We start from the raw sequence: 72,089 nt of genomic DNA, 5'->3' as shown, positions 1-72,089 counted from the left end.
TCTCCAGTTTGTACCTCTCATCTGAGCTCTAATTTTGTGCATCCAACGCTTCCTTAATAGTTCTACATAGACGCTAATATTCACCTCAGTCTAACATGTTGAAACCAGAAGTCATCACTCCTCCTCCAATGCCACAACCAAAAATTAAAACAAAACAAAACAAAAATGGAAAAAGAGGAAAGTAAAAATCCCTTCTTTCCTTGCAGTGTTTTACACATTAATTAACATAAATTACTCAGTTGAAGATTCAGGAATTATCTTTGAGCTCTTTCTGTCCTTCCCAACCTACATCTGATCTTTCAGGAAATCTTAGAGTCTGTCTTCCAAATACAAGCAGAATCTGACCACTTCTTCTCACTTTCTCTCCTGTCTTCTCTAAGCCATTTATATTGTACCATGGAAGCATAGCATTCACATTTTAGCTGGATTACTGATTCCAGTGTTTCCCCCTTGTAGACTACTATTAACATATAGGCAGAGAGACGCTGTTCTATGAAATGGTGGATAATGCCAGCCTCTGCTCCAGCTTTCCAGGAATTCCTCATTTCCCTGGCAGTAAACATTAATGTCCTTACAAAAATCTGCAAGACCCCACATGACTTTCTTCCCACCACTTTATTAATCTTTCCCCCTTTATCATTCTAATCCAGCCAAAATAAGTTTCTTGCTGATCCTTGAATACTCCAATTGCCCCTTCAAGTCATAAGCAATAGCTGCTTCCACTTCCTCTCCCCAGAATGCTTTTCCCCAGACAACCAAATGGCTGGCTGTTTTACCACCATCAAGATTGTCTGAAAAACGAGCTTCTCAATGGCTCAGTCAAGTAGGCAGTAATACCCTTCCCCAAGTATTTCTCAATATGTGGAATTTACATTAAGAAAACAAAAAGTTAATGGCAATATCAGGTAGTTTTTTTAATTATTATACTCTAAGTTCTGGGGTACATGTGCAGATCATGCAGGACTGTTACATGGCTATACACATGGCATGGTGGTTTGCTGCCTCCACCCCCGCATCACCTACATTAGGTATTTCTTCCAATGTTATCCCTCCCTAATCTCCCCACCCCCTGATATCCCTCCCCTAGCCCTCCACCCACCAACAGACCACAGTGTGTCATGTTCCCCTCCCTGTGTCTATATGTTCTCATTATTCAACATCCACCTATGAGTGAGAACATGTGGTGTTTGGTTTTCTCTTCTTGTGTCAGTTGGCTGAGAATAATGGCTTCCAGATTCATCCATATCCCTGCAAAGGACATGAACTCATCCTTTTTTTTTAATGGCTGCATCGTATTCCATGGTGTATATGTTCCGCATTTTCTTTATCCAGTCTATCATCAATGGGCATTTGGGTTGGTTCCAAATCTTTGATATTGTAAATAGTGCTGCAATGAACATATATGCGCATGTGTCTTTATAATAGAATGATTTATAATCCTTTGGGTATATACCCAGTAATAGGATTGCTGGGTCAAATGGTATTTCTATTTCTAGATCCTTGAGGAATCGCCACACTATCTTCTACAATGGTTGAACTAACTTACACTCCCACAAACAGTGTAAAAGTGTTCTTATTTCTCCACATCCTCTCCAGCATCTGTTGTCTCCAGATTTTTTAATGATTGCCATTCTGACTGGTGTGAGATGGTATGTCAATGTGGTTTTGATTTGCATTTCTCTAATGACCAGTGATGATGAGCATTTTTTCATGTTTCTTGGCTGCACAAATGTCTTCTTTTGAAAAGTGTCTGTTTATATCCTTTGCTCACTTTTTGACTTTTTTTTTTTTTTTTGTCGTAAATCTGTTTTAGTTCTTTGTAGATTCTGGATATTAGCCCTTTGTCAGATGGGTAGATTGTAAAAATTTTTTCCCCATTCTGTTGGTTGCCAGTTCACTCTAATGATTGTTTCTTTTGCTGTACAGAAGCTCTGAAGTTTAATTAGGTCCCATTTGTCTATCTTGGCTTTTGTTGCCAATGCTTTTGGTGTTTTAGTCATGAAGTCCTTGCCTATGCCTATGTCCTGAGTGGTTTTGACTATGTTTTCTTCTAGGATTTTTATGGTGTTAGGTCTTATGTTTAAGTCTTTAACCCATCTGGAGTTAATTTTAGTGTAAGGTCTCAGGAAGGGGTCCAGTTTATGTTTTCTGCACGTGGCTAGCCAGTTTTCCCAACACCATTTATTAAATAGGAAATCCTTTCCCCATTGCTGGCTTTTGTCAGGTTTGTCAAAGAACATATGGTTGTAGACGTGTGGCATTGCCTCTGAGGCCTCTGTTCTGTTCCATTGGTCTTTATCTCTGTTTTGGTACCAGTACCATGCTGTTTTGCTCTAGCCTTGTAGCATAGTTTGAAGTCAGGTAGCGTGATGCCTCCAGCTTTGTTCTTTTTGCTTAGGATTGTCTTGGTTCTAGGGGCTCTCTTTTGGTTCCATGTGAAGTTTAAGGTGGTTTTTTCCAGTTCTGTGAAGACGGTCATAGATAGCTTGATAGAGATAGCATCAAATCTATAAACTACTTTGGGCAGTATGGCCATTTTCATAATATTGGTTCTTCCTAACCATGAACATGGAATATTTTTCCATCTGTTTGTGTCCTCTCTTATTTCCTTGAGCAGTGGTTTATAGTTCTCTTTGAAGAGGTCCTTTACGTCCTTTGTTTGTTATATTCCTAGGTATTTTATTCTCTTTGTAGCAATTGTGAATAAGAGTTCACTCATGATTTGCTTCTCTGTTTGTCTGTTATTGGTTTATAGGAATGCTTGCTACTTTTGCACATTGATTTTGTATCATGAGACTTTGCTGAAGTTGCTTATCATCTTAAGAAGATTTTGGGCTGAGATGATGGGGTCTTCTAATTATATAATCATGTCATCTGCAAATAGAGACAGTGTGACTTCCTCTTTTCCTAATTGAATACCCTTCATTTCTTTTTCTTGCCTGATTTATCTGGCTAAAACTTCCAATACTGTATTGAATAGGAGTGGTGAGAGAGGACGCCCTTGTCTCGTGCCAGTTTTCAAAGGGAATGCTTCCAATTTTGCCCATTCAGTATGATATTGGCTATGGGTTTGTCATAAACAGCTTTTATTATTTTAAGGTACGTTCCATTGATACATAGTTTATTGACAGTTTTTAGTATAAAGGGCTCTAGAATTTTATCGAAGACCTTCTCTGCATCTGCTGAGATAATCATGTGGTTCTTGTCTTTGGTTCTGTTTATGTGATGGATTACATTTATAGATTTGTGTATGTTGAACCAGCCTTGCAGCCCTGGGATACAGCCTACCTGTTCATGATGGATAAGCTTCTTGATGTGCTGTTGCATTCGGTTTGCTAGTATTTTACTGAAGATTTTGGTACTTTTTTTTTTAATGGAGAGAGTTTTTTTGTGATTTATTAAGACAAACTCCTTTAAAGTAGTACTTCTCAAACTGAATTTTGCATCTAAAACACTAGGGGATCTTGTGAAAATGCAGATTCATATTCAGTAGGTCTGGAGAGGCAGCTGAGGATTTCTGTTCCTAACAGGTGCACAGGTGGTGTCCATGATGCAGCTGGTCTTTGTGCCACAATCTGAGTAGAGAGTCCTTAGAGGATTTTCAAAAACCTTTAGTCATGTACAGAAATACCAAAAGTAAAAAGAAAAAGAAATCATCTGTGTCCTACCTACTCATAATTTGTTAGTTGTCTTGGTCAGTTCAGGATGCCATAACGAGTCACAGAGTGGCTTAAATAACAACTTATTTTTGCTCACAGTTCTGGAGACTGGGAAGTCCAAGATTGAGGTGCCAGCACACTCAGTGTCTGATGAAAAGAATCCACTTCTTGGTTTGTAGATGGCTGTCTTCTTTGTTTATCCTCACTGATTGGAAAGAAGGGAAAGAAGCAGCAAGCTATTTTGTGTCTCTTCTTATAAGGGCACTAATCCCATCCTGAGGGCACCACCCTTACGACCTCATCACCTCCCACAGGCCCACCTCCAAATATCAGCCACTGGTGGTTAGAGATTTAACATATGATTTTATGGGGACATAAAATACAGTTTGTAACAACTAATAGCATATTTGATATCACTGAGTTTTCTTCATCTGTAGAAATTGCACATTCCTTTAGTACATTTATTCATTAAAATAATTATCAAGGATATATCTTGCAACACACAAGCAGTATATTGGATGCTGAATATATAAAAATAAGGGGAGAATCGGTGCAGTAGCTCACACCTGTAATCTCAGAGCTTTAGGAGGCTGAGGCAGGAGGATCACTTAAGGCCCAGATGTGAAATCAGCCTAGGCAACATGGTAAAATCCTCATCTCTACAAAAATTTTAAAATATTAGCTGGGTGTGGTAGCATGCACCTGTAGTTCCAGCTACTTGGGAGGGTGAGGTGGGAGGATTGCTTGAACCCAACTGTTCAAGGCTGCAGTGAAGTATAATCACACCACTGCACTCCAGCCTGGGTGACAGAGCAGCACCTTGTCTCTGAAAAATAAAATAAAATAAGTGAAATTTCGGCCCTTTGGTTTAGAGATTTCACAGAAATATTGGACTTTCCTTTCATCTTTTCTGAGGACAGACATAAAGGTAACAATTCAGCATTTGAGGACAGACAGAAGGTAACAAGAGAGGACAGACAGAAGGTAACAATTCAGCATTGAGAAGCACGAAATTACATGTAAACATGTGGACGCTGTTTAGAAAATACTGCAATTTAACATTCTGTTCTGGACATTAACAATCAGAAGTTTAAAAATAGCTCATGATTAACTCAAATAGCTTTGCATATAATTTCTCTGTAAAATTCAGAAACAACTTCTATTACTGATATTTCATCTGAATAATATGTATTTATACAGTGTAGACAAATTAAGTGTAAGATATAAGTGACATGCCAAGAAAAATATTTCAGAAAGTTCATTCTGAGTGAACAAACCCATATCTTATAATATTTTATTTCATTTCCATTATAGCAACAATTTTATTCTGCTGAGAGACACAATTACTGTGAAATTATATCATTAAAATGATATATTTGTGCATAAAATTGGATGTTTTGCAAATTGATAAAGGAGCTAATTCACTTCTGTGGTTTAAAAAAATAGTATTCGAACAATGATATGAATTGTTGTAGGTTAGTTTTTGATATTTGTCTTGGGATGCTGCATTTGGTAGCTCCTGGCAGATTTTACATGCAGAAGAGGAAGCATGACTTACACTTACACTGCACCTCTGCTGGTCATTTCCCCACTAACTTACTCACAACATGTTCATTGCCTGCACTTCTGTTGGGAGCCAGCTAGTGTGCTAGTCCAGCCAAAGGATGTAGAGAGAAATGAGACACAATCTCCCTTTGAACATCTCTGTTCAGAAAAACTGTTGTGTGAATAAATAAATATTCTTTCTCAGGGGAAAGGAGAGATAATGGAAATAAAGTATTGTGGGCAGAGGAAGATAATAGGGGAATTAACTGCCTCATCTGAAAAGAGCCTTAGTTTTAACTGGTCTTGAAGAATCAAAAACTTATCCCAAGTTTTTTATTCTACTGGGGACAGGTGAAGGAATTTCATACTAAAAGATGCAGAGCATAAAAAAGATTAAGGGCAGTTTCATCATGGCCAAGGTGTAGGAAATGGGAGAAGATGGATAAATGAAATCTGAGACAGAATAAGCTCAGATTTTTAGACTTTTTTCCACAAAGAAAAAGTTTAGCTAGAATGAAAGGACATAGCTTTGCCCAATGATACCAAACTTAAAGGGTTAAATATGTTTAAAGACTATGCAAATTGAACTGACATTTGCATGAAAAAATGCATGTATTCCTTTATCAGTATAGGGGAAAAAAGTCCCAGGGAGGTCTCAATCTTTAATTTTGTAAAAATGTTTAATTTCAATATGGTTGAAGTCATATATATGTAGTATTTTTTAGGTATGCATATTTTAATGAAGTTTTTCTGCTTTGACTACAATAAAAAGCAGTAGTTCTTTCCATCACACTTCTTCATTTCTGGCACTGCAAATGCATGCATTTTTAACTATTTTAGTTGTTGTTTTCAAGATATTTACTTCCTTTTTTAAATAGCAATCTTATGTTTTTTTTAATTTTTTTATTTAGATATTATCTACCTATTACTTATTGATTTATCTCTCTTACCACTTCTACTACCATTTTGCTTCTTCCACTCCCTCTCCACCTATAATAAACATGGGGATGGGCTAAATCAAGTATGCATTGTTTATGTTATTAAGGCTGTATTTCAGTTATTCACAGTCAAATCATATGATGAACAATGGTTGTATTTTCTTCTAGTACAACTCTTAGGCTTTCCTTGGAGTTAGTAATTGCCTTTTGTTTACTTGTCTAATTTTTATATAGCTTTTCTTGAATTGTCTCTGCTTCTCTCACAGAAACATATGCTTGTTTTCAAAATAACCAAAAACATCTGTGTCTTCTTGAACCACTTAACTTATTGCCTCTGGGCATGCTGCATAACTTTGATATTGGAATTTCTTATCACCATTGCTCTTGTAATTTCTTTAGATTCTCTCTTGTGTTGGCACTACTACATCTTTACTCTTAACTCTTTTCAGTTTCGGTAAAGCACACCCTTTAGTTATTTCCTCAGAAAAGATAATACATTTTTTCAGACTTTAAATATATGAAGATATTTGTATTGTGTGCTCATATTTGATTGGTAACTTTACCTGGCATTGTATAATACTCTAGGTAGAGAATAATTTTCACGTAGGTTTTTGAAGGAATTGCTTTATTGGCTCCCACCCTCAAGCATTTTTGTTGCAAAATTCTGTATCAACATGATTATTGATTTTTTTCAAAGTAAATGTTCTTAACCTTGAAACTCTGATTGTGTATAAATTCTTTACACACAATCATTAATTGTTAGGTTGTTTTTCCTCTTGTTCACCAACTGCTGACAACCAGAATTCCTCTCTCAAGAAACCCACCAACCTAAAGGAAAAAAATTTAGATGCTGAGAGGGATGGTCATCCCATGAAATAGCAAAGTCTCTATTGTGTTATTGTACTGCAAAAGTCACCATTAGAGAGCTACCAATTGACATTTCAGTGTGTCACTCTCAACACAGAATGAGCAGTCCAGAAGACCAAATAGTTGACATAAGTTTTAAAATGATATGTAGACTAATGCAAACAAAAGAGAGATTAAGAAAAAGAGAAAGAGACTAAGAGGAAAACTATTCTTAAGAGAGCATATCTCCACTATTTCTTCTTTCTTTCTTTCTTCTGATGTTAGATGCTCAGTGCATTGATTTTGAGCCCTCCATCTTTACAAATGAATATGACAAAGATGGTGAATGTTACAGTGTAAAATATTAAAGTATACAATATTTATGTTTAGGGACAAAGGTAAGGAACTTCTTCAAAAATAAAGTCAGCATAGAGCTCAGACATACTGGAGTATTAAATGAACCTCACTCTGAAATCTTGCCCAGTGTCAAACGCTACTAATAATTTCAAACAGGCAAAGCAAAGCAAAATCTGGGACCATCCACACTCCTCCTTGAATCCTTTCTTGTTTCATTAGGACACTTCCTGACACTGGGTTCAGAATATGAGATCTCTAAGTGGTGCTTGTGGGAGTATCCTTTTTTTTAAATTGCATTTTATGTTTTGGGGTACATGTGAAGAACATGCAAGATTGTTGCATAGGTACACACATGGCAGTGTGATTTGCTGCCTTCCTCCCCTTCACCTATATCCTTTATACGGAAGGGAGCTGTTTCTTTCATGAGACATTTCCAATTAGACTCAGTTACATAGTTTATATAACATTTATCAGGGCTCCATGTCACTAAGTTTATAAACAGTACTAGCCAAACCAGTTACAACAGTCTCCTAAAAGCGGATCATAAAAACTTTGTAATGGCATCTCCCACTAGGAGATAAAATTATAGTGTTTTCCAGAAGGTCCGACATTTGAAAGCTTACAGGTAAATTGCTTAAGTCATCTTTCTTTCTTTTCCTTGGTGTCTCCAGTAAAACAAGAAAAAGAATTCCTAAACTGCTGTTAGCCCTTTCTTTACCAAGGGTATTAAGATTTTGGCATTAAGGTATTTGTTTCTCTAAACGGTATTTATTTTATTTTTTTAACAATTAAACATTAAAAAACATAAAGTTTGAGCAGAGATTTTGAGTGTTCATATATTTGTAGGAAGTTAGGTAAGCTAATATCAATATTTAAGATAGGTACACAAGAAAGCAATAATGAAAGTGTGCAGTGAACTGCTTAGGAAGAACTAGCCACTTGTCTAGTAGAAAAATTATTTAGAGACTGGGAGGTAGTTCTGAATGCATCCTGTGTTTTTGTTTATTATTGTTGTTGCAAAGTCTGGATATATGGTCTATATTGCCTCTAAATTTCTTCATATAGGTAATAGGGTAATTTCTGACTTAGGGTAAGTGTTTTCTTTGGGCTATTATCCTATTCTTAGACAACATTCCCAAAACAGTCCTCATATGTTTCAGATTGTTACACTTGCAGAGAGTCTTTTTTTGGCTAAACTAGATGAACCCCTCTGTAATAGTTGTATGCATTGGGAAATGGTAGTCTCAACAAATAGTAACTTTCCTTGCAGTTAAATTGAGTATGGGGTCAATGAATCACTAGCCTTCTGACCAAGGAAAAGTTGTATAAATCAATGGTACTCTCCAAATAATATATGAGAGTGGATACTCAATCTGTTTCACATTGAGTTTGTGGGGGAGCAGGTTTGGTTTAGGCAGGGTTAAGATTAATGAGTCAGTGTATATTTCCTTCTCTGTGGGTAAATAGCTCAATATTCACCAGGGAAGTCAGTGATGGAAAGCAGTGGACCCTGCATGTAAGTGTTAGATATTTTGAAACCATGCTCGATAGAAATTAATTAAGTACTCCAATGTCCATGATTAAATACGCCTTTGGGGGGAAACTAGAAAACTCACTGAAAAGGAAATGGAAGAAAAATGAAATGAATTCTAAGCAGCAATGGCAGAAACAACTATAGACTATGTTGTGACCAGGGATTCTGCCAAGTATGGCAAAAATGCTTCTGTGTCCTTTATATACAATAGTTCTCACTTTCTTGTGTCATCCAATTAGTATTTGTCAGGGCTTGTTCCTATATAGAACGATACTTGAGTGCTCAAATAGGAGAGAAAATTAGTCAAGAGAAAGTCCAAGACTCATGGGACTGGGGTCTTGGAAGTGAGAACAGTGAGAAAAACTAACTCGAGAGAATGGTAGAATTATGGGAAAATGATGGTGAGCAATGGAAAATCCATCCCTGTCTTTATTGGGATGGCAGTCATATGGGGAGAAACAGACACACTTTCAAAAGCTACTACAACGTGGTATGATGAATGTCTGGAGATCGAAGTACATGTGAGTTCACCTAAAAGGTCCCTGATATGGTTTGGCTTTGTATTCCCACCCAAATCTCATATCTAATTTTAATTCCCATTGTGGGGAGAGAGACTTGGTAGAAGATGATTGGATCATGAGGGTGGATTTCTCCTTGTTGTACTCATGGTAGTGAGTGAGATCTTGAGTTCTCCCAAGATCTAGTTGTTTAAAATTGTGCAGCACTTCTGCCTTCGCTCTCTCTTTCTTGTCCTCTGCCATGGTAATACATTCTTGCTTCCCCTTCGCCCTCCATCATGATTGTAAGTTTCCTGAGGCCTCCAAGCCATGCTTCCTTTATGGCTTGTGGAATTGTGTGTCAACATATTTTCTTCGTAAATTACTAAGTCTCAGGTAGTTTTTTATAGCAGTGTGGGAATGGACTAATATAATCCCAACATAAGTTACAGGTGCAAGTCAAACTTCATGAAGAAAGTGGCACCTATCAGGAACCAGAAATTTGAAAAAGAGCAGATAAAATGTGGCAGAAAATGTTTTAAAAAGAGCTTCCATCTTGGAAAAGATGTGATGTTTCTTTGAGATAGGAATTGTCATTACATAAGTGATCATCAAGAGAAGAGAATAGGGAGAAAATAGATGAATACAGAATAGCAGAACATCCAGACAAAGGTAGAGCATGTTCAAAGGCCTTTGCCCTTTAGAGTAAAGACCAGCTTTAACTAAATACACTTGGGGTTTCCATAAAATAGACCCTGCAAGACTGTCAGCATAATTTTTTATCACCCACTGCAACAGACTGAATGTTTATGTCACCAAAATTCCTATGTTGAAATCCTAACCCCTAGCTGGGTTCAATGGCTCACGCCTGTAATCCCAGCACTCTAGAAGGCTGAGGTGGGTGGATCGCTTGAGCTCTGGAGTTCAAGACCAGCGCAGGCAACATGGTGAAATTCTATCTCTACTAAAAATACAAAAATTAGCCAGGCAAGGTGGCACATGCCTGCAGTTCCAGCTACTTCAGGGGCTGAGGTGGGAAGATAACTTGAGCATGGGAGGTTGAAGCTGTAGTGAGCCATGATCTTGCCACTGTACTCCAACCTGGGCAAGCGAGAGACTCAGTCTCAAAGAAACAAAAACAACAACAACAACAACAACAACAAAAAAAAACAAAAAGAAAAGAAAAAGAAATCCTAATTCCCATGGGATGGTATTAGGAGGTGGGAGCTTTGAGGGGTGATCAGGTCATGAGGGTAAAGGCTTCATGAATGAGATTAGTGCCCTTATAAAATGGACCCCAGAGAACTTCCCTTCCACCATGGAACTTGCCCCAGCCTAAGGTCATAACAGGAAAGTGTCATCTCTGTGAACCAGGATATTGGTCCAGCAGAGAATCTGCCATGACTTGATCTTGGACTTCCAGCCTCCAAAACTGTGAGTAATAAATGTCTCTTGTTTATAAGCCACCCAGTTTATGATATTTCATGATAGCAGCCTTAATTGACTAGTATACCACCTTCCCACCTGGACATTCAAAGCCATATAGCCACTCCTGACTTTATTCCAGATTAAATAGCAACAGTTTAACAGCTGGTTGGATATGGTCAGTGGGGTACAGAATTCAGTGGAATTATCAAATGATAATGGAAGGTTGTAAATTGCTACAAGCATTTTGAGGGGCAGTTTACCTATAGTCTGCTAAGTGCCATACAAATATTTTTTCAAGGTATTGTTGCCTCCATTCTATATAAGATAGAACGATGGCTCAGAAAGGTGTGATGATCAACTTAAAGTCACATGTCAGAGCTTGGTTTTAAACTCACATTTGCCTGATTTCAGTGCCATTGTTTTTTCCATTGTATCTGACTCTCAGCAAAGCCAAGATATAAACCTAAATTGTACGATGTTATGGTGCTCATTTTGCTTATGTAAAAATGAGATCTTTTTATTATGCAAAGACAAGACACCAGTAAGTCATATCCAAGATAGAAACAGCTATTTAAAATGAACATTGTTTGTATTCATCTAAGAAATCACATTGTGGTGGGAAAATGGATTTAGCCATGGTATTTTGATTCCATCATAATAATGCTTTATGTTTTTAAATGTGTTTGTCTCTTTGATGGATCAGGACTCAAGTAACCTATGAAGACGTTTAGGCCAACACTGAGTTTCATATATGTTCCAAATGGGTCTATTTTTTATCCACTTCTAGATCCATATAGGATAAGAAAAACACAAATTCTATAAAATGAAGCTCAATTAGCTAGTTTTCCCAAAATAAAGACCATGCTAAATGTATTACTACTTTTGTAGGATTTACTTCTTTATCTAGGTAAATTGATAAGACCAAATCAAAAGACATACAAAAAAAATGACACAAAGGAGGAGCCCAGTGAACACAAAATTGGAAACACGAGAATGAATTTAGCCACAAGTTGCTAATTTCTATAGTTAGACTCCGATTAGACAGTGAAAGTGAAATGCCAAATAAAAAGTAATTAAAACACTTTACATGAATTGGAGCAACAAATTAACCATACCACACATTACATACAACTCAGATTAAACATGATGTGCCCGTAGATTGGAAAGAGCCTAAATAAAACAGAACAAAGTAACAAAGTTTATAATAATGCTAGCTTCAAACCATAGAAGGCTAACTCTAAGAATTTTTATTTGACAGTAAAGTCCACTAGGAAGGCACATTATTAGATTCCATTTTTATGCCACAATCTTTGAAGTGCTGTCTTAAAACACAACATATTATTATTCAAAATCTTTTTCTATGTATTCATTTCTCTTATTTTATAAGCATGTTTGTCTACTTTAAGAAATTGGAAAATAATTTGTTTGCTTAGGGAGTCAATAATGAGGCAATATTAGCTTCACACGCAATAAAAAAACCCAATAAAACAATTATAGAATATTATCTTCATGTTAATTATCTTTAAACTTTATAGATGGTACAATAATATGAGTATTATAGCAGTATCATAGCTGCATGGAATAAATTAAAAGTAGAAATGTCTATTAGCTATCATTTTAATATTCATACTTTCTGGTAAATCCACCAGAAACATATTCACCTTCAGTTTAATGATATATTTATGTGGATTCAAAATTCTTATGTGCATTAATGGGAACTTTGATGCTTTAATAAGTTAAAAAGTAGGATGTTAGAATGAGCTATTTGATGATGTATTCAATTTATTCCTAAAATATATAATACTGCTTGCTATGATTCTTCCAACTGGAGTAATTGGTTGCAATTAAAATAATGAGATATTCCAAACAGTGATATATGCATTACAAATGTAAGAGTGATATATAATTTGTAACGTCTATATCATTTTTATGCTGATACATTTCTTTCTAATTATAATAATCTTTTGAGCTAATAGGAATATGTTTTGTCATATGGATTATATTCTGGGATAATTATTTTTTATAATAGCTAATTTGAAAACCTTTTGACTATACCTAAAATATAGTATAAGTGTGTATTTTGGAAGAAGAACTTTGTAAAACTGTTCAGAAGTATCTACAAGCTAAATACATGCATGTTGTATGACCCAGTATTTTCATTACTGGGTAAATATCCAACATAGGTGGGTACATGTGCAAGAGCCAAAGATATGTGCAAGAACGATTATAGTGTCATTGTGTAGTAATTTTAAGCTATACGCTTTTAAAGCTTTGGCCATCAGACCTGCTTGAGTGTGAAGGCAGCAATGATTATTTGAAAATTGGATATGGGCACTTCATGGCAGAATTAATACTTAATTATCATTTGCGATTTAAAACAAGTTAGTTCATATCCTGAATGATATGATAGTTAATACTAGCCTAACAACATTTACTGACTGCTGTGAGGAAGAATACATTAATTGCTTCTGTGAAATACTTACTCTCAGCACTTAAAGTGTATTAACTCCTTTAATACTGAAACTAACTTTATGAAATATTATGCTCTTTTTGAAGGCCAGATCATGAATGTAAAAAAACAACTTATGCAGAAAATCAAACACCGCATGTTCTCACTCATAGGCGGGTGTTGAACAATGAGAACACATGGACACAGGGAGGGGAGCACTACACACTGGGGTCCGTTGGGGGGAAATGGGAGAGGGATGGGGGGGTGGGGAGGTGGGAAGAGATAGCATGGGGAGAAATGACAGATACAGGTGAGGGGAAGGAAGACAGCAAATCACACTGCCATGTGTGTACCTATGCAACAATCTTGCAAGCTCTTCACATGTACCCCAAAACCTAAAATGCAATTAAGAAAAAACTTATTCAAAGTCAAGTAAATAGTAATAAGCATGAAAAAATACATCAGGGGAATATTAGGAAGTTGACTGGTAGTTGACTTCATTTTGTAGTGTCAGGGCTGGCTTTTTTTTTGGAGTAGATATATAAACTGCAATCTAAAAGATGAGAAGAACTCAGATATGGAAGATAACAGGGATTATTCCAGGAAGAGGTAGCAGCTTCTAAAACAGGCTGTAGGTCTGAGTGTTTAGCCTGAGTGTTTAGACCTGAGTGTTAGCTTTGAGTGTTAAAGGAACTTAAAAATTCAGCTAACAGAACTGAAGCAATCATGTTTGAGAGGAGAAAGAGAGGAAATGAGACTGCAGAAGGACATAAGCCCTAGTCGCGTAAGAACTTCTTGGCTAGGTAAGAGTGTCGCTTCCATTTTAAAGTGTTTGAAAGTGCTGGAGAGTTTTGATCAAAGGAATAATATTTTATAACCCAAAGTATGGGGATTTTCAATTAATAGTGGCTGGGAGACCACTTAAGAAACTCTTGCAAGAACGAAGATGAAAGATGATGGCCGCATGGAAATGAAGAAAATTGAACAGATGTGGAGTATAATGTAAAACTAGAGCTGACAAGAGTTATTAACACAGCCTGTTAATGGATGTGGGATGAGGAAAAGACAGGAATCACATGTATATACCGGGGTGCACATGCTGTTCACTGACACATAGAAACTGAAGAAGAGAGTTGGAGTTTACATAGTTTTGAGAACCAATGGCTTTATTTTGGATATGCTTATTTTGAGTTGCCTTGTAGGCATCCAAATGTAGATATGAATTAGGCAGTTAGATTTAGGATTTAGGAATGTAGAGGAGAAGTCAGAGTAGGAGACAAGAATTTGGGGTCATCGTGATATAAATGCTATACATGAACATGGGAATAGATAACATTGTCTGCAGATACACAAGAGCTGGAGGAAAATAGGGATCAGGAATGGGGCCTTGGGAGAGTTCAACATTCGAAAGAGGAGAAAATGGCCAAGAAGATAAGAAATATTGACTAAGTGTGTGCTGCCTTTGGAGATAAGAAAACGTGTTTACAACAGAGATTGTTTAAGAAAAGAGTATTAAGACAAAAATAACAGCTAAGTAAATTAAAACGGTTTTTGAAAAATTTCCAAGATATAATAGCAATCAAAATTGTAAAATTAAAATGCATACAAGTATATGTTTTGTATACTTGTTTGTGTGCATGTGTCAAAAAAAAAACTCAGCTATCTAAAACACGTCTGAAAAAAATTTTTGTCATGTTGCATGAGGAGTTTAACTGTCCTCCTGATAGCTAGTGTAAAAAGAGATCTAACAAGAAATATGTTCATTTTCTTGTGCCAACAAAACTAGATCAAGGACAATGTCTTTTTCAAGTAACACTACTATAGTCTCCACACCTTTCAAGCTCATCTTTCTTTGGTTCAAACCCAAAGTGGCTACCGGATAAAGGATGGTTCATGATTACCTGATTCAGGGATGTTATGTTAATTTAGGTTTCTCAGGTGACCATCTCAAATGAATGCCAGGTGGCACCTCAACCAGCTGTTGGACCACACAGAGCAGTCGGAACGGCATCTGCCTGGGACTTGTACCTTTGTTCAAGTACAATCAAGATCATCTAAGTTTCCTACTAACACATTACCTTGGAGTAAGAACACTCTGTTTTCAAAAGTTGTATTCATTTGTGCAAAAGCACAGTTCTTTGGGTGGGTGTCGAAGCTTGGATTTAACAATTTAACAATTATTTTCTTCATATTTTGTCCAAAGTGAATAGTGCTATTCTCCCCAACTGATATATAGGACCACAGTAATTTGTGGGGAAAAGGTAGCAAAACACCATGTCATCTGTCTGTAAGACAATCACCTTTAGAGTAAGAGTGATGCTTACTTGCTTTGAGTACACCACGCTTCCTGGTCTAAATTTAGTCTGAGTGATACTACACTATGGCTGACTTACAGTTTGACACTTCCATGCCTTGAGACTAAATAAAGGGATCTTGCTGGGGATGCAGTGGCCATACCGAACCTACAGAATTGCTTAAAAGGAAGCCTCTTTATCCTTAACCTTGATTCCTAGGTGCAGACATTTTCTTGTCCTCTATTACTGAAAGTAAGGGCAGAGTCTCAAGCCTGATCCTCACAGTCTCCTGTGCTGTGTTCAGCAGAAAACAACCAACAATAAACTCGTGCAATGCTTGGGACATTTTCCCAATTTTGTTTTTCCTACTAGCAGGTTTTGACTCCTATGCACCATGCTTTTGACAAAATTTGGGGTTTCAGCTTTGTTATATACCCTTAATTTTATAAAGCACAAATTAGGATAATAGTTAAAGATATTTTGTAAATCTAGAAAATAAAAAAAGTAAAAGTTATTATAATGTCATCACTTGAAGATAGTCATTTGTTAATGTCTCTTAAGATTCTGTATTTCCTCCTCCTTGTCAATTTCTTCTTATCCTCCTTTCTCTTCCACTTTTCCTTTTATTCTTCCTTCTCCTCTTCTCTTCCTTTCTTATTCTCCCTTGTCATTCCTCTTTTCTTCTTCTTTTTCTCCTTCTCCTCCTCCTCCTTTGTCTTCTTGCTCCTGCAGCAAGATATTTTGTTATTCCAGCATGAATGAACTCACAGTGATCAACTCAACCTCCAGTTTCTCTCCTAGAGGGAGCTCCAACCCTCTTATGACAAGGTTGGCTTTCCTGGTAACCAGCCCCATGCTAAGGCTCTTCAGGAGCCCACCAGGAGAACAAAAGATGCTCCTATCACTCAGAACATTCCTAGGGATTTAAGAGCTCTGCATCAGGAACTGAGAGTCAAATCCAAAGTATTAGAAAAAAAGATTCTTCTAGTGTCTCTACCTAGACAGTTTTAGGAGTTCCTGGCAAGTTCCTTTGCCAGGAACTGAGGGCCAGAGACCAAATATGTTTTTCCTATTGTGTTATAATACCTGATGTGGTTTGACTGTGTCCCCACCCAAATCTCAACTTGAATTGTATCTCCCAGAATGCCCACATGTTGAGCAAGGGACCTAGGGGGAGGTAACTGAATCATAGGGGTGGGTCTTTCTTATACTGTTCTCATGATAGTGAATAAGCCTCATGAAATTAGATGGTTTTGTCGGGGGGTTCCGCTTTTGCATCATCCACATTTTCTCTTACTGCCAGCATGTAAGAAGTGCCTTTTGCCTCCTGCCATGATTCTGAAGCCTCCCAGCCATGTGGAAGTGTAAGTTCAATGAAATCTCTTTTTCTTCCCAGTCCCAAGTATGTCTTTATCAGCAGCATGAGTATGGACTAATACAGTAAATTGGTACCAGTAGAGTGGGGCATTGCTGAAAAGTTACTTGAAAATGTGGAAGTGACCTTGGAACTGGGCAACAGCCAGAGGTTGGAACAGCATGTTCACCTTCAGTTCCATGAAGAAATCATTGTCTGGCTATACTGTTAAGGGAACGGCGTTAGAGAGCAACAAAAGCTCACACCACTGTGAGGTCAACATTAGCACATGGACAGGGCGGGAAAGAGCTTTCCGGTGGCATCTATCACATCGCTAATACAGATTATCACTGAGGTTATGAAACTGTTACTCTCTATGTGCTTCTGTAAGGCCTGAATAATTGTTACACACTCTTCGATTACTGTTGTCATCAGGAAAAAATTGAAGAATCAAAACCACTGGACTTGAGGAAAATTCCTAAACTCAGCCAAGTCAGTTTAATCTATGACTTGCTTTAAAATAACTGAGTGGGGCAGGGGACAGGTCAGGTTTGGAGACGGTAACAGGTGAAATGGGATTCGCTGACTGTTGTAGTGGTTGCAGCTGCGTGATGAAAACATGGTGACCACTACAGTGGTCTCTCCATCTTTGTGCATGTTGGACAAGTTTCAAACCCTCTCAGTTTGTGTGACGTCAGAAACCAGTCCCAGGACAGATGGACCTGAGGACATTATGCTTAAGTGAAACAAGCCAGTGACAGAAAGAAAAATGCTGCCCAAATCTACTGTTATGAAATACGTAAAATAGTTAAACTCACAAAACCAGAAAGTAGAATGGTCATTGTTAGGGTGTAGGGGAGAAGAAAATGGGGAATTGAGGTGCAATGGGCATGGAGTTTTAGGCATGCAAGATAAGAAAGTGTATTAGTCAGGGTTCTCTAGAGACAGAACTAATAGGATAGATGCGTAGATGAAGGGGAGTTCATTAAGGAGTATTGACTCACATGATCACAAGGTGAAGTCCCATGATAGGCTTTCTGCAAGCTGAGGAGCAGGGAAGACAATCCAAGTCCTAAAACCTCGAAAGTAGGGAAGCCCACAGTGCAGCCTTTGGTGTGTGGACAAAGGCCCGAGAGCCCCTGGCGAACCACAGGTGTAAGTCCCAGAGTCCAAAAGCTGAAGAACTTGGAGTCTGATGTTCGAAGAAGCATCCAGCACAAGAGAAACATGGAGACCAGAAGACTCAGCAAGTCGGCTTCTCCCATCTTCTTCTGCCTGTTTGATTCTAGCCACACTGGCAGCTGACTGGATGGTGCCCACCCAGAGTGTGAGTCTGCCTTTCCCAGTGCACTGACTCAAATGTTAGCCTCCTTTGGCAACATCCTCACAGACACACCCAGGAACAATAGTTATATCCTTCCATCCAATCAAGCTGACGATATTAACCATCCCAGAAAGTTCTAAGGTTCCGCTGTAGAACAACGGGCAAGTAGTTAACAATACTGCGCCATGCACCTCAACATTGGTTAACCACGTCTATGTCGTGTCATGTGTGTTTTACCACAAGTTTAAAAATACTCCTGTCTTATTCCATATACTCAACACCTTAGCAAACCTTAGTACTTCACTGCCCTTTTCTGGCTGCATGGCGTGTCGGAGAATGTGTGGGCTTTAGAGTCAGACAAGCTTTGGTTCAAGTACTAGGTGACCTGGAACAGGTTACTAGCCTGGCGGGTCCTCAGGGTCATCTTATGTAAACTCAGGATGGAATAAGATAGCCCCATCTATCTTCCAGCACCATTCTAAGGATGCCTCACATGCATTGCTCAGTCATGACAGTGATTATTGTTTTGTGATTAGCATCTAGCCCACTACCTGGACCATGGTAGGTGCCCAGTAAATATTTGTTGAATAAATCATTTAATTCAGTATTAGTGAATTTTAATTTTATTTTACCTTGCTCTTCTCCAATTTTTTACTGCAATTACTTCTATCTAATTTTGAGTTGTATCCAAATTCTCAATCTAGTTAAGATTCAAAATTACATTTCAGCTTACTAGTCTAGTGGTTTTCCTTACTCCTCTCCCTGATGGGTCCTGAATTCTGTTTCTATTCTATGTGTCTTTTTTCCCACTTCCGTAGACCTGTGTCCAGGGCCCCTTGCCTCCAAAAGCTCTTCAACTAACTGTTCTCCAGCAGAACATTTTTCTGCTATAAAAACATTTTCTTTCAGGAATTGGCTAAAAGCTGTTTCCATAAAAACTTCCCTATATGAATTAAGCCCTAAAATCATCTTGCTCTTACTTAGGATTTCTGCAGAGCTTATGCACAGCTAAAGCATGCCAATTCACACTTGGTTCTGGAGTCCATGGTAGACTCACAAGAATATGACTCCTCTCATGAATGCAAGCTATGATGTGCTCCCTAAAGCAGGGGATCTGTCTCGAATGCCTTTTCAATCCTCGTACAATGTCTAACACAGTGCTGCTTCTGCAGCATTGAGAAGCAGTCCTTAAGACTTGAGTTTTAATCCTGACTCTATAACCTATACGTACTAAAAGAAAGGTGCCCAAACTGTCTTATTTGTCCAGTGGGGATACTATCCATTTTACAGGGTGTGATGGTTAATTTCAGGTGTCAACATGGCTGCCTTAAGAAATACATCAGGAATTGGTAAAGCATTGTTTCTGAGTGAGTCTGCAGGTATTCCCAGGAAGATTGATGTGAGCTGGTGGACAGAGGGAGAAAGATGCCTTTAGTAGAGACAGGCCCCATCCAATTATCTGAGGGCCCAGGTAGAAGAAACAGGGCAGAGGAAAGGCACTTTCCTCCATATCTTTCCTGGATCTGGGACCCTTCTGCCCTTGGGCACCCTTCTGCCCTTGGACCTTTCTTGCCCTTGGACACCAGGAATTCAGGTTCTTTTTATACTGAGAGTTATACCATCCACTTCCCTGGTTCTGAGGCTTTTGGATGTGGACTGAGTCACACTCCTGGTATCCCAGGGGCTCCAGCTTGCAGAGAGCCTGTCCTGAGACTTTTCACCCTCCAATTCCCCTAATACGAAAGTCTCCTTTCGTCCGGCTTTGCTGATACCCTGTTGGTGGTGTCTCCTGAGAGCCCCGATTAATCCATAAGGGTGATGTGAGGGAGCAATGAGGTCGTGCATGGGGAGCATTTCACAGCCTGCCTGACACATGCCCACGTCCAATAGGCTGCAGCTGCAGTTATTCTAGAGCTTAGTGTCAGGGTTCAAAACAGTGGAAGCCCTTCCCTCTGGCACCAAGCCATCGAGTTGAGCTTCTCCTGTCATTTATCAATTCCAGAGTGTTTTTGAGACCAATTCTGTGTCCCAGGTAGTATTGACAAGGGGCTAAAATCAATCCATACCTGTGGGAATCTGAAGCTGGGAATGAGTAAAGGTGGGAAATTTCTCAGGAGTCAGGAGCAGAGGAAGCTGCATATTCAAGGGGAATCGACATGGGCCTTCCTGTCGTGTGTTCTGTTTCTTGCGGTCTAATGAGAAAGAGACATACGTATGTATACAACATCTCATGCTTAGCTCTTTAATATGTACAAGGTGTTTTCAAATTTTCCCACCAACTATCCTTCACAGCTGAGAACCTCAAGATTACCTGTTGTTGGTGACTGTTGTCAAGGGGATCCTCCCTTTAGGGACACAGGAAAATTTGCCTAAAAATGACAGGAAGATTTGATATCTATTATTTTGTTATAAAAGTCCACTGCAGCTTTGCTGTTATATTATTTTAGTATTTTGGGTCTTTACTCATTTCCGTGTTTATTTTAAGCCTGAGCTTGTGGGTAGTGGAGAAGGGGGGAAATATTTAAAATTCTTATTAAGTAATTTAACTGTGTATATAACATGGAGAATAAACAAAGTCTTAAATGAAGATGTAGTATTTGTGAATGCTCCAACAAATTAAAAGATTATTTAAATTATTAATTTCTCGTTTTTCAAATTTTGAGATGGAGTCTTCGGCTATCACCCAGGCTGGGGTGCAGTGGTGCAATCTCTGCCCACTGTAGCCTCCACCTCCAGGACTCAAGCAATTCTTCCTCAGCCTCCTGAGTAACTGGGAATCCAGGCGCACACTGCCACACCCGGCTAATTTTTGTATTTTTAGTAGAGACGGGGTTTCACCATGTAGACCGGCTAGTCACGAACTCCTGAACTCAAGTGATCTCCCCACCTTGGCCTTCCAAAGTGCTGGGATTACAGGTGTGAGCCACTGTACCTGGCCTGATTTTTTATTAAACCCCTTATTGTCTATAATGAATTAAAACAGTTTGTGAAAATAAATTCAGTGACATTTTTGCATCTATAATTTCTAAATCATAGTAACTTTCCAAAGCTGAAAATGCCTGAAACACAAATCTGCCAATCATCAAAATAAAACATGAAGCCCCAGTGAAAGAGCTAGACAGGATGGGTCCCCAACAAATAGCAGTTGAACTTCCAACTGCCGTCAAATTATGAAAAAAACACGGTGCAAGAACCCTAGATAATTTTTTAAATACGAAAAGAATCATCACAGACTGTTTTGACATGCAGAGCTTGAATGGAAATATGGTATTAAAATAAGGCACACAAAATTAATTCTTGAATATAATTTTGAAACACACTGCAAAATTGCTCCCTAATATACACCAAACCCAAAAGTGACCAATGACATGACTCTATTTATTTCGGTTTTTATGCTGTCATTACAGAAAAACTATAGCAGAAAGTTCACCAACTTCCCTTTGGAAAGAGACATACAACCACGGCCAATAGGCTTTCCAAAAGACAGCAGGAGCTTTTCATTCGGACTTGTTTCCCATCCATAACATACAAATAGTTATTGTTCAGGGTCAATACAGCCTTGCAAATATACCAAGCATGCTCATTCTTGTATAGTATGTCCATATACAAAATACAAAAGAAGTATACCACAAAATGATGGTGTTCAGGATATGGGGCAAGGCCCTGTTTCTGTGGTGTATCGTCCTAGGTTTTGCAGGATTCCATCGGAGGCAGTTACAAGTTCAACATGACAAGCTCTGAAATCCCTCCCTAAGCTAATTAAGTGAAGCCCTGACCACCAAAAAAAGGGATGAAATGGAACTCCTTTATTGTTTCTTAAATGATGCTACCAGCTCTTCAAGCCACCATTAATTTTATCGTCTTAAGAATAATCTGTGTAACAAATGAAAACTGCCTATAAAGTCAGTGCTTTACATCCCACACCCTTATTATATGGAAATTCATGTTTCCATAATCACGTAAAAGTTTAATGTGCTATTCATTATTAGAATAAATGGCATGAGTTATTCTGTCCCTGTAATTATTAACAACTGGAAATTAAATTGTAATAATTTTGTATTTTATTCTTCTTAAAATGATAATTTACTTTCTCCTTTTGCCTGTGAACTATGCTTCAACAATACACCTTACCTTCTAAAATAAATGATCATATATAGAATATCTGTTATATATAGAATATATATTTATCTGTATGCATTACATATTTACATATTACATATAAATATAAATGAATTTATGTTTTATATTTGTTTATGTTTATATAGAATATATTTATATATAAAATATACACATAAAATATATATAAATATATGAAAATAAATATATATAGATTATATATATTTATCTATGAATATACATAGATAAATGTAAATTATATATCTACACATTAGAAATACACAGGTCTTTTCTATATATAGTAGAATTTACTACCATATAAAGTAAATTAAATTCTATTACATATAGAAAAGACCTATGTGTTTACATAAATACCTGTGTATTTATATAAATTATATAAATATAGATTTTATGCATATAGACATTAGAAATACAGTAGTAAATTCTACTATATATAGAAAAGACCTGTGCATTTATATAATTATATATAAATGCAGATTATATATACACACATTTGAAATACACAAGTCTTGCCGAGCACTGTGGCTCCAGCCTGTAATCCCAGCGCTTTGAGAGGCCCAAATGGGCAGATCATGAGGTCAAGAGATAAAGACCATCCTGGCCAACATAGTGAAACCCCATGTCTACTAAAATACAAAAATTAGCTGGGCATAATGGCACACGTCTGTAGTCCCAGCTACTCGGGAGGCTGAGGCAGGAGAATTGCTTGATCCCGGGAGGTGGAGGTTACAGTGAGCTGAGATCGAGTCAGTGCACTCTAGCCAGGTGCCTGGCAACAGAGCTAGACTCTGTCTCAAAAAAAAAAAAAAAAAAGAAAGAAATACACGTCTTTCAATACATAGCAAGTTCGATATCATTCTCTCCTTGTAATTATTGAAAACTGAGAATTGAATCATCATAATTTTGTACTTCATTGTTCTTAAAATGATATTTTCCTTTCTCATTTTACTTGTGAACCATGCTTCAAAAATCGTAACACTTTACCTCCTAAAATAATGATCATATAAGGAATATATATTTTATATATTTATATTTGTATATCTTTTTATATATTTATATTTATAGATGGGTTTCATATATAAATTTGATATCTATATTTATATATCATTTATAAACATAAATATGTTTAATATATATTATATATATATATTTATATAACATATATTTATATACCTAATCTATAAATATAAAAACAAAAGAATCGATACATTACTATATAAATATGCATAGTAAGTTCTAGTATATATAGAAAAGACCTGTGTATTTCCAACATGTGCATCTATAATCCATATTTACATATTTATATATTTTACATGTAAATATATAATCCTTATTTTATTTGTATTTATATTTTATATGTAAATACATGTAATATGTATATCATAAATATTGTATATTTTATTTATATATAAATTTATATATTTTTGCATATAGTAAATTCTATGATCTATAGAAAAGACCTGTTTATTTCCAATGTATGGAAATATGAAATATATTTTGTGTCCTCAGTTTCAAAAATAAAAAGGTTTCTTTAAAGTAGTTAGATTTGGCTCTACTTTGTATTTTTCTTCTTAATTATATTAGATTGTAGGGAGGGCAACCAAAAGGAAAGACGATGGAAATGATTTTTCAATCGGTTTCTATAAATGGAAAGGTATTTTAACAATAAAACCTAAGTAGGTAGAGAATCCAGTTCTTGGTACTTAGTATATGAGCTAGCAAGATTGCATGAAGATAGAAACCTTACAAGACGAGGAATCATCCTGTGAAGCGGAAATCTGTCTCCAGTGGTCAGCCATGACACAATCCTTATCCTGTCCAGCTGTGACCTGTCCCTCTGATATCAACCCCACAGGAACCCGCTTCGTACCATCCACACACCACCCATTCTTCCCTCCCAGCCACCCACCACCTCTCCCTCCCTCCCTCCCCACCATCAGAGAACACAGTCACTGGGATCACTTTGCAACACTGTGGCTTTATTGACGTCAGCATGGGGGCCCCCCACGCTGGTGAGACCTCCGCGGTCTCCAGGCGGCTGGGCCTGAGCTTAGTCGCTGCCGACGGACGTGGTGGTGGAGATGGTGACCGCGTCGCTCAGTGGATCCTCCAGCTGGGTCTCCTGGCACAGTAGGTCGGGCTCGCGCTCTGGCTCCTCCTTCACTTGCTCCTCGGGCGGAGGAAGCGCCTGGCTCGGCGGCTCGCCGGGCCCGGGTGCCGCTGGCCCGCTCCCTGCCTCAGGGGTTCCCACGGCTGCCATCTTTGTCCCGGCGGCGCGTTTCTTCCGGCCTCTCCCTCCGGGACCCGCTCTCCCTCTCTTCCCCGCCTTGCGCTTCTGGAAGGACAGCAGGGAGATCACAGTGGGGCTCCGTCCGGGTCAGGGCAGAGGGTGGAGGAGGAGGCCGGGAACAGGGAGGTTTCCTGAGATGCGGGGCGGGCGGGCTGGGGTTGTGCCCGGTGAGGACAGGGCAGGAACCTTGAGGAAGGGGTCCACGGGAAGACGAGGAGGAGCTTGGGCGGGTCGCTCACCTTCTTCGGGGTCCCGGGCCTCTCCTCGGACGACGACTTCCTCTTGCGCGTCTCCCCGGCTGAGGCCGGTGGTCCCGAGCGTCTCATCTTCGGAGCCATCTTGCTCACCTCAACGTCTCCAACTGTCAACGTCGCGCTGCCTGGTCTATGTGTACGTGCCCCTCCCGGGATCCCAGGGCAACGCGGCCACCGCGTCCCTGAGCTTTGATTGGTCAGCACGCCGCCACCCAGCCAATGGTAGCCCTGGGCGGGAAGGACGGGCTTAGACGTCACACAGCACCGTCAGGACATGGCCGACAAAGTGTGTGTGGGGGAGGGGTGGCATGTGATGAGGAAGGCAGGACGCTCTGGTTGGAGAAAGGGAGATTATGGTTAGCACTCCTAAAGACAGTTCCCAAACTGACATGGCACCCCTCTTAACCTCCCCATGTTCAATTTTTGCAGATCAGGTGGCACGGGACAGTGTTTCCTCCAGATGTTTCCCCAGGACCCCCCCCCATTCAGTGGTACATTCTGTTCCCTCGCACCTTCCATCATTACCCAGTGTCTCTGTCGCCTCCCTCAAACCCCTCCATGCTAACTGGGACAGGTGTAAGGCTATACGAAGATGTCAATCATCTCTCTCTCCTACAGATTCCTCTGCTGCACCTCGAGGACCATTCACTTCTTGGATGCCATGAAGGAACTTTTCCATCTCTTTTCCTTCTACTAGCATCCACATAGTGCCCCTAAATGTTTCATTCTCATGGTTTAAAGCACTGGGTTCAGGTCGAGCAAACATACTTGCTCAACTGGGTATCAGTATCAGGCGGGGTTCCTAAGACAAGGAGAAACTAAGCGAACTGGATATTGGAGTGTGTGTGTGTGTGTGTGTGTGTGTGTGTGTGTGTAATATTATATATCATAAACATCTATTTACTATTGTATGGTATTCATTTATGAATAATATTATGTATATTATACGGTTTGCTCTAAGAAATAGGCTCACACATTCACTTACTGTGGGGATCTAGGAAGTTGAAATACGTAGGGCAAGCGAGCAGCCTAGAAACTAAAAGCTTCTGCACAGTCAACAATCAACAAAACAAAAAGGTAGGCTATGGTTTGGGAGAAACTATGTGTTAGTTTCTAATAACAAGTTAATATCCAGAATATATAAAGAACTCACACGGCTCAATAGCAAAATATACAGACTGGTTAACAAATACACAAAGGATTTGAATAGGCATTTCTCAAAAGAAAACCCACCACTGGCCAATGGTTATATGAAAATGTGCTCAACATCATTAATAATCGGAGAATACAAATGAAAACCACAATGAACTATCACTTCACATTTGTTAGGATGTGTATTATCAAAAAGTCAAGAGATAAAAAGTCATGATGGCAAAGGTGTGGAGAAAATGAAACCCTCTTAGGGTTTTAGCCAGCATGTTAAGAAGGACCTTACATGACAGAAATGTTATTGGTACATTATGAAAAACAGTATAAGGATTCCTTGGAAAATCAAAATAGATCTACTATATGACCCAGCAGTTCATCTATTGAGCATTTATCCAATCCCCAAAATGAAATCCACGTCTTTTAGCAATATCTCCAGTATTAATTCTAACTCATTAATCACACAGGAAATGAGAGTTTCTATTTGAAAACACTGTTCTTTCCACCATCCTGGTGTCAATTATTTTTTCTATTCTAGTCATCTCTTCTTTATTGGTCTGTAATAACCTAGGTCCTACTATACATTGACATAACTAACTCATTATTCCAACAAGAAATGAGAAATGTTAAAAAGAATGCAATTATATACTTCTTGTCTTCAACCAGTTATTCTAGTTTTTGGAGGATTCTGTATTTAACTCTTACCCGGTAACTCTAGTTACCATATCCATAGTACCTAGTCAACAATCCTAAGAAAATAAGAACATAGAGTTGACTAGAATGATTACTAAACTTTCTGTGTTCAAATAGTTTTCCTAGTAATTGCTAGTTGTTTATTCAGCTGTTTGCCTAGGTACCACTAAATGTCTAGTGTTATGTCACTAACACATAAGAAGTATTATTAAGAAGAATATGTTTATTCCAGGTACTTGCTTTATCTAGTTATCTCTAATTAATTACTCACTTGGATAAAGAATATATCTATTGTATGAGGTAATTTTTCTAACATGAGGTTGGGATTTTGCATTCAGGAAAATGGTTATTTAACTCCATAGCATAGACCAGTTATCTTCAGCTTCCTGTAATCAATTACTTGGTCTGGCTATTTTTAGCTATCTTTAGGTTGCTATTTACATGTTTACCACTAGGAATCTGTGATAATTTATTATTCTAACAAAAAATAGTAGACTGATAAGGAAGGATTTTCCTTTTTCCTGGCATTATGTAGATATTCAAGTTATCTCTAGTTATTCTTTGCAACTTTTTTTCCTGGGTAACATTCAGCACCTTTCCTTCTAAGTTTTTATCCCACCTAAAACCAATAATTGAAAGTTGCAAAGAACACAATTTTCAGGATCAGGCTTCACTTGGTATGTAGTGATTGTTAGCTGTTTTTATGTAATGAATTTCATGGGAAAGACCAGTTAAGTAGAACTTATATATTAAGTCAACACTAACAAAAATATATCTGACCACACTACATTCCCTGTGTTCTACATTCCACAAAACTATTCTTTTTAAAAATTATTGCCTCCTCCCTTCTCCTTCTCTTCCTCCTCCTGTACTTACTCTTCCCCCACCTTCTTCACCTTCTCTCTCTGTCTCTCTTTCTATGTGTGGTGGCAGATAAACATAAGGGTGTGTAGTGAGGTGCATACATAGGTCTATCTATCAATCCTTAAAGATATGTATATCTCTAAAAACTTAATTAAGATATAGATGGTGTGATAGCCTTTATGTGTCAATATTATATTTCTGACCATTTACTCATGAACTAAAATGGGTTAAAAACATGATTTTTTGCACCTGTATAATACTCTCTTTTATGCGGGGTCCATAATATACCTAGCTATTTGATATGGTTTCACTCTGTGTCCCCAGCCAAATCTCATCTTGAATTGTACTCCTGTTAATTCCCATGTGTTATAGGAGGGACCCATTGGGAGATAATTTGATTCATGGGGGCAGTTTCATCCATACTGTTCTTGTGGTAGTGAATAAGTTTCATGAGATCTGATGATTTTATCAGGGTTTCTGCTTTTGCATTTTTCTCATTTTCTTTTGCTGCTACCATGTAAGAAGTGCCTTTTGCTTCCTGCCATGATTCTGAGGCTGCCCCAGCCATTTGAAACTGTAAGTTCAATTAAACCTCTTTTACTTCCCAGTCTTGGGTATGTCTTTATCAGCAGTGTGTAAACAGACTAATACACTATTCTTCTACATGGGGTATTTTGATCTTCTCTGTTTTCTAAAAGTATGACAATATTGGGTTTAGGATGCTTCTTTGACATGACTATGATCCTGCATGCTGGTTAGCCAGAACCCTTGACATGTGATTGTGAAAGAAAAGCTCTTAGTTTCACCTAACAAGAACAAGAGTTGACTTAATATCAGCTACTCAGAAAAATAAATGTTACAAATAACCTCCATCCAACTGTGTATATGGAAGAAGATTTCCAGAAAAACCATAAAATAATATCATTGTCACTGTGACCAAGATGAAAAGAATAAGACTGGTTTGTATCCAAATCAGACAGGTTATATAGTATTACTTTGGTCCAAGAATGTTTTTTCAATATGATCATTTTTCAGTGCTATGTGACCATTTTTAAAGCAGTATTTACTCTGAATAAATTTGAAGACCTCTCATCATTTTAACCTGTTTTATATATGTTGACAATCTGAGTGACAGTAGTCTATGGTCAAGAGAAATATTTGATGAGTAAGAAAATCGTGACACATGTTTAGAAGTTGGAGAGGAGAAAGTCAGATAATGTGACCTGTTAGGTCTGTTTTCAATCTATTTCTGAGTCATCTAGCATTTTGATGATTTTTTTGGTTGTTCTCCCAGATTCATCAAGTGAGCTCACGTTTTAATTATTGTTACCCACTGACTGACTCAAATCATTCAGAATATGGTTTTTGCATTTATTTGTGCTTTTACTTTTGTGTCCTTTTCCTTCATAGGTCCAATGAGTCATTGATCCCTATGATACTGTACTGTATGGATGGCTCCCTTTTTGCTGTATTAGCTAGAAATGAAATACAATCCATGGCAGGAAGCCCAAAGAGGAGTTTGGCAGTTAGGCCTCCTTATGTCTCAGAATCATGTCCTGAGAAACATAACTGAGAAAATGGCTTCTGGACACCCCAGGAAACCTGAGATTCTCAAAGAGATGAGGCATAAACAGCCCCAACAAAAGACTGTCCTCACTCATTTGATGTTTGTATCAGCTGAAAACCAAAAGACTGTGAGGCAATGTTCAAATAAAGAGAAGGCACAACATAAAACATAAAGAATAAATCAAGACAAAGTCCATCAGAAAACACTGAAGAATTTGGAAGAATTTAGTACTCTCGAGTGCTCATATTGAGTAGTTTGAGAAGCTTGGGTTGTGAGTTTAGGTCAACATTTGTTGATGGCTAAGCCATAGAAAGGTTCATTGTAGATGAATGAACCTTTACCTATTAACTCATATGGGTTGAAAACATGACTTGGCCAGGAATGGTGGCTCGTGCCTGTAATCCTAGCTGTTTGGGAAGCAGAGGCTGGCAGATTGCCTGAGCTCAGGAGTTCGAGACCAGCCTGGGCAACATGGTGAAACCCTGTCTCCACTAAAATACAAACAGCCGGGTGTGTTAGCACAAGCCTCTAATCCCAGCTACTCAGAAGACTGAGGCAGGAGAATCCCTTGAACCCAGGAGGCGGAGGTTGCAGTGAGCCGAGATGGTGCCACTGCACTCCAGGCTGGGTAACGGAGTGAGACTGTATTCAAAAACAACCAACCAACACAACACAACAAACATGACTCTTAACAGGTGTATAATACTCTCTTCATGGTTTACCTACATATACATACTTTTTGCTGATAAGAGAAAGCATACACATTTATTCCTAGGGATGAATTTCTTCCTTCCCCTGATCCCCTGCTACTTCTCAAATTAAAATTCAAGGAATATTTTGCGGGTTTTTATGAGTGACAGTAGATACAATGTGCAATAATTCATTTGCAAAATTATAAAAACACTGTCCAAATCGACTTCTGTCTAATACGTTCTCTAGAGAAGACAAGGATATAATATCAAATTGCCTCTCATTAGTGTATTTGTGAAGGCTCAAGAAGTGTGTATCTGCAATGTCCTGATAAACTGATAAACTCTATTGTGTTTAAGCATCAACAGTCTAAGGTGAAGCACTTGGCCTTTTTCAGAGTCTCCAGATATTTCTATCGATCCAAGAACCACATTTCCTTTGCAACAATAGTCCTGAATATTGCTGCTGTTTTTGGACCTTTCCTTATCTGGTATTTGGGAAAGCAGTCTGCCGGGGAGGAAGGAGAATAACAGAGTAGACATTGACTACCTCTTTCTGTTTCCATATTCCCTATTGAGAGGCTCAATATAAAGAGTTAGAGGACTGACTCATTTCTGACAACTGCATATGATTGCAGGAGATCCTTCCTTCCTCTGAGACTACCCTTCCTTATTCTATTTGATAGTCTCTGTCAGTGCTAGAGGATTAATGACAGTCACCCAAAACTTCCCCTGCCTCTGAATGCAGAGCATAATTATCATCATCATCATCATCATCATCATCATCAGATAGAAGAGTTTCTGGTACCATCAGCAGCACAGCAATACATCCTTGTCCTTTTCTGATACATGGAATAAAATCAAAATGAAATGATTCATACCTCACACTCCATTTCAGCATGGCCACTGGAGCCCACATAGCATTAACTTCAAGAATAATGATAGAAATGTCTTTATGCAAAGCACATCTCATTCTCTGCAACAGTTCAAACTCCATAAATGTTAGCAAACTGCCTTCTGGGAAGAAGAGATTAAAAAAGGCTAAATTGGTACAAATCTATGCCCCCCAAAGAGACAATAGGAAATCATTTTACAATAGCCGAGTGCACAAAATGTAATATTATAAAATACAGACCTCGAAATCACAAATTGGAAATAAAAATGGGAAACTCGGCCCCTTCAGAAAGTGAGATAATCAACTACTACATAATGACTAAGAAAAAAGGGGATAAGAACTACAATTTACAATAATAATAAACCATTCTTCTGAAGTGAAATAAGAAAGATAATCTTTACAATATGGAAAGAAAGATGGAAATAAACCACTGTCACAAAATGATTTGTTCATATCTGAAGAGGCAGAGTGAATAAAACATGTTCACCCAAACACCTTATTTTGCTGTGTCAATAGAGTTATTGCATATGAGTTTTCAGTTTCATTCATTTGTTCAAAATGTGATTTTATAATTTTCAACAAAGAGGCAATTTTAGCAAAGCAGGATATGAAACATGTCTAAAATAAGTACCCTTTTTGAGAAAGAACTCAGGCTTTATCCTATTGAATAGTGATGTTTTAGACTTACAGTCTCTCATGAATGACTCTTTGTAGGGGGTAGGAGGATGGATAATCATTCAAGTTAGAATTGTTAGCTCCGACACTGGCAATAATTTCAGGTTGGGTTTTGTAATGTGCTCCATCATTTATATCACTTACTTTTTTTGGAGGAGCATTTTCCTCAATAATCTACTCACACCCTGCATCTTGTCCAGCAGCAAGTTTTCATCTGTGTCTTACAAATGTGCTATGAATCTGATGGCTTCAGCCAATGTCTGCTTGCAGCCCTTGTCTGAGTAACTGCAGCTAGCCCCCCAGGTCATTGTGCTTTTCTCACAATACCCCTTCACACCCACCTTCCACTTGGCAACTGGAATGGTCCTATAAAATTGTAAATCAGGTCATCTTATTGAGAGGCTACTAACCATCCATAGCTCTCCATCTAAATCTAATTAAACCTATCTTTTCCCCAAGGCACATCCCTATCCAAAGTGGTCGAGTCCTATCTCTCTGAATTTTCCTCTTGCAACTTTCTCTCCTCCTGTTCATTATGTCGTGAACACACCACACTTTTCTAGAACCTTTGTCTCAGCACCTTGCCAGTTCTTATTTGCACTGCCAAAAATACACATTCCCCACATTTATTTTTCATGGTAGGTTTCTTCTCATCACTCAGTTTTCAGCTCACTTGTTGCATCCACAAACTTAAGCAGCTGTACCTGCCCCCAACTTACCCGTTGGCCTTTTACCCTCTGCTTTTCTTTATAGAGGCTCATCTCATCCAATGTCATATTCTGTTCCATTACCTTCTTTCATTTTCTTCATTGTTCCTCATTTTAACCAATATCAGTTGTTTTTGTGTGTTATATACCATCTGTCTTACACCTATTTAAGTATCAGCTCCAAAAGACAACAAGCCTTGTGGTTTTGTTCATTATTCTCTTTCTAGCACCTAAAACTGCTCAGAACCCAGAATGCAATCTTTAAGTGTTTGTTGAGTTAATGTATGGCTCCATTCCTTGGTGACTTCAGGAAGCAGGACAATAGACAAGCAGCCAAGCTAGGTCCTGGGAGTTGATGCCCTGAAGTTGCTCCAGTGTCTGTCCTTTCCTAGTATTGCTGTTAGAGGCTTCTTGGAAGTGGCTACTGTGGTCAGCAGCACACTCCCCAGGCCCTTCATGCTGGCCCCAAATAACTTGCTAGCAGTTCCCATTAGCAATCCTGAGCCATCACCAACATTTACTCACTCACCAATCAGAACCTGTGAGTGGTCATTTATTTGCATTTTCCCCCCAGTCTTCTGTGAAGCAATGACTATGGCCACATAGATGAGATAGCAACAGCAAAGGTAATGCCTCCATGAGGACACATCAGATACTGCATTGCCCATGTGTGGCTCTCAAGAAATAATTCTAGCAAGCTGCAAGGCCTCTCTTCTTTCTTTTCAATGTTGCCAGGAGGATGTTGTCTTTTGTTGTGGCAGGTATGACTCTTGGTGCACGGTGGTATGTGTGAGTAAAGGTGTGTGTAAGTGTGTGTATGACACTGTGTGTATGCATGTGAGTGAATGTGTGTAAGTGCATGCATGACTCTGTGTGTGTAGGTGGGAGGAAGGCTTTGCTGCTGATGGAAGAGAGCCTGAGAGCAGGTGGGTAGGTGAACTGCACTTTCATCCCTGCTTGCTGTTCAAGCATTTCTCTGATTCGCATAGGAGCTAACAGGACATTTTCCTACTTATTGGACATGGCTCACAAGTGAAAAAGTGGTTTCCCCCCAAAAAATGTTTACAATCATACACTGATTAATGATGGGAATACATTCTGAGAAATGCGAGGGTTAGGCAATTTTGTCATTATGCAAACATCACAGAGTGTGCTTGCACAAACCTAGATGGTACAGTTGAATACCTAGGCTATATGGTATCACCTATTGCTCCTAGGCTGCAAACCTGAACAGCATGGTATTGTACTGAATACTGAAGGCAATTGCAACACAATGGTATTTTCATATCTAAACATAGAAAAGGTACTGTGTTGTGCTATAATATTACTAGGTGATAGAATATTTTCAGCTCTATTATAATCTTATAGGACTACCATTGTATGTGTAGTCCATCATTGATCAAAATGCCATTATGCTGTGCATGACTATACTTTTGTTTTTCATTTCAGTCATAACAATACAGCACCAACAACAATTATAATGATAAATGTCTATTTTCTGCGCACTTTTGCCAAGCACTTTTCTAGGAAGGATACACATGTTAATTTACTTAATTCTCATAGCACCCATGGCTTAGATATTTTTCTCATCATTACTGTTTTGTCAACGGAACAATGGAAGAACAAAAGTAATTTTGCATTGTGTACATTGGAAAAATTGATATGCCTGGAAATATGACTTGCAGGACTGATTCTCTATCACACACTTTGGGATAAACCCTTGTCTTCCCACAATTACAGAGAAAAAAGAAAGGCAATCGATACGGTGTTAAATGGCATAAATGGCCCTTGATCTAGTTGACAAAAAGAACAACTCTTGCACCTTATTAGGATATCACTTTCAGCCTCTCTAATGCTCAATTGTCTCAATATAATATGAGATTAGCATCTGCCTCAGAGAATATTGGGGAAATTACATGAGCAAATGTATGTGAAAAGACATTTCCAACTGCAAGCACTATATTAACATGATATAGTTAAAGCACACCATCAACTGACAATTGTCTGGGACCTTTAGCTATTTCAATGTAATTCACCAGTATAGGTTTGTAGAGAAATATAACAATTGAAGAGCACCTCAACTTCAGGCTGCTGTAATGACATTCACTGAGAAGCTACCTCATGTGCTATTTTAGGTCATAAAAACTACACTACATTGTATCACAGAGTGTTCCAGAATTCTCTGATCATCATCTCTAGAGATACAGAGATACAGCCATGCAAATACACGTAATGGAAATGTTTACTTCCATTCCTGTCCCATCAATTATGATAATGTCCTCTGTAAACTTCTCCTGCATATATTATCCAATATATTTTCTAACATCCATTTCAGAAGAAACTCTTCTTAGGATCTTTTCAAGCATCCTAACCCTCTTAGACTTCTTTTTTTTATTGCATTTTAGGTTTTGGGGTACATGTGAAGAACATGCAAGATTGTTGCATAGGTACACTCATGGCAGTGTGGTTTGCTGCCTTCCTTCCCCTCACCTGTATCTGTCATTTCTCCCCATGCTATCTCTTCCCACATCCCCAACTCCTGTCCCTCCCCCATTTCCCCTCAATGGACCCCAGTGTGTAGTGCTCCCCTCCCTGTGTCCATGTGTTCTCATTGTTCAACACCCACCTATGAGTGAGAACATGTGGTGTTTGATTTTCTGCTCTTGTGTCAGTTTGCTGAGAATGATGGTTTTCAGGTTCATCCATGTCCCTACAAAGGACACGAATTCATCGTTTTTAATGGCTGTGTAATATTCCATGGTGTATATGTACCACATTTTCCCTATCCAGTCTATCATTGATAGGCATTTGGGTTGGTTCCAGCAATCCCATTACTGGGTATATATCCAAAGGATTATAAATCATTCTACTATAAGGACACATGCACATGAATGTTCATTGCAGCACTGCTTACAATAGCAAAGACCTGGAACCCTCTTAGACTTCTTGGCTTCTTTGTATTTCATTTGATGCATTGTTCCTCCTTTACAGTTTTTAATTTACATTGCCTAGACACAGCCTTCACAAAATCATCTTTCATGTTTCTAAATACTCCTTCCATTCTATCTAACGTTTCTTTCCCTTACCTCAGTAACTAGGGACCTCCTTAATAATTTGACCTAAGGAGCTCACTTACCCACTCATGTATGTGTCTCTTTTCAGATATCTAATTAATTTTCATGATGTTCTGTGGGTGGTCTTAGGCAAAATTACACCAGTGACATTTTACATCTTCTCCGTCACCTCTCTGCTTCATCTCACTGTTGTCCAGCTGCCTGTTTCTCTGAAACTCTTTATAAAGTTTCAAGTGATTCAGGGCCCCCATTCCTGTGCAACATTCAGGATTTTCTGGTAATTTTTGGTTGAATTCAATCATCAAATCTTAGCAGTTCTGCAGTTCTGAGCTAACTGCATTGTCAGGGGGTAACAAACTAATGAAATCAAAGTTTTGCAACATTTGTATTTTGACCAAGCCTGCTCCTGCCTACATTTAAAGAAGTAGATAAATTCTGAACAACAGATGAAACAGAGTGAGAAGAAGGAGGGGAAGGAGAGAAAGGAGAAGGAAGAGGGAGAACTAAGTAGAAATCTGTAGATGCTAAATTACTTAGCACACTTAAGAAATGGTCTTGAAGGTTTATAATAGGGTAGAAAGTTCTGGAGAGTAGAAATGTCCAGGAGGAGATTCAAAGTCTCACCAGGCATAAGACCTGCTTCCAGAGGTTTTGTCCAACCTAATCTTTCCTCAAAGGGACTACTCTGATTTATTTGTATTTTTTAATAACTTCAAAAAATGTAACGAACATTTCTTTTTTATTTTCTGCTCTTCCCCTCCCTTTTTTTTTTTTCTTTTTGGGACAGGCTATTACTCTTTTGCCAAGGCTGGAGTTCAGTGGCATGATCCTAGCTCACTGCAGCCTTGGACTCCTGGGCTCAAGTGGTCCTTCACCTCAGCCTCCTCAGTGGGTTAACCACAGGCATGCATCACCATGCCTGATTAATTTAAGATTCTGTAGAAATAGAATCTCCCTATGTGGCCCAGGCTTGTTTCAAACTCCTGGGCTCAAGCAATTTGCCCATCTCAACCTCACAAAGTGCTGGGATTACAGGCATGAGCCACCATGCTCAGACTTCTCTCTTTTGCACACCATGAACCATTTACTCATCTGTCCATCCATCCATCCATCAATCCATCCATCCATCCATCCATCCTATCATTCAATATATTCACTTGCCCTCATTCATTTGTTTAATGAATATTAATTGAGTACTTTTTCAGACCAGATACTGTGCCATGTTGCAGAAGAGATCCAGTGCTTACTTATTATTTAGCAGGAGAGAAAGGCATCACATTCAGAGGTTCCAATACATCCAGAGGAATTCACATAGAACCCAAACAACATTTTATAACCTCCACTCCCCTGTTTACTTCACTTCTGCACACAAAACAAAGTTTTCAGTAACAATCCATTGCCCTTTCATCCAGCATTGCTCTCTCTCACTAAGAAAGATCTCACAACCTGCACATGTACCCCACAATCTAAAGTAAATTAAAAAAAAAAAAAGAAAGATCTCACGATAGTAAACCTAAGTTGTAGGCACAGGAAAGGAAACAGATAACTTACTCATTGTCAATCATGAGTAGAGGCTTGCAAAATGGTGTCTTTGCTGAACAGGCTTCAAAGGCAACATCGACCCCCATTTTCTCCTAAAACCACGTGAGTAGTTGCAGTCCTATTCCGGCCCCTGAAACTACTCTGGCAGGGCCCAAACTAATATCCCAATGTTAAGGACACCCTTGGGGGGCGCAAACCTCATGTCCACAGCAGCCTTCAATCTTCAACTTTGCATTTAGCGATTGACTTGCTTTGCCCACAGACATCCTGAAGTCCATACCAAAAATATTAGGCTGACAGTTTTTATGCTTTATTTACAAACCACCCTCTGTTCCTTCTTCCAAGGCACACTGACCTCCTGAGAGTCCCATCCACCAGAAACTTCTCTCAGTTTTGTGTTTGCCCTGTTCCTTCTGCAGTACATATATATACAGTCCGTAAACTGACATTGAAATTCCTAGTCTACTTTGCACATAAATTCTTGAACATCCAAAGTGGCTTTTTCATTTTAAATGCAATGAATCAGTTATAAAAGCCAACTTCATTAATTCATTCACTGTCTTCCTCGAGAGAGAAACACAAGTAATAAAAATCATGTTAGGACAAGCATATTATGTGTTCTTCTCTGCTCTGAGGTACTATGCTTTTATTCAATGAGCCTCAGACTATACAAATAGATAAATAGTTCACAGGAATTAATTCTCTTGTCAGTAAAATATTATTTTATTAAGTTTTATTGGATTTTAAACACTGTGCAGTTAACCAAAGGTGTATTAGACTTTCTTCTGTGGATGTTTGCTGTTTAATAAGTGAATTAAGGTTTAAAATAACAGGTAACTTTAAAATACGTTTCAGTGCAATGTGTTGTTTATTGATTTAAATGGCACGTTTTTAAATGACCTATTATGTAGAAGGTCTTGCTCCTTGAAAAACCACCATCTAGCCTGAAAAATTCTAGTATTAAATGATAAAAGACAAGGTGGACTTTAGTATAAATTAATTTAATCCTTTAGATTCCATACAAATATTGGCAATAGCCTCCTGGTGGAACATAAATCTTTAAAAAAAATCACACACACAGATATATATATTTGTACTATATGTATTTGTATGTACTGCATATATATGTGTGTATATACTACTGAAAAAATCATATGTATATATATTTGTACTACAGATATTTTTAAAGTTACATATGTATACACATATGTTTGCATGCACACATAAATACATGTACATACATGAACACAGATAGGCTCACAACTACATATGGAAGCATTTGAACCATTGAACCTTGTATGAAATGCAGAATGCTATGTCACATTATTTATTTATTTTTGAGACAGAGGCTGGCTTTGTCACCCAGGCTGGAGTGCAGTGGTGTGATCTCGGTTCACTGCAACCCCCATCTTCCAGGCTCAAGTGATTTCCCTACCTCAGCATCCCAAGTAGCTGGGATTATAGGTGCACGCTACCACACTCAGTTAATTTCTGTATTTTTACTAGAGATGGGATTTTGCCATATTGGCCAGGCTGGTCTCAAACTCCTGGACTCAAGCAATCTGCCCGCCTTGACCTTCCAGAGTGCTGGGATTATAGGCATGAACCACAACGCCTGGCCCTATGTAACATATATTTAAATACAATTTTATACAAATTGACTAATATTCAATATAAGTATATTAAATATGTTAATCCTCAAAATAGGTATTAGAATGAATTTATGAATATATGGTTAGATTTCTTACTCTGAGGAGAGGAATAAATGTTCTAATGAGAAGAAGACAGGAGAGGTCAATAGGGGAAATTGCAACAATGCCTGGTCATGCACATCTGACAGTACATGATTAGGAACATGGGTTATATTTGGCTTGGTATTTTCAACACAAGTCCTGAATAGGAAAACAGAATGGGAAATAGTGTGCTATATTTTCCCTGGATTTACAAAATAAACCTCTTTATTCACATGCACTTTTTTTTTAATTGCTTATGTTTCCATGCATTAAAAAAAAGTTTTCATTGAACACTACTTGAGATATGATTAGGCAAAAAATTGTCTAGCAGTTTTTAGATAATCAGGAATAAAAAATAAACTCTTGGGAATGCTGGGAAGATGGCCGCCTAAGAACAGCTCAGGACTTCAGCTCCCAGTGAAAGTGCAGAGGGTGAGTGGACGCCGCATTTCCAGACGAACTCTTATTGCCCACAGACCAGGAGATACCCAGGCAGAGGAGTCGCCAGCGTCGCAGTCCCAGCCGGTGCGGCTGTTTTGGCCCCCGAGGGGCTGATTCCGCCCACGCGGCTGCTGTGACCACTCCCTGTTGCTGCGGTTCTCCGTACAAAAGCCACTGGTCTGGGAGCCCTCTTAGCTGGCGAGCAGAGCCCTGAGACGGCAGAGTTGCCCATTCATCTGAAATAGCGAGTCAGGCCAGGAGATTCCTAGGCAAAAAATCCACCAGGAGCCGGCGCCGCAGTTCGAGCCGACTCCGTGAGTCGCAGCACGGGAGATCCCGGCGCCTTTTCAACAAGCGACCAGAACGCGGGGTCGTTCAACTTAAAAGAAAAGACTCGGAGTAAGGGAGCCAGGTGATCAGGCTCGGTTGGTCCCACCCCTCCACCCCCAGCAACAACGAAAACAAAAACAGTAATTGGAAACCCTCTGGGTTGAGCCCTTCAAACCAAACACAGCTGAACCGGGACAGTCCGGCTCCGTGGGGGAGGGGCTTCCGCCATTACTGAGACTCTCCACCGCTACAGAGGCAGGCTGCCGTTGCTGAGGCAACCCGCCGTTGCCGAGGCAACCTGCCACAACAGAGAGAGTCCGCCATAACAGAGGCGGGGCCACCATTGCCGAGACAGTTCTAACTACGCCCATATAAGAAGGACTACAGGGAAGAGCTCAGGGCAGCTGGGCGGAGCCCACAGCAGCTCAGCAAAGCCCCTGCGGGCAGGCAGTGGCTAGGCCTGCTGCTAGCTGGGCGGGTCAGACCTGAAAGAAAAATCAAAAAAGGCAGTAATGCAACGGAAACTCATAAGGCTCCAACTCCCTGGGACAGAGACAGACAACAGGTGGATAAACCCACAAAAATGGGAAGAAACCAGCGCAAAAAGGATGAAAACTCCCAAAACCAGAACACCTCTCCTCCTAAAAGGGATCACAACTCCTCACCAGCAAGGGAACCAGACCGGATGGAGAAGGAGGGTGATGAAATGACAGAATCAGACTTCAGAAAGTGGGTAGTAAGAAACTACAATGAGCTAAAAGAACATGTTCTAACCCAACGCAAAGAAAATAGGAACCTTGAAAAAAGATTGGACGAACTGCTGACGAGAATGGACAGCATAGAGAGGAATATAAGTGAATTGATAGAGCTGAAAAACGCAACACGAGAACTTCGTGAAGCATGCACAAGCTTCAACAGCCGAATTGACCAAGCAGAAGAAAGGATATCAGAGGTCGAAGATCAACTCAATGAAATAAAAAGAGAAGGCAAGAACAGAGAAAAAAGCACAAAAAGGAATGAACAAAATCTTCAAGAAATGTGGGACTATGTGAAAAGACCTAATCTACGTCTGATAGGTGTACCTGAATGTGATGAAGAGAATGAATCCAAGCTGAAAAATACTCTTCAGGATATTATCCAGGAAAACTTCCCCAACCTAGCAAGGCAGACCAATATTCAAATCCAGGAAATACAGAGAACACCACAAAGAGATTCCTCAAGAAGAGCAACCCCAAGGCACATAATCGTCAGATTCACCAGGGTTGAAATGAAAGAGAAAATGCTAAGGGCAGCCAGAGAGAAAGGTTGGGTTACCCACAAAGGGAAGCCCATTAGACTCACAGCAGATCTCTCAGCAGAAACCCTACAAGCCAGAAGAGATTGGGGGCCAATATTCAACATCCTTAAAGAAAAGAACTTTCAACCCAGAATCTCCTATCCAGCCAAACTAAGCTTCATAAGTGAAGGAAAAATAAAATCCTTTGTGAACAAGCAAGCACTCAGAGATTTCATCACCACCAAACCTGCCCTACAAGAACTCCTGAAAGAGGCTCTACACATATAAAGGAACAACCAGTACCAGCCACTCCAAAAACACACCAAATGGTAAAAGAGCATGAACACAATCAAGAATCTGCATCAACTAACCAACAAAACAGCCAGGTAGCATCAAAATGACAGCATCAAATTCACACATAACAATACTATCCCTAAATGTCAATGGACTAAATGCCCCAATCAAAAGACACAGACTGGCAAATTGGATAAAAAGCCAAAACCCATCAGTGTGCCGTATCCAGGAAACCCATCTTACATGCAAGGATACACAAAGGCTCAAAATAAAGGGATGGAGGAAGATCTACCAAGCAAATGGAGAGCAAAAAAAGGCAGGAGTTGCAATTCTCATCTCTGATAAAATAGACTTTAAAGCAACAAAGATCAAAAGAGACAAAGAAGGACATTACGTAATTGTAAAAGGATCACTGCAACAAGAAGAGCTAACGATCCTAAATATATACGCACCCAATACAGGAGCACCCAGATACATAAGGCAAGTTCTTAATGACTTACAAAGAGACTTAGACTCCCACACAATAATAGTGGGAGACTTTAACACCCCATTGTCAATATTAGACAGATCATCCAGACAGAAAATCAACAAGGATATCCAGGACCTGAATACAGACCTGGAACAAGCAAACCTAATAGACATTTACAGAACTCTCCACCCCAAATCCACAGAATATACATTCTTCTCAGCACCACATCACACCTACTCTAAAATTGACCACATAATTGGCAATAAATCACTCCTCAGCAAATGCAAAAGAACAGAAATCATAACAAACAGTCTCTCAGACCACAGTGCAATCGAGTTAGAACTCAGAATGCAGAAACTAACTCAGAACCGCACAGCTTCATGGAAACTGAACAACTTGCTCTTGAATGTTGACTGGATAAACAATGAAATGAAGGCAGAAATAAAGATCTTCTTTGAAACCAATGAGAACGAAGACACAACATACCAGAATCTCTGGGACACATTTAAAGCAGTCTCTAGAGGAAAATATATAGCAATGAGTGCCCACATGCGAAGAAAGGAGAAATCTAAAATTGACACCCAATCATCAAAATTGAAAGAGCTAGAGGAGCAAGATCAAAAAAACTCAAAACCTAGCAGAAGACAGGAAATAACTAAGATCAGAGCAGAACTGAAGGAAATAGAGACACAAAAAACTCTTCAAAAAATCAATAAATCCAGGAGCTAGTTTTTTGAAAAGATCAACAAAATAGACAGACCACTAGCCAGATTAATAAAAAAGAAAAGAGAGAATAACCAAATTGATGCAATAAAAAACGATAAAGGGGATATCACCACAGATTCCACAGAAATCCAAACCATCATCAGAGATTATTACAAACAACTCTATGCACATAAACTAGTAAACCTGGAAGAAATGGATAAATTCCTGGACACCTGCATCCTCCCAAGCCTAAACCTGGAAGAAGCCGAAACCCTGAATAGACCAATAACATGGTCTGAAGTCGAGGCAGCAATAAAGAGCCTACCACCCAAAAAAAGCCCAGGTCCAGATGGGTTCACAGCTGAATTCTACCAGACATACAAAGAGGAGCTGATCCATTCCTTCTGAAACTATTCCAGACAATCCAAAAAGAGGGAATTCTTCCCAAATCATTTTACGAGACAAACATCATCCTGATACCAAAACCCGGCAGAGACTCAACAAGAAAAGAAAATTTCAGGCCAATATCCATGATGAACATAGATGCAAAAATCTTCAATAAAATACTGGCAAACCGATTGCAACAGCATATCAAAAAGCTCATCCACCATGATCAAGTAGGATTCATCCCGGGGATGCAAGGCTGGTTCAACATACGCAAGTCCATAAACGTAATTCACCACATAAACAGAACCAAAGACAAAAACCACATGATTATCTCAATTGATGCAGAGAAGGCTTTTGACAATATTCAACAGCCCTTTATGCTAAAAACCCTCAATAAACTAGGTATTGACGGAACGTATCTCAAAACAATAAAAGCTATTTACAACAAACCAACAGCCAATATCATACTGAATGGGCAAAAACTGGAAGCATTCCCTTTGAAATCTGGCACTAGACAAGGGTGCCCTCTCTCACCACTCCTATTCAATATAGTACTGGAAGTTCTAGCCAGAGCAATCAGGCAAGAAAAAGAAATAAAGGGTATCCAAATTGGAAAGGAGGAAATCAAATTGTCTCTATTTGCAGATGACATGATTGTATATCTGGAAGACCCCATCATGTCAGCCCAAAATCTCCTGAAACTGATAAACAACTTCAGCAAAGTCTCAGGATACAAAATCAACGTGCAAAAATCACAAGCATTCCTATACACCAGTAATAGACTTCAAGAGAGCCAAATCAAGAACAAACTGCCATTCACAATTGCTACAAAGAGAATAAAGTACCTAGGAATACAAGTAACAAGGAACGTAAAGGACCTCTTCAAGGAGAACTACAAGCCATTGCTCAACGAAATAAGAGAGGATACAAACAGATGGAGAAACATTCCATGTTCATGGTTAGGAAGAATCAACATCATGAAAATGGCCATACTGCCCAAAGTAATTTACAGATTCAACGCTATTCCCATCAAGCTACCAATGACCTTCTTCACAGAACTGGAAAAAAAACACCTTAAACTTCATATGGAACCAAAAGAGAGCCCGCATAGCCAAGTCAATTCTAAGCAAAAAGAACAAAGCAGGAGGCATCACACTACCGGACTTCAAACTATACTACAAGGCTACAGTAATCAAAACAGCATGGTACTGGTACCAAAACAGAGATATAGACCAATGGAACAGAACAGAGGCCTCAGAGGAAATACAACATACCTACAACCATCTGATCTTCGACAAACCTGACAAAAACAAGCAATGGGGAAAGGACTCCCTGTTTAATAAATGGTGTTGGGAAAACTGGCTAGCCATGTGCAGAAAGCAGAAACAGGACCCCTTCCTGACACCTTACACCAAAATTAACTCCAGATGGATTAAAGACTTAAACATCAGACCTAATGCCATAAAAACCTTAGAAGAAAATCTAGGCAAAACCATTCAGGACATAGGCGTAGGCAAGGACTTCGTGACCAAAACGCCAAAAGCAATGGGAAAAAAAGCCAAAATAGACAAATGGGACCTAATCAAACTCCACAGCTTCTGCACGGCAAAAGAAACAGTCAGTAGAGTGAATCGGCAACCAACAGAATGGGAAAAAATTTTTGCAGCCTACCCATCTGACAAGGGGCTGATATCCAGAATTTACAAAGAACTAAAGCAGATCTACAAGAAAAAAACAAACAAGCCCATTCAAAAATGGGCAAAGGATATGAACAGATACTTTACAAAAGAAGACATACAGGAGGCCAACAAACATATGAAAAAATGTTCATCATCACTGGTCATCAGAGAAATGCAAATCAAAACCACATTGAGATACCATCTCACACCAGTTAGAATGGTGATCATTAAAAAATCGGGAAACAACAGATGCTGGAGAGGATGTGGAGAAATAGGAACACTTTTACACTGTTGGTGGGAATGTAAATTAATTCAACCATTGTGGAAGACAGTATGGCGATTCCTCAGGGACCTAAAAATAGAAATCCCATTTGACCCAGCAATCCCATTACTGGGTATATATCCAAAGGATTAGAAATCATTCTACTACAAGGACACGTGCACACGAATGTTCATTGCAGCACTGTTTATAATAGCAAAGACATGGAACCAACCCAAATGCCCAACGATGATAGACTGGATAGGGAAAATGTGGTACATATACACCATGGAATATTACGCAGCCATCAAAAACGATGAGTTCACGTCCTTTGTAGGGACATGGATGAACCTGGAAACCATCATTCTCAGCAAACTGACACAAGAGCAGAAAATCAAACACCGTATATTCTCACTCATAGGCGGGTGTTGAACAATGAGAACACATGGACACAGGGAGGGGAGCACTACACACTGGGGTCCGTTGGGGGGAAATGGGGGAGGGGTGGGGGGTGGGGAGGTGGGAAGAGATAGCATGGGGAGAAATGACAGATACAGGTGAGGGGACGGAAGGCAGCAAACCACACTGCTATGTGTGTACCTATGCAACAATCTTGCATGTCCATCACATGTACCCCAAAACCTAAAATGCAATAAAAAAAAAAAACTTAAAAAAAAAAATAAACTCTTGAGACAAGTATTTGGATTCTTGCTCATTTTAAGCCTGCTGCCATTGATAAACCACCATCTCAATTATGAAATGCATTTTTGTAACTCAGCAATGCTATCATAATATTAGAACATATTATTAGACAGCACATGGAAGGGCAGTGGATCATTTAAGGAAAGCCAAATTAAAGTCTTTCTTGGTTGACACATATAAGGAGCACATGAAACACTTTTAATTTTAAAAACAATGAGTTTTGAATAAAATAATCAAACAATGCCTCTAGAGTTAACCTGAACTTGTGGCAAAAGCAATATTTACATTTGTGTTTATATTCTCCTGCTTCAGTCAATTATTTCTTCCCATAGTATGTAGAAAGCAATGCTGTCCCTAAACTGTTATGGAGAATATTTCAGCAATTTTAATTGAGATAACATTTTTAAAGTTGTTGATACACAGTAGAAACTCGGTCACTTTTTATTTTCTTCTTCCATGAAAACTGTGAATGTCAACCTTAGGTTTAGTATGCATATGATCTTCAAAGCCTCATTGGCAATAGGGTTGTGCATACATATACTATCACTTTGATCTTCTCCTCCAAGGTGCAAACTGAGTCTCTGAGACTTTTTCTGCATCCTCAGACCTCCAAATTGGCCAGAACTTCCGGCCCCAAGATCTAATCCTCACATCTCAGTGTTCTCCAGGAAAGACCAGAGATTGGTGGTCCAGGAAGCCTAAGAATTTCTTGCATGAGGTTAAGAAGTCTGCCATGGCTCATTATCACAAAGATAAGGTCCTGCCTGTTGTACTCAGAATCAAACACATCCTCCTCAGCCTTATGTCAGCAGTTTGAAAGTTGCAACTGACAGCCAGTGGTATTCAAACTTTAAGTTACCAAATAATCACCCCAAGTGCTTGTTAATAAGATTACCAGAAGTAGTCCCTGGAAGCTGGCAATCTTTAGATAAGGTTGCCAAGTGATGCTGATAACCTTTAGATAACCTTTAGATAAGGTTGCCAAGTGATGCTGATGCCTATATCCTAAGAGTACCATCTTGAAAACTACAGAATGGTAGTTGTTCATGAAGGATTATCTGCCAACACCCAGCAGTACTTCCGGTTTACAATTGATGTCTCTCACCATTTGAATTCAACTAAGTCTTCTTTCTCTATTAAAGAATTTTTTTTTGTTAAAAAAGAGAGCTATATATTGATTAAATATACATGTTTTATGCCTACATATTTAGAGGCAGAGATTGTACAGAAATATGCATCAGTATACAACATGTCCATTAATTGCATTTTTCTACCTGTAAATAACGTTATTCCAGGTTTGCTTCCCTAATCACCTTATACAAAGTTACCCACATTCTCCTTTTACTCTCTTTCAATCCAAAATACATAACTTTTTCTTCATAGTGTTTAACCCCACTGAAATAAATAATCTTTTGAAATATAATTTCCCTTCATAATTCTCTGCCCCTCACCCCAATAGAATGTAAGTTCTATGGTATTTATTGACTTTACTTCAGTCTTTTAAAAGTCAGAAAGTTTCAATGAATATTGAATAAATTTGAGGAAGGGTGGAGGGAGGGAAGGAAGGAAAGAAAAAGAGAGAGAAAGAAAGAGAGAAAGAGAAGGAGGGAAGGAGGAAGGAAAGGAGAAAGAAAGAAGAAATTGCTGAGTTATATGGTCACTATGCTTAACTTTATGAGAAATTTCCAGAACCTTTCCCAAATTAGACTCCCACAAGTGGTGAGTAAGCATTCATATTTTTGACAACACTTGGAATTGTCAGAATTTTCCACTTCAACCAGACTAGTGGGTATAAAGTGGAGTTACATTGTGGTATAACTGACATTTCCCTGATAACTAATGATTTTGAGCAACATTCCATGTCATTATTGGCCATTTACATTTCTTCTTATATAAAGTGTCTTTGCAATCTTTGTTTTTTTTATCTGTATTATTGAGTTTTCAGAGTTCTTTATATATACTGCATTCCATTACTTTATTAGATTAGCATTGCTAATGTTTTCTTCAAGTCTGTGTCTGACATTTTTTGTGTGTATTGGTGTATTCCAGAGAAAAGCTTTTAACATGGATGAAGTCTAGTTTATCAATTCTTTACTTTTATAGTTTATAGTTTTATGTCTCATCCCCATGGTTGCAGATTTTTCTTTTATGATTTATTCCAGAAATATTAGTTACTGTGTTAGCTTTTTTGCATAGATCAATGAATTTATTTTGTGTTGATGTATTTGTATACAGTGAGATAAGAGCTGAATTCTCAATACACACACACAAAACAAACATGTCCTTTGCAAATACTACAAGAAATAACTCTATTTTACTCATAAATTTTCTAAATTTTATGTTCCTGTGCTCTGTGAGTATATAACTTCCACTTAAATATATGTGTATATATGATAAATAAATGTGAAATGCATGAGTTCATCCTTTCAAGGAACAGTTCAAATGCTGCCCTCTTCATGTATCTTCATGTGGGTCCTTCTTTATTGATGCAGCGCTTCCCTGCCTGTCCACTCAGCGTCCACACATGGCAGTGCCTCTCCATTTCTCCTGTCCAACATCCAGATCTCTCCCAATCCCTACTGTTGGACCAAGCTCAACCACTTCTTACCAATTCTATAGCCTTTGTCTCCCACCTGGACTACTGGGATGTGGTTAATTCTGCTTATTGAAGGTAGTTGCGCTCTAAGCAGTCATCACGAACACTGAATACAGAATCATTTCCTCTTGGAAAATGCGGGGTTAGTTTCCCATGAGCCCCCAGTTACATTTTCATCAACCAACAAATATGTAAGTTTGTTTTGGGTGTGTTTTTGTATAAACATATTTTACTGTATATATATTGTTGATTCGCTAACATTGAACTCACATACAAGTGTGCTGTCACTCCTGCGTAAATGAGACCTAAGACATGTATTTTCTCTGTAAGGAAGGCACATCAAAACTGCCTTGTGTTTAGGAACACTAGACAGCCCTTTAGCACTACACTTGTGAGCCATTGTAAACAGCAAAAACACCGACGAAAAGCACAAAAATACAAACAGAGCCCTAGATAGACCACAAAAACAGCAGTTATTTACAGTATGAGAACTGAAATAAGAAGCCAGAGTGTCTCTATACTCAACTCAGCTGGGAATGTACTAGAATATTTCTCCACTCCGCACATGTCCACAAAGGCACAGAGAGAATTCATTTGGGTGTTAGAAACAAACTGTAGCAACTAGATGGATTTACAAATGAAGAATCTGCAAATAATGAAGATCAACTGCAGTGTTCTAACTGGGTTTCCTTGTTCTGATTCTGACCCAGGCACCACTCAGCAGTCAAAGTGATTTATACTCAATCCACCTGAATGATTATTAGACTCTTCTGCTTGACACCTTCCAGTACCTTCCCATGACAATCAGGATAATAAAATTGAAGCCCCTTTATCTGCATCTGAATAAATGGTTTCAGACTCTGGTACGCATGTGTCCCGTAAAGACCCACATGAGATCATTCTCCAGAAGATCTCCCTTTCACTACCTCTCCCTTGTTGGTAACATTTTGACTTTGTTTCTCCAAGCCCCTTAAATGTCTTTGCATTTGCTCTTCTCTCCTTCTCTCCTCATGTATTGTCATGGCCAACAACGTTACTCCATAAGATTTCAGCTTAAATGCCATCTTATTAAGGAAAAATTCTATGTAACTCTATTTTCAGGGAGGAAATATACTTTTTCTCATCTTCCATGAGTTCTTAGGTGGGATGAACTCCTATAACAAAAGGCAAGTCAACAGAAGGAAAACAGAAGCTGATTCACCTGGGCTGTCCACATCATACAGGAGAAATCTCAGTGAAAGGTAACTCAAAGCAGTGGCTTAGAACTCTGGCTTACAGGATATCTTCCACTAAGAACAACACATGTGTAGAGAAATGGTAAGACAAAGAAAAGTGGTTTTAGCTTCCAAGGGCCAGAAATGATGGGAAAGTTATTATATTGTAATAAACTTAATGGAGTAAGTTTTGTTTGCAGATCCTTCTGATGACATCACTGGGCTGATAAGTCTAGAGTCATCTCCAGTAAAGGAGAATGTATTTCTTGTCTTTAGGCAGAAAAGCAGGACAGAGACAGCATTTCCTTCATTTTCTGCTTTCTAATTACTTTTTGCTCATAAATAATTTTTATGTCAAAGAAGCATCTTGTGTGGGACAGATCTTTGTTTCCCTCACTATCTATGGTTACGATTCCTCTCAACTCTGTGCCCTGGCTGTGTTCTTCACTTTTCTTCATCTGAAAGGGTCTTGTGTGTTTGCTTATCTAGTGGTTATTGATGTGCACAGGGAGATAGAATTCCTAACGGCAGGATCCTTGTCTACTTTCACCCCCGCTGCATTTATAGCATGAAGAGCAATGATCCTGGCACTCAGTGTGTGCTGTACACATGCATTGAATGAATAACTTGCAAAGCACTCCTGTATACTATTTTTATGGTACTAATTTATGGATTTGTCCCCATTTTATCCATTATAATGTAAGCTCCCAAACAGCAGCGGTGACTTAGGCTGTAGCTTCAAGTTAAGATATTTTTTACGATATCTCCTATCCTTACTGTGTAATGTGGATATGGTGCGATATGAGTAGTAATGAAGCCACACATTTGAATAGCTTTGGTACATTATAAGCTAAAAATAGGTTTATTGAATAAATGGTTTCAGAATCCTGCACACATGTTTTTTAGTAGTATTTTTCTTCATAGCAAATGATATTTAGTGACTGAAATCGACAGCAATCATTTTTTCCCCTACAAAAATGCAATTTAGGCAGGTCTCCGTAGGCACAGCTTGTCTCTGTTCTGTGCGACAGCTGGCATGCTGGAAGGATGGCTGGGGGCTCCATCATCACAAGGCTGACGACTTACATGTCTGGGGATTTTGTTGCCTGTCCCTGAGACTTCAGCTGGGGCTTCTGACACGGGACCTGATGTGGGACCTGTCTGTGTGGCTGCTTGGCTTCTACAAAGCATGGTGCCTGCATTCTTAGGGGAGAATGCCACAAGCACTGGGAAGAAGCCATATGATCTTTGAGTACTTTATGTTGGGAGATCTTCAGCATCACTTCCTTCTTAGCCACATTGAAGGTACATTCAGAATCCAGGGATGGAAGCATTAACCCTACCTACTCATGAAAAGATCATCAAAGACAGTCTACTTCCATGTGTAGCAAGACACTTCATGTCCATCTATCACATTTGAATGGATCAGAATCTGGGGCAAAACGGTGTTACATGAATGTCTTTATTCTTTCATTTGCTTCTCCATAGTATGCACGTGAGTGTATGCGTGAGCATATGTGTGTGTGTTTCACTCATGGAGGCAGCAGGGAGCAGAGCAAAACAAATTTTTTAAAAATTGAATTCCCTTGGACAAATGGGTTTTTAGAGCAAAGTGGAGGAGTAAAATGTAATTAATTGCAGAATTGAATCTCGAAATAGAATAGAGCCCCAATAAGTAATACATTTGCCCCAAGTCAGTTTTCTAGAAAAGTATACCAAAACATTGGTCATTGTAAGCAGTTTGCACTGACTATTTTTGATATTTAAATCTGTAATTACAAGCCAAATGCTACCAATTCCAGGAATTCCCTTGCCCTTTTGCTATTATGTCCCTGGTGGAAGAGAGTGCCAATGGAATTGCATCCTTTTGCTCCCATCTCAATAGGAGACATTCATCTATTTAAGTGAACTTTTTTTGTGTGTATGTGTGGAGCACATAATACCCTTTAATGTCTATCTCTTTTCCATCTGCATTGCAAATTGCTTTAGGTCTTCTTTCAATGAACATTTCTGAGCTACTCTGTGTCAGGAACGATATCAGGGTTTGGAGATACTGAGATATTAGCCCTCGAGTGCTTCCTAGTGCAGTAGATAAGAGAGACAACTGACTCCAAATCTTATAGTCCATTTTGAAGGGAAGATAACATTTTGTAAAATGCACAAGGAGTTTAAGTAAATTAATAGTGTCAGTTCCTTCATGGGCTCTGCCTATGTGCTATGAAACCTCAGAAGCTCATTCAAACTTAAAATAGCCCAGTCAATGTGAAACTTTTAAGGTAGATTATTCCCTCTGAAAGTGGAATTACTACAATTCATATGTGGATATATAAATATATATATTTCTAGTGCATATATAAATGCCAATATAGAATAGTTAAAACACAACCAATATACATACATTTACATATATATATATATATATATATATATATATATATGTTAAAACACGTGAAGAAATCAGTGGAATTGGTCAATGTCTGTTTTCCTAACACTCTCTTCTTGTCAGCCAAGAATGTGTTAAATCTGCAGGTGAATGTTTTCATGAAAATTTAGGTGGATAGATATTTGGCTAAAGTTTAGCAGCTCTTATGCTGTTATGCTTTGATAAACCACCACCAAACTTCTAAATGAGCAGCCACCTTACTCACTAATTGAATATTTTAACTTCTTTTCCTGTAGAGCTAGTGTTTCATTATATTTTCCATTTTGTGCCTTGCTTTTCATGCATTTAAAGTGCTGGAGCAGCTGTTTATTTGGAAAGGTTCCATTATGGCCATAATAATCTCCAACTAATTGCACATCAAATATTTATTTCTTGCACATTAAATTAATGAAGCAGTTTCAACAAAAGAAAAATTGGATCAGGATGGCAAATAGTGCCTATAAATTCATGAAAGATTCCCAGTTCTTTTTGGCAGGATTCCTTTAATACAGATTAACAATTTTTAAATGGAATATTTCTCTACTATCTAGTTGTGATTTTTATAATACACGAGCTTTATTGTTTAAAGTGCTTTTCTTGATTTGCCCCAGATACATCATATTACAGTTTTCAGAAATAAAAGCTAAGTCAAACTATCAATTTTTTAAAAATTATATAAATTGTATTTTTTTTGCCTTAGATTTAATATAAATTTTTCCTAATGCTACTTTTTTTTTGTTTGTTTGAAACAGTCTTGCTCTGTAGCCCAGGCCAAGTGCAATGGTATGATCTCGGCTTACTGCAAACTCCCTCTTCTGGGTTCAGGGGATTTTCATCCCTTAGCCTCATGAGTAGCTAGAACTACAGACACATGGCACCATGCTTGGCTAATTTTCATATTTTTAGTAGAGACGGGGTTTCACCACATTGCTCAGACTGCTCTAGGATTCCTGACCTCAAGTGATCCTCCCGCCTCAGCCTCCCTAAGTGCTGGGATCACAGGCATGAGCCACTGTGCCTGGACTAATTCTATGTTTTATACTGTATTTTTTTTTTCAGTGCGTGGACTTTAATTTACTTTCTATTTTATTTTAGTTTTTATGCTTTAAGAGCTTTACTGAAGTATAATTGATATACGTACACGTAACTTCACATATTTAATCTGTACAATGTGATGAGTTTGGACATTTGCAAATAACCATGATACAATCACCACAATCAAACTAATAGGCTGATATGGTTTGTCTGTGTCCACACTCAAATCTCATCTTGAATTATAGCTCCCATAATTTCCACGTGTTGTGGGAGGGACCTGGTGAGAGATAATTAAATCATGGGAGAGGTTTCCCCATACTGTTCTTGTGGTAGTGAATAAGTCTCATGAGATCTGATGGTTTTATAAGGGGAAACCCTTTTCCCTTTGTTCTCATTTTCTCTTGCTGCCACCATGTAAGACGTGCCTTTCACCTTCCACCATGATTGTGAGGCCTCCCCAGCCACGTGGAAACTGTGAGTCCATTAAACCTCTTTTTCTTTATAAATTATCCAGTCTCGGGTACGTCTTTATCAGCAGCATGAAAACGGACTAATACATAGACAAATTGAATACATCCCAAAGTTTCCTTGTGTTATTTGATTGATTGATTGATTGATTTTGTGGTAAGAGCACTTAACATGAGATCTCCCCTCTAAATGAATTTTGAAATGTACAATACCATATTGTTAACTGTAGGCACCATCAATGTGCAGATCTCTAGTACTTATTATCTAGCATAACTGAAACTTTATACCCATTGAACATGTTTCCCACTCCAGCTTTTAGCAACCCTTATTGTATTATCTGCTTCCATGAGTGTGACTATTTTAGATTCCTCATTTAAGTGGAATCACGCATTATTTGTACTCCTGTGACTGGCTTATTTCACTTCCAATACAGATATACAAATGGTCAACAGGTATATTAAAATATGCTCCACATCGGTAATCCTTAGGCAAATGCAAATCAAACTATAAGGAGATATGTCCTCACACTTGTTAAGATGGCTATTATAAAAAAAAAAAAGATAGGAAGCGTTGGTGAGGATATGGAAAAACTGAAACCCTTGCACACTGTCAGTGGGAATGTAAGATGGTGCAGCCATTACAGAAAACCATATGGAGGTTCCTCAAAAAATCAAAAATAGAACTACCATATGATCTAGGAATCCCTCTTCTGAGTATATATCTAAAATAATTGAAACCAGGAGCTTGAAGAGGTATCTGCAGTCCCATCTTCATAGCAGAATTGTTCATAATAGCCACAATGTTAAAACAGTCCAAATGTCCAAAAACAGATAAAGAGATTTTTAAAATGTGATCTATATACCCAGTGGAATATTATTCAGCTATAAAAGTCCTGCCACTTGTGACAATATGGATGAACCTGAAGGACATTATGCTAAGCCAATGAGTGAGCTCTTAAAGCTTTGCTAATTATAAGTAGCAGTTGGCTAAGGATTTATTCTGAACATTTATTCTGAAAAATAATTTGCACTTTCAACTTACAGTTTTTCTGTTGATATGGTCTCTGCAATATCTCTGATACTATTTTCTTTTAGTCCTATTACTGTTGTGTATAAAATAACTAATTGTTTTAGGAAACAGTTTCAGAAAAGAATTTCTCTAGGCAGTTAGTCTGTCAATGTTAAGGATAATGTCTATGGTTTTCTTTCATTAGAATGAATTGTGTTACAATTTTACAACAGGGAAAACTTGCACAGTTGTCATCAACTATTATTGAATGCTTAAAATTCTTGGTAAAGAATACAGTCCCCACACAAGGTTAATGGTCGACCATTGAGTTATATGAGCCAATAATTATCCTTTTTTGTAGAACCCTTTTGAGTAGGGTTTTGGCTTCAGTTACTTATGAATGCAACATAACTTATATGTGTTTGTAGAAAAGTCCTTTTGAGGTTGTTGTGATCTCCCTATACTGTTTCCTTAAAGCAGCAAGTTAGACCAGTAACTTGCCCTCTAGGTGGGCAGGATGGGTTTGTCTTCCTGCACTCACACCCATTACACTTTCTTGTATGTGGTCTTTAATAGAGGAACATAAGATGCATCCCATCCATGCTCTGAAAAGCACTCAATACAGCAATATTTGTTTTCTATATGTTTTACTCAAAATAATCTGATGTGTCTAAATTTCTTTTAGAGACTCACAGATTCTGATTCTACCCCTTTCTCTTCAATGCATGGGTAGGACCAAGAGCAGGAGAGGCACAAGGGGCCATGCTAGCCTGCAGAGGGGCTTTGTTTGGCCAGCCTGGACCTCATGTTTACTGTCTCCTCCATCTTCTCTTCTTTTTCCTCCTCTTTGGTTTTCTTCTTCTTCTCCCCCTCTTCTCCTTTTCTTTCTTTTTACCCTTCTCCTTTTCCTTCTCTTTTCCCCTTTCCCTCTCCTCCTCACTTTTCCTCTTTCCTCCTCCCCCTCCTCCTCTTCCCTCTCTCCCACTTCTACTCTCCTTCTCCCCCTCCTCCTTTTTTCTCCCTCCCCTTCCTCCTCCCTGTCTCCCTCCCTCCTCTTCTTCCTTTTCCTTCTTCTCCTCCTGTTCTTCCTCCTCCTTTCCTCCTTCTACTCCTCCTTCTTGCAGTGAACAAGCACTCTCCAATCACAGACACCCCTGATTCCCCGCTGTTCACACTCAGCCTGAATCATGCCTATGTGATAGCTGCCTGTCTCCTGCAGGCATTTGAATTTCTATCTCTGACTTAAATGATTGTATGCAGCCCTTGTAAGATACAACTAAGAGGACAAAGCAAAAACAATGTTGGTGATATGAGACCAACTGAGATGTGACACTGGGTACAACATTTACATGTATTTACTGAAGATATCATCGTGTACTACCACTGTTTTGTTATGTACCTACTGTTTTGTTATATGCCACTCTCTGTTTTACACTGTATTTTAAAATTTACAGAACTTATCTTTTTTTTTAAGTCTCATGATGTTGACATGAGTTATGTACTATAACCCGAACACAGAGAAAAAAAACAGAATTAGATAACATCATGTATCAAAGTTCACATGGAAATTTTGTAAAGAGTAGATTCAGGATTCCAGCATGCTTGAAAATGGGAAAAACAAGTTTTTCCTCTCCGAAGCACACTCCTGAATATAATTCTGATGTCACCCCAAAATTTATCAGTTGAAAAAAAAAACAGTGCAGGTGTGTGATCAAAGTTGAAAGATTATAAAGGAAATGGAGACAAATACAAATTTTCTTTCAAAATACCAACATACTGGTTGTAGGGTCTTTTGGTCAAACTTGAAAGGAATAAAATTAAATAAAGAATTGAAATACAGTGAAAATGAATATGTGTGTGCACATGCACACATGTACACATACATGCATGCATGCACACATGGATAGGTAGTCATTTTGATTCAGGCAAAAAAAATGTTTAGGGAATATGTCATTAATCTTATCATACACTCTGTAGCTGGAGGAATCCATACGTTTTCCCAAATTTTTATCAGTATCTAAGGAGATACAAATAGTCAACCTCCATGCTTCCCAGGGATGACAACCAAAACTGTCTCAAAACATTACCAAATGTTTACTGGGGGCACAATCACCCCAGATGTGCACCACTCCCCTAGCTCCACCCTATTCCATCACAATGTCTCCTTGAAACTCTTCCACATTTCCTACCAATGTATTAGAACTCTGCAACCAATCTTTCTTTATCTAGTTGCCAAAATGAAAAACCCACCAATTGTTGTTGATTATTCCCTATGAGTAGTGGCAGATTTAAACTTCTTTCTGCTCCTCTCACACTGTTTCCAAGTCTTTGTAGAAGAAATCAGGTATTATTGTCTAAATTTATAGTTCTTAACTTTGTATGCACCTTAAAATCATCCAAGGATTTGCGTAAAACTTCAAACACTAGGTAGCACCCCAGAAAATTAAATCAGAATCTCAGGGGTCAGGGCACACAGGCATCACTGTCTTTGAAGCTCCTCGGATGACTCTAAAGCATTTAGAAACATTGTAAACTGCTGGTCTGGAATTTGGCCAAATCTAAGGATGAGTCATGATATTGGAAATGGGATGCCTAGGTTGCATCCCTTACAAAATTTCCACATCATCTTGGGTATGTGACTTCATCCAATTCTGTTTTTTCTATGAGTTCAGGCTATAATGCTTAACTCATGAGACTTAAAAAGATGATGTGAATTTCAAAACACAGTGAATGTCATCTATAACAAAACAGTGGTTACTACAGTAACTATAATTTTTACTATTATTCCTTTTCAATAATTATGTTTTGCTCATTCTTTCCATTACAATCAAGTTTTCAATAATTGTCTAGAAAGCTAACTAACTAAATAATTCAATCATGGGATTATAAGCAAGATCATTATTTTAATCTATATGTTGGTAAACTAGAATACATATTCAAGTAATTTTTTGCAGAAAAGCTATTTATGTGGTATATATTGTAAACTATAGCATATTTGAGCATATCATTCTAATGCCATTATGCCTGGGGAAAATTTTTGGATTGAATTCTTGGGCCCTGAATACTAACCTGTCAACACTCTGCAGATGTTACTTGATCCTTCATTGTTTGATATTACAGAGAAGCTTGGAGCCAGTCCAGGAATACCTTGACCCCATGCCACATACTTTGTTTGCCAGGGTGATTATAGATGTCATTTCAGTTTTATTTAAACTATGATGATATAGCACAGTTTGGTTTGGATCTCTTTTTATTAAATTTTTCTCAAACCCAAGTGAACCCGATTAATCTGCAACTGTGTTGTTGGGTTTTTTAAAGCCATATAAAAGTTTTCTTTTGTTACAATCTTGAATATTATTTCTGCTCCATTTGCTTTCAAATCATCTTCAAGAACACTAATTATAAGCTGATTCTTTTCTTTGTCATTTGTATGTTTAATTTCTTTTTAAAGTTATTCTATTTGTCCTATTTTTCTGCACTCTGGGAATGTGTCCCATGTTTTGCATGCCAGAAAATTGATTATTTTTTAGTGTCAGTTCCATTCTTTACCAATTCCAATGCAAATTTAAATTTGGTCATTGAACTTTGAATTTTTTTTAAGTCATGTCCATGTTCATTTTGTCCTGTTCTCTTCTTATACTGCATGGTTGCCTTTGTATTTGCAATACTGGGAGAATAAAATACAACTGAATATTCTTAAATCCAAATGTTTAAAATATTTGAAATCCAATTTTAAAAATAACCCCAAATCCTTAGAAGCCTTATTATGTACAGGAAGATCTAGAACATTTTCTAAAATGACTCTTTAGGAAAAACAGCTCTTACCTTTTAAATGTTTCTCTTTTTCAAAGTTAAGGTGCAGACACTTCTAGAGATTTCTATATCTTACATGTACTTCTCTGAAAAGCAATCTCTTGCTGTGAACCATTTACACTTCTATAGATAACCCATACCAAATTAGAAAAAAAAATTTGAAGGCCTATATTTGTCCCTGCCTTGAAATAGGTTTGTATCTCATACCAGATTAACTCATGCTGTGAGGAACAGAGACAGTGAAGCACTAAGTTAGAGACCTAATCTCACCTAACAAAGTCTGAGAAAGGCAACATTTTTCTCGAAGTGCAAGTCCCCACTCCCATTTGTGAAGATTTTTTTCTCTTTTCCTTTCTGTGATCTGTCTCTATGGCATTCTTTTCTGTTGTAAAATCAGCCATTTTCCAACAAAAGTTAGGATCTTGTGACAGAGGCTATATGACTTTTAGACAGTAAGTAGCTATAAGGAAGTGGGTTGTTGGGCAAGCTGGTTAATGCTTAGCTTTGCTTCTGCTCAAAACTTAGGCTTTTGCTAAAAAACTACTATTTCAGTTGCATTAGTTTTATGATGATGGCTTCACAGACACTGTGTTAAGTGCTCACACTGCATGAATTTTTCCCATCGGTATGACAACCACCCGATGTAGGTATTCATAATATCTCCATCTACATATGAAGGAATAGAAGTGCAGGGAAGTTAAGTAATTTTTCAGATATACAGACAGGATGGTCAAAGCCAAGTCTGTTTATCAAATAGTTGATTTTATAACAGGAAAGAAAAGAAAAGACTCAATGGAAAAGACTCCATAAACTTATCCACATGAAGGGTTACTTACATTGGTTGTATTGATCAAACAGCAATTATTGATTGAATGCTTACCATATGTAAGCAAGATACAGGTTCTAGGAGGTGTTGAGCAAACTCTGCAAGCAGCTTACAGGTTTTGAGGTAGAAAACGATTAAGAATAAGGCTTGCCTGTGGAAGAATGGAGCCTCCTGGCTGAAGAATACAGTTGTGTATGTCACTCCAGGTAATGGTAATGTGATTACCTAAATGAATATAAAGAGAACAAAAGTTATATAGTGAAAGGAATGAATCACAGGGGACACAGACTAGAGGCAAGAACCCTGAGTCCCAGGAATAAGACTATTTCAGGGAAATAGATAACTCCCATTTTGTTGTTGCCTTCTTGTACTGGCCATTGTGTTGGATACTTTGCAAGCATTGTTTTGCTTCATTGTCTGAATATGTTTGTGCAGATATAGGGATTGAGGAAGCATGTAGAGTCCAGTTCAGACATTCAGGCCAGTTCATACTTGGTTTTGATCATCCCACCTGTATATCTGAAAAATTACCTAACTTCCTTGCACCTCCATTTCTTCATCTGTAGATGGAGATATTATGAGCACCTACATCATGTGGTTGTCATACAGATGGAAAGAATTCATGCAGCATGAGAACTTAACACAGTGCCTGTGAAGCCGTCACCATGAAATTAATGCAACTGAATTGGTATTTTTTAAGCAAAAGCCTAAGCTTTGAGCAGAAGCAAAGCTAAGCATTAACCAGCTTGCCCAACAGCCCACTTCCTTATAGCTGCTTACTGCCAAAACGTCATGTGGCCCCTGTCACAAGGTTCTAACTTTCCTTAACTGTTTCTATATATAGTACCTTAACATTAAGCAACTTCAAGTTTTCCATTGGAGATATTTTCCAGATTCTGCATTCCAATGGGTCCACTGATGCCAGCCTGTCTTAAGACCCCCTCAAAAGAATTGACTCAATGCAAAAAAATGTAGTTTCTACATCTTTTTGGTTTCATCCCTAATCACGGCCTACCAGCAACCTCCAGCTCCACAGCCCCCTATGCACCAAAATTCCCTTAAAAACCCTAGTCCAAAACTCCTTAGGGAGGTGGATTTAAGGTTCCCTACCATATCCTCACTTAGTTGCCCTATGATGATTAAACTCTTTCTCTACTGCAACTCCTGCTGTTTGGGGGCATTGGTCTGTTACCATGTAATGTGCAATCAAACCTTGTTGTTCTATAACACCTGGAAGTCAGAAAGGACCATGAATGTCCCTCCTGCATAGATTAGGAAATTTTATCTTGAAGGAGTCAAAGTTTGAAAATCAAACACATAGAAGAACCGGAAAAAGTTCTGGATCCTGACTTAGGGGATGGAAACAGGAAAAAAAGGTTTTCAGAGAAAAAAAGTAGCTAGACTTGGGAAACAATCATCTGCAGTCACTCAAAGAGTCATCTGGCTAATATTCCTTTCAATAAGTACAATTTCTCCTCCACTGTCTCTTTCTTTTTTGCTCCCCTAGAAAACTCCTGGAATAGCCTGACTTTCACTTTAATCACTGAAGACGAAATAGAATAGTGAATTACATGTTGACTAAACAGACTCCACATTCCACAGCCTTTAACAGACCTCACAACATGGTTTAATCTGGAAACCATAAGATTTAGCAAGAATGATAAGGCTGACCACCTGTTTCCCACCTCTAACAAGAAACACAGTTTAATTTTACTTCCTTTAAGAAAATTAGCATGCTTATATTGGTCACGTTTAAGGCACCATATGGGGCCACAGGTGCTAATGAAGCCATCATCACTTCTCTTGGTCATTAGATGTGCAAGAATAAAATCACCTTGTGACAAAGGGCTAGAAAACCAATGAAAGTGACACATTCTTTTCAACTTCCTCTGCCATAGGTGTTTCAAATGCTCAAAGTAACATCTGATTCCTCTTGCATTTTCATAACATTTTGAACCAAAATAGGCAGCTAATGCACTGTCAGTGCCATAGCTATATGTTTTGCAACACAGTACTGATTCCAAATTATCTTGAGTTTGGGTTGGGATTGATCTTGTTCACATGGTCAGGGAAGGCTTGATAATGTCCATGCCTTCATGGGAGATACAAGGAGAAAAAGCAGTTCTGGTTACCTAAGACCTTTTAAAGGCTAGGCATTCTGCTTAGCTGTTTATGTGTATCCTCAGGTGAATTTCTACACCTTCCCTGTGAGCTAGATACCAATACATTCATTTTACAAAGAATAAAATTGTCAAGGTTGACCAATAATAAAACCAGGTTTGTCCAATGTAGAAAATTACACATAGGTCTTCCAAATGTCACTGGCCTCAGTAAGTGGGAAAGGAAAGGGATGAGAGGGTCTGAGGTGTGACCTAGCTCCCATTTTCTTTGCTCTTTTAGGATCATAACATGCTGTGCTAGAGGTGTGCATTGCTGTATAAAGTGGCATATATTGCTGGGCTAGTAGGAGTAAAAATAAACTTCTAACCTCATGTCAAGACCATGAGCTGCTAGAATAGGCATCCTTTGTTTCTTCTAGAAATGGGCATTGTTATGAATTTCAAATCAAAATAGAAACATTTTTTAGGCAATGCCATTATTCCTATAACTGCAAGTAAGTAAAACACTGGTTAATATGTTTTCTCTTTGATGATTAATTCTTTTATCTATTAGGTTGGTGGAAAGGTAATTGTGGTTTTTGCCATTACTTTCGATGGCAAAAACTGCAATTACTCTTGCACCAACCTAATACATATGGTGCTACAAAGAAAGTGGCATGGGACAATAACATTTATTTGAAGGACTAAGGGAGGTCACTGGATTAGCAACTGTACATGCCATTCTACAAGAGTTCCCTTGATGAAACCAAGATCAGTAGCATCTCTTCAACTCCAAGTTTAAAGGAATCCAGACTGAAAAGTAATATCAGAGGACTGTCAGTGAATGGACGTCCAAAATTTTGGGCAGGAGCTAATGACTTTTAATGCTAACTTCATCTCTATGCATTTGGAACATAAGAATCTTACTGGCAACCTCACACAGCTTCACTGGTGCCAAAGCATTCGGGCATTCTCTACTCTAAGTTATTTTGACTAAGTGACTCTATCCAAGTCATAAAAAGAGCACGGGTGGATTTGCATCTCTGGAAGGCAAGGTTCATATCCTATGATATTATTTTGTTCATTTTCCCTCTTGTGTATCATGAATTATAAACTTGTGTGTTATTCAGCCAGGCTAACAGCTAGAAGATGCTCTCAAAATGCAGAGTGCACATGAATTTCGCTAAGAAAGACCCTTGTAATATACATATTTTAAAATGCATATCATCCTTGTTTCTTGTGACTATACACATTCAATGAACATATTTGTATGTCTGAAAAGAGGGTATGATGTCAAAATGGTAAAAATGCATTCACTGTTTTTGAGCCTCATGATTGGAGACTCAAACTTACTTCATCCCTTTCCACTCTTCCTCAATAGCTTCTCTATGACCCCGTTGTTTTATTTATTAACAGCACGTATGAGGTGGCATTTTCTGTGAAAAATTAGAATCAGATATCTCTAAGCATTTTAACCTCAACAATAGAGTACTTTGTAATAAGGCTGTAAGATTCATTTCAAGAGCAAGTGTATAGGGAAAAATTAAAGAATAAGATGCGTCTGGGTGAGGGGCATGGTGCAAAAGATGAAGTGGCCTGAACCGCCACTCCTTATCACCACACAGATGCTCTGTGGACAGATGCTCCAAGTGCTGCCACTGGGAAACAGATAACCATGCCTGTCACTGGAAGAGGAGGTCAGAGAAAGAAATTGCTCCCAGACATCACAGAATGGATTATAAAACAAAAATATCTATATCAGCAAAGGCCTTTTAAATCCAATACAAAAAGAAGGGCTTTCTTTGTCCTCCCCTTTGTCATGCCTGCATTACTAAGGATAGCTGCTAGCTATATACTGCTTGTCTGAAAATGACAGTAAGAGCTTGTGAAAAAGCCCCATAGATTTTCTTCCTAGTAAAGGAAGACTTTATTATTATAGGAAATCACACTCTGATTCTGTTTATGTAGACAAATTCTCTTTAACAGAAAAAGAGTATTGAATATTTGATGTCATTTACATTTTCCCTGGAACTTCTTATGTTGATGAAAAACCATTGTAGGAAAAGGTAAAATACATTGATATACAGACGAGTACCATAAAGTATTAAGGAAAAGGGTGAACTTTCAAAAGGGCTGGAAGTAGACATATTCAACAGGAAACGGAGACTACTATTTGTATGGCAAGAAAATCATTGGACAAGGAAACCAGAAAGCTGGGATCCAGATGCAACCCTGTTACAAACTAGATGTATGTCCTTGGGTAACAGGCTTAACCTTCCTGGGAATGAATTTGCTTACATCTTACAAAAAAGGTCAGGTGACTCAGGCTGCTCAGAGACAGATATCAATCAAGGAGGAACTTGGAAAAACCAAGATCCCCTGTTCAAAGTCTTCCAGCTACTCAGCTGCAACAGATCACCATGAGTGTGTTCATGCACAAGATCTGAGGACTTCAGTGGTAGTTTCATTTAAGAATAATGTAGGCTGGGCACTGTGGCTCATGCTTGTAATCCTAGCACTTTGGGAGGTCAAGGTGAGCGGATCACCTGAGGTCAGGAGTTCGAGACAAGCCTGCCAACATGGTGAAACCCAGTCTCTACTAAAAATACAAAAATGAGCTGGAAGTAGTGGCACATGCCTGTAATCCCAGCTACCTGGGAGGCTGAGGCAGAAGAATCGCTGAAACCCAGGAGGCAGAGGCTGCAGTGAGCTGAGATCATGCCACTGCACTCCAGCCTGGGTGACAGAGTGAGGCTAAGGCAGGCGGATTATGAGGTCAAGAGATCGAGACCATCCTGGCCAACTCAATGATACTCCGTCTCCACTAAAAATACCAAAAAAAAAAAAAAAAAAAAAAAAAAAAGCTTGGCTTTGTGGCACATGCCTGTAGTACCAGCTACTTAGGAGGCTGAGGCAGGAGAATCACCTGAACCCAGAAGACGGAGGTTGCAGTGAGCTGAGATCATGCCACTGCACTCCAGCCTGGTGACAGAGCGAGATTCTTTCTCAATAAAATAAAAAATAAAAATAAAATAACGTTAAATAGGCTGGGCACAGTGGCTCACACCTGTAATCCTAGCACTTTGGGAGGCTGAGGCAGATGAATCACCTGACATCAGGAGTTCGAGACCAGCCTGGCCAACATGGTGAAATCCTGTCTCTACTAAAAAATACAAAAGTTAACTACATGTGGTGGTGTATGCCTGTAGTCCAAGATACTCAGGAGGCTGAGGCAGGAGAATCGCTTGAACCTGGTGGGTGGAGGTTGCAGTGAGCTGAGATAGCACCACTGCACTCCAGCCTGGGCAATAGAACAAGACTCCATCTAAAAAATAATAATAATGTTAAATAGCACTTGATTAATAACTGAGGTGCATAGAAAATGTCAAGTACCAAGGAGTATTTGAGGATTTTTCTGCTAAAATTACTTAGAAGGACTAGTGGGACTAGTGACTTGGGTTAACCTATTGTCCAGGGGTCTGCAAGCTAGGGCCGATGAAATATGTCTTGTCTGCCACTTGTTTCTGCAGATAAAGTTTTATTGGAACAAAGCCACATATATCCCCCATTTATATAGTGTCTATAGCTGCTTTCACGCTACAATATAATGAAAGCAGAGTTGAGCAGTGGTGATAGAGACCATCTAGCCTTAAAGCTGAAAATATTTACTATCTTGTCCTTTACAGATAAAAAGATTGCCATCTTCTGTTTTTGACCTAAAGGAGATTATAAGGCCACCTTACAAGAGGTCAAAATGGAAAAGTGTGATATAGACCATAGGTGACATCTGGTTCTTTATGATAGTTTTCGTTGTACTTAATGCATTGTCTAAACACTTAAGCTAAATCCTGAAGGAGCGTTCACTTATTTTAGAAATAGCTGGAGAGAAGTGCTGTTACTCATGTATCTCCCCAGTTAATATGCATTCTTTAGACCTGAAACCACGTAGGGGCTTGTTAGGAATGCATAGTCTCAGGCCCTGCTGCAGCCCTATTCAACCAGAATCTGCATTTAACTGGCTTCCTGGAGATTTATATCCACATTTAGTTTAAAATCCTGGGGATTTATATCCACATCTAGCATAGCCCTAGAACATGAGAGGAAGTTAGTTTTTACAAACACAACAGAATCTGGGTGCTTTTGCATTAGCTGGATTCCTGGGGGATTTATATCTACATTTGGTTTAAGTAGCACAGCCCTAGACATTAGGATAAGTCAGTTTTTACAGACACAGCAGAATCTGGGTACTTTTGCCAAATTTTCACAGCTATGGACTATACAGTTGACATACAAATCTGATGTTAAAAGCATTTTAGGTAGAGGGATCTATAAATTCAGAATATTTTATGTTTACAATTTCATGATACTTATGTTTCCAATAAAGTGTAAGTTTTAATTATTTAAATTTTAGCATGTTTATGCTATTTGAAAACAACATCCCACAACCATCTTCTCTAGAATTGGGTTTACCCAACAATAATTGCAATCTTTATTTTTTGGTCTTAGTGGATGGCTTGTGAAATTTACCAATGCTTAACAGTATCTGAAATCCCCATTATTTTCTGTGCAATTGTTTCCCCTTTATTCTTCTACTCTTGCTGAAAAACTTTCCTTCTTAATTTCTTCATTAAGGATATATGGGTCATAAATTCCTAGTCTTTGTATATCTGAAAGTGGTTTCCATAGCTTCATCTTGATCTGAGGTTAGCTGGGTAATGGATTTTCAATTGATGATTATTTTTCAGCACTTAGGCTACTTCGCCAAGACCCTTTCACTTCACCTGATGTTTACGTGAATCTACTAACAGACTGATAGTCTTTGTATTGCAATTTTTTTAATATCTTGGGAGGTACTTCACTTTATCTTCATTCTCAATATTCTTTAGGTTTTACATCAATCTGTGGATTTACTGATCATCTTATTTGGTACTCAAGTGATGTATTTCAATATGAGAGCTCATGTGTTTCTTTAATTTAGGAATATTTCTATCCAATATCTATCCAACCATTGTTGCGTTGGTTTTCTCTCATCTCCTTTCTCTAACCCAGGTGTCCCCAAACTTTTTACACAGGGGGCCAGTTCACTGTCCCTCAGACTGTTGGAGGGCCGCCACATACTGTGCTCCTCTCACCAACCACCAATGAAAGAGGTTCCCCTTCCTGAACTGTGGTGGAGGCACCAGATAAATGGCCTCAGGGGGCCGCATGTAGCCCGTGGGACGTAGTTTGGGGACACCTGCTCTAACCCATATCCATAAACATATCTCCTAGTGACACTTTATGTATCCATATTTTTCTTTGTGTGTGCTCTGTACTATTTTTTAGTGTTCTTTTTGATTGTAGAGTCTACACTTTACAGTATTATATTTTATCTCCATTACTGTATTAGTCTGCTCTCATGCTGCTAAAAAGACATACCTGAGACCTGGTAATTTATAAAGGAAAGAGGTTTAATGGACTCACAGTTCCACATGGCTGGGGAAGCCTCACAGTCATGGTGGAAAATGAAAAGCAAAGGCATGCCTTACATGATGGCAGGCAGGAGAGTGTGTACAGGGGAGCTGCCATTTATAAAACCATCAGATCTCATGAGACTTATTCACTACCATGAGAACAGCATGGGAAAAACCCGATCCCATGATTCAGTTACCTCCCACCAGATTCCTCGCACAACATGTTGGGATTATTAAAATTCAAGGTGAAATTTGGGTGGGGACACAGAGCCAAACCATATTATTTACTATATTTTTTTTGTTTCTGTAGTTTTAATTTTGTAATTTCTATATTTACTTGCTTTTATTTGGTGCCTGCCTGTCTCTGTTTCGTGATTTTCTTTGCTCTTTTCATGCTTGCTGTTTTTTCTTGCATGTGTCTTCCTTTGCTTCTCCCTTGTGGTCTCTAGAGGCATTAGAGGTCCTGTTCCCTGGAGGCAATAGAGGTCCTGTGCTGAAGGCAACTGCTCCTCTAGAGAATGCTTCCCTCATTGTAAGGAATTTCACTTAATGTCTATTTTAAAATCTAAACTTGTGGTTAATTTGACAGACTGCATTTTCCACTTCTTCATTCTTTTTGCATGTGTTTTGGGATTTGGATCTTCCGGTGAGTAAGATGAGTCTCTCTCACTCTGTCTCTGTCTCTCTTTCTTCCTTGCACACACATCTGTCTTTGTGTGTCTGCTTCCTTGTCCTCTTACCCTTCTCTATGGTCTTATCGTCCGTGGTTGGACCTCCCACCCAGAGATGTGAGTGGCATGGACACAAATTCATTCACTGAATCTGCAGCCTGCTCAGTTCAGTTCTTGGTGGTGACGTTGTGTCAGCTCCCTTTCTCCTCCCTAGGATCTCAGTTTCATAGAAATGCCAGCTCTGAGTAATGGTCAGTAGCTGTCTTCAAACTCTCTTATTTCTAGAAAGAAAGGGCTCTGTTTCCTAGACTCCTGGGGCACCTTCCATCATTTCCCAGGAATTACACTCTGGATGTCTCCTGGCTCTTGGGCCTGGAGTCCACCAGTTCTTGGCCATTACTGTGTTGAGTTCCTGTCTGGTTTTTATCCCTAAGAAGATGATTTCCTCATCTGAGAATTTTACTATCACTGTTCCATTTTTACATATTGCGTTTCATCTCTCAGTCCTATATGTTAGAAAGAAAGAAGAGACCTCAAGAATAAGCTTATAATTTCATCTACAATAAGGCACAACAAGAGACATGACCCCTCTATTAAACAGTCCAGGGAAGAGCACCTGAGTGAGTCAATTTAAGCTGGAACCCATGTAAATGTATGCTGTGTATGGGCATGTTTGTATACATAATAATAATATGTAAATGTGGTTGAAATATTTTGGATCCTGGATATATTTTATTAAATACATGACCAGAATCAGATTTCCAACCTGACCCATTTCTTCACTATTTATTTAGAGTCAGAGTCTCGCTCTGTCACCCAGACTGGAGTGCAGTGGTGCAATCTTGGCTCACTGCAACCTCTGCCTCCTGGGTTAAAGTGATTCTTGAGCCTCAGCCTCCCATGTAGCTGGAATTACAGGCATGTGCCACCACAGCAGGCTAGTTTTTGTATTTTTAATAGAGATGGGGTTTCACCATGTTGGCCAGGCTAGTCTCAAACTCCTGACCTCAAGTGATCTGCCTGCCTTGGCCTCCCAAAGTGCTGGGATTACAGGCATGAGCCACCACACCTGGCCTTTTCTTGACCATTTAATCTTCCTATGACAGAGTTCTGATATCTTCCAATGGAGATGAATACACAATAAGGATAAAATTTCCTAATGTGCTACCACCTTAGAAGCTTAGGGACAGGAAAAGTTGTAAATAAATAAATTAATTAGATAGAAAATAGATGGATATGTAGCTAAAAATACAGTATGTTCATTATTAGCGAGTGACTCAAGCCTGCTAGAAAAATGAAAATCTTTTGAAGGACAAAGCTAAACCTTTCCATTAATTACATTTCAAATACATGAACCATATAAAAAAACAAAGCCACTGAAAATTGCTAAAAGTATTAAATAGCTACTTTTATATCACAGACAAGACTCATCTTTTATATGTGAGACAATATCACCTATTTAAATCTGAAGCTATTTTTGCATTTGCTTCGTCTGTGCAGGTACTATATTTAAGGCAGACGGGTGATGAAGGAAATAACGCCTACTTCAGTGGATTAATTTAGTGGATTCAGTTGAAAAATAGTCTTACCTTCCTCTAAATTAAGAAATATTTACTCTTACTCTGCAGATGTCGAATGGAAAAGAAATGATAGGGCCCTTGGATTCAAGAGAGATATCTCTTTATAGTGTTATAAATTGTGCTTTCCAAATTAAACTTGTACAAGCAAAAGTTTCCCTTCATTCTGAGAAAATAGGCCTTGTTAATACAGTGCTTTTCCTCCCCAACTTTAGAGTTTCTGCATAAACTTAAGAAGTTAAAAATAGACAAATATGATTCATTTACCAAAAAAAAAATAGAAAACAAAACACAGTAAATCATTCAACTTATTAAGAGAAATCTACTCAAGTTCCTGAAAAGACCACAAATCCTTGTTTTTACAGAGATGCTATCATTTTTCAGTCTATTTATTTTACGTAGTGGTCCCAAATACAATTTTTGGATAAACAAGTTATGAGTAGACGTTCTTTGTCTGCTTTAAGTATTATATTCCACCAGATGGATAAAACTTAACAGTTTTATTAAGCTGTAAATTTAAAAACCACATTTTAAAAAACTCAATGTTCACACAAATGATTTACAGCACCAACAATATTCTTAAATTCAGATCTATATATCTGGGGATCTGTATACCTTAATCCATCCTTTCAACCTTTCAGCATGGGTCTGTAGGCAAAGGTTAGCACTGTCGTAGGGGAAAGAGGAAACTTTATTTATTTATTTATTTATTTATTTATTTATTTATTTATTGAGACAGGATCTTGCTTTGTCACCCAGGCTGGAGTTCAGTGGCATAATCACAGCCCACTGTAGCCTCTGTCTCCTGGGCTCAAGCAATCCTCTCCTATCAGCCTCACAAGTAGCTGAGATTACAGTCATTCACCACCAAATCTGGCTAATTTTTATTTTATTTTTTTTTGTAGTGATAGCGTCATCCTATGTTGCCCACAGTGGTGTCAAACTCCTGGGCTCAATCAGTCCTCCCACCTCAGCCTCCCAAAATGTTGAGATTACAGAGGTGAACCACCAAATCCAGCTAGTTTTAAAACAGAATGTTTCAGTAAAAGCAGTGACTTCTGTGGCAAGAGTTTTTAAAGCCTGGCCATGGAAGAATCATTGTTTCTACTAAAAATGATAAGGTAATATGACACTTCACTGCTACCATCATGTAGCTTATATCAATAAAGATATGTCAGCAACTCATTCTCCCAGGCAGAATAAAATGCATAATAGAAGCTAAGAAAAAAGTGGTGATACCTGTATAGAAGAAAGAATTCTTCCAGAAAGAGTGGGGCCTGAAGACAGGGTACATGGCAGCAGGTGATATGAGGGAGATGACCTTGAAACCAAACCTTGAAAGAGGAAGACATATTCAAATTGTAAAGAAAACGACATGAAACTAAATAAATGTTTATGCTACATGCTTATTTTATTTTGAAAAATAAAGTATCGTTTTTTCCATTAAGTATTTCAGGCATCTTAATTTGTTACAGGTTTGCCTGATGGAAGCACTATGATGGGAAAAAAAAGAGGAAAAGGAGGGAGATGTAATTCTGGGGGAAAATGTACAGTGGAGGCAGGGAGGTCAGGGATGGCCACTCAAATCTGGAACAATTACAGTGCACTACTTGGGCATCAGCACTCTAAATCCTGAGGAGCTAGCCAGGAGCGAGGTGAGGGAAGAGCAAATGAATTTAAACGATGCTAAATACCAAAGGCAAGGTAGCTATTTCTTACTTTGCATGAGACTTGCCCATGTCCTTTCCTGCAAATTGTGTGGGCCATCTCTGGTCATTTTATGGCATTGGCAGGACAGAGATATAGTGAGATGTAGAGAGCCATCCAAAGTTGTCTGACTTGGTGGGAACAAATATGACTTGGCTTGGAGTGTCAAACCAAGAATGAGTGCATGCATCAGATGAAAGTTACCCATGGGGGACTTGCAGACACGCATTGCTGCAAATGCAGTCTAGTGAAAAAGCAGAATTCAGATGCAAAACACCATGTCCAAAACTTCTCTTTAAAAACCCAAATGCAAAGTGTATTTCCCCATATAGAATATACTAAATAATGCATGACGAACAGACCCATGCTCACAGTACATCATGGAAATACTTCCAATGCCTTACCTCACCCAGTTATTCTTAACTCAATATTATTTATCAAAAACAGAAAACTTTTTTCCCTTTATTGCTTAAAATTCCTTGAGAGGCTTGGGCATTGTATAGATGGGAATAAAATGCTTTCAGGATGAAAATAAATAATTAATGACTTTTAGATCTGAAGCATGGAGGCAAAAACAAAATCGGTTTTGCATTTTAACCTTCACTCAAATATATTTATAGTCCAAAGCTGCTTCTCTGAAAGTAGACATGGTTTTAAAAGAAAGCTTACCATGTACTTTTTGCAAGGTACTTGAACATGTGATTTTTATTTCATGAGGAATAGACCCACCCAATTAGAGAGTGCTAAGGCAACTAAAAGTGGGGAAAATCACACTTGCTTAATTATTAAAGATTGGAAAAGAAATATCCATTTCCTGTAGAGGAATAGCATTGCACAGCAGCTACAAAGGCAGGTGAATGAATAGGTTGCAGGGAATCTTATTTATTGACTGCTTGCTTCTGTTTACAAATTAAAGAGAAATTGAATGCATTTTAATGAATATAACAGTGCCCAGACAGAGAGAAAGCATATTATTTGTGGCTTGCACACACTGCTAGAGGTATGAAATTTCATAGGAGTAAAATCTATAATTTGGAATTGGTTTAACAATTACTATGACTAGCATGCTGTTGATTCTTAATGAATGTGAGTTAATATTTTAAACTCTAAATTAACACTTGATCAAGTGTTAATTTAGAGTTTAAAAATAAGGGCTCCCTGTTTACTTCGATGAATGGTTACTGATACTGCCATGTGATAGGCACAGTATAAGTCACACAAACATAGAACTATTGTAATGCTTGCTAATTGTGTACACTTGGAGTTAAATATTCACCTCACTACCTGTCCCCAAGTAGCTGGGACTGGTAGGCAAACAGCAAAAGTATAATATAGAGGAAGAAAGTGTATTCCCTTCATTTTTTAAAAGTTTCTCTTTTTCAATAGTTCCTATGCCAATCTCAAAACTCTTTTTGTTCTCATAAAGTCCACGCAGGGTTTTAACTTTTCCTTAATAGATGTTTCCTCAGACTTTGGATCTCCTCTGCCCATTACCTCATCTCTATTAATTTCTTCCTCCCAACTCTCACCTCCCAAGAATCCACCCACAAGTCCCAAGCACAACTGCACAGTAATCTGATAACCCAATTTTGTGCTGAGCCTAAGCCAGTGCTTCTCAACCTTGTCTTCCCATTAGAATAACCTGGGCAGATTCCAAAATTCCAACAGATTCTGGCAACAATGTTTTCTAAAGTTCCTCTCAGGCCTCCTTTGATTCTAGTATGCAGCCAATGAACCCTAGGCTTAGGGAAAGCCATTGGCTTATTTTATGAGTCATTTTGGGGTATTTGTACATTAATCAGGGCATTCTTTAAAAAATGTCTTAACATAGCAGTCCCTTAGAGAAACAATTTTGAGATTTATTAATAGGTATTGGGTGGTTCCAAAAAAAAAAATCAGAGTTTTACAGTCTGATAAATTTGTGAATGCATGCATATCATGTCACCGTCTCAGGGACAAGAGTAAATACATTGCATACTCTAGGAACTCATGACTTTTACAAAACAAGCAAACAAAACCACAAATAACAAAAAATAAAATAAAATAAAACTCATTTCAGTTTTATTTAGTCCAAGACTCCCAGATTTATTTGATCACTAAGTAGGATTTTTATTTCTTCAGAGCATCAAAATTAACATTCCATGAAAATGAGACTCAATTTTACCTT

The sequence above is a fragment of the Saimiri boliviensis genome, chromosome X (genome assembly GCF_048565385.1).
Source record: "Saimiri boliviensis isolate mSaiBol1 chromosome X, mSaiBol1.pri, whole genome shotgun sequence".
In the NCBI taxonomy this organism is placed as follows: Eukaryota; Metazoa; Chordata; class Mammalia; order Primates; family Cebidae; genus Saimiri; species Saimiri boliviensis.
Note: the sequence above shows the minus strand (reverse complement) of the source record.